General features: G+C 35.3%; 2 protein-coding genes across 3 annotated transcripts; one reads left to right on the top strand and one right to left on the bottom strand.

Moving 5' to 3' along the window:
* The first annotated feature begins 30,162 nt into the window (after window positions 1-30,162).
* On the top strand, window positions 30,163-32,325 carry LOC141689240 (putative serine/threonine-protein kinase). The gene is made up of 5 exons (XM_074493469.1): window positions 30,163-30,448; window positions 30,609-30,727; window positions 30,860-31,308; window positions 31,406-31,556; window positions 31,805-32,325. Exons 1-5 carry the CDS (start codon window positions 30,370-30,372, stop codon window positions 32,078-32,080), a joined length of 1,074 nt encoding a protein of 357 aa, XP_074349570.1. The 5' UTR covers window positions 30,163-30,369; the 3' UTR covers window positions 32,081-32,325.
* A 337-nt stretch (window positions 32,326-32,662) lies between these two features.
* On the bottom strand, window positions 32,663-36,740 carry LOC141688869 (single-stranded DNA-binding protein WHY2, mitochondrial-like). 2 transcript variants are annotated; one of them, XR_012562178.1, is made up of 9 exons: window positions 36,585-36,740; window positions 36,390-36,475; window positions 36,186-36,283; window positions 35,177-35,269; window positions 34,799-34,893; window positions 34,581-34,654; window positions 33,998-34,086; window positions 33,295-33,499; window positions 32,663-33,024 (listed from the first exon to the last, which is right to left on the bottom strand). XR_012562178.1 is itself a non-coding variant. In XM_074492991.1 (8 exons), exons 1-8 carry the CDS (start codon window positions 36,632-36,634, stop codon window positions 32,908-32,910), a joined length of 702 nt encoding a protein of 233 aa, XP_074349092.1. In that variant the 5' UTR covers window positions 36,635-36,740; the 3' UTR covers window positions 32,663-32,907. The 2 variants fall into 2 exon arrangements, 1 of the variants encoding a protein (XP_074349092.1); XM_074492991.1 differs by lacking the exon at window positions 33,295-33,499.
* Window positions 36,741-72,089: the final 35,349 nt, after the last annotated feature.

The raw sequence follows: 72,089 nt of genomic DNA on the forward strand, positions 1-72,089 counted from the left end.
GTCCTGAAAGAATTTCTCACCGTACTGTCTCCTCAGGGTGGTGGTTGGGGATAATAGTCTAAGTTCTCTTTAGACAGGTCCATGAATTGCCGTATAGGGGTACCATCTCGGGTCTCCTTTCCTCGCTCGACTTTTGTTTTCTCAGTCTAAATATTTCTTCCTACTCCCCATACTTGGGGTTATCTTATACGTTAAAATCCTCATTTTCCACTTCATTATGTTATGGGTTCCTTCTATCTTGATGGCGACCTCCCTGACTATCACGTTCAGGGTTTGCTCTAAATCTTATTCCTCAAACTAGCTGTCATCTAAGATCTCATCCTTAAGCTCTTGAACATTTGGAACCCAAATTCTATAGGAATACCTCATTATTCCCTTATCATCTTTCTCGATATTAATCTTTTATCTAATTGTTGGCTCCCTGCCTTCATTCATAACTTTTTCTGGCACAATATGATCTTTTCCAATAATTCGGGCTGTATTGCAATCTCAAACAGCTTTTCGGTACCGGCTCCGGTTACCTTCACTTCTATTTCCATTTTCTCAAAATCTCTTATAAACTCTCCAAAAGACATTATCATCTTGAGTCTCTCCTTTTTACTAAGGGCATCAGCCACCATATTGGCTTTCCCCGAATGATAAAGAATCTCCCAATCATTATTCTTGATTAGCTCTAACTGCCTCCTCTGGTATATGTTGAGCTCTTTCTACGTGAAAATGTACTAGAGCACTTATGGCTTAGGTAATTCTTGCACTTCTCTCCATACAAGTAGTGCCTCCAATCCTTAGGGTAAAACTATTGCCACGAGCCTAAGCTCATGAGCGGGGATATCGAATTTCATATTACCTTAATTGTCTTGACATGTACGCGATTACCTTACCGTGCTGCATAAGCACGCACCCTAAGCCCTTGTGCGAAGCGTCACTATACTTCACAAAATCTCTTTTTCCATCCGGCAACGCCAGCATAAGGGCCATCACCAACCTCTGCTTCAGTTCTTGAAAGCTGTTCTCGCATTTCTCTGTCCATTCGAACTTTTCAGTCTTACGAGTAAGCCGCGTTAAAGGGGCTACTATCTTTACAACTTGAACGAACCTCCGGTAGTGACCGGCCAATCCTACCTCTGGTAGTCGACCAAACCATGGTCATCAATTCATCAGTGGTCCTTTATCCAATCTCGTCAGAATCCTCCATGGGATCCTCCTCAGCAACTATCCCTTCTAGGACAACATCCTCAACCGCTACATCCTCAATATCAACATCATCCGGTCCTGCGTTAGGACGCTCTATTGGATCCACAATCTGATCTCCAATTAGTAATAAAACATCATCGCGTTGATGTTCCTCAACTTCAGGGTTCGGAGTCTCGCTACCATATACGATAACGAACTACGCTTCTATCGCTACATTTATAAGGGTTCCCATAAGGGTTTTAACTGTCAGTACTACGTTAGGTAGTCCGACTATGAACTTGGCAAGAGTTCTTATTATCTTAGTGAACTTATTATCTTAACGTCCCATCATCTCTGAGGTTTATAACGCTTAGCTCTGATACCATTTCTGTGACACCCCCAGATCCGGGGTCGGGGATCCGGGTTGTCACGAGTTCCATTTCCCTTATTAACACCCAATCTTAATAATTTCTCAACTACTCTGTACTGTGACCCCACAATAAACACACACACCACACGTTATAGTCTCAGAGATGAACATCCAAAAAATAATCACAAGTCGTTTTATTCCACAATTATATGTCAATACACCTTAAAAAGGTTCTGAATAAATTTACATTTCATTGCCATTATTACAATTCATAAATATACATAAATCTGGTACATCAAAAGTTGAAGCCTAGTCTATTGGTAGTTCCCTACCTCAGCTACAGTGACTTCAATGCCTATAGGAAGCTGCGAAACGCTTCCTATCCGATCGCGAATTGGGAGCTTGGTCCTGTTCATCTTATCTATCTGATGTTGTGTGATGAAAGAAGAAAGCAAGGGTGAGCAGCAAGCCCACCAAAATAATATGTATAATGATTAATAGTATATGAGTCTACTCATAATACTCATGAAAGTCTTGGTCAAAAGAAATGAACCAAGTTTGATATCTTAATGCGATGAAGTCGCAAAATATTCAGTATATATACATATATACTTTTCAAAATATTGGAAGTCCTCTTCCATGCATAATATACACAAAGTCCCAGTGTATAACTGTATAAAAAAATATCGTTGCAAGGTGATCTCATATATCTAACCTTGTCTCAACGTTTTTCTGAAAATCTTTGTCATTCATAAGACAATTATTAATTAGATATAAGTTTAAAAGATGAGGTTACCAAATACCCCAATATACTTATATCTTTCCCAATACTACTTGAACTACCACCGTTCAAGTTATAATCAGTTTCAAAAGTTCATCACATAGATGAGACTACAAGACAAGATTTGAATAGATTCAATCTTTGAAATATTATTGAATGAAATAAAGTTACGAGATACTTTATTTAGTCCCGATATATATATATCCACATATATATATCTCTTAAACATTTCCTGGAACCTCTGTTATGTAAAGTATGAACAGAGTTTGAAACATCCAATGAATTTTGGAAAGGAAAAGAATTTTGGCATAAACCCGATATCTCGCTGATCAGGCAAAGATACCAATAAGTAACCTTTTCTACTGTAGATGGATGAATTCCTCACCGGTCATCACCCTGGCCGCATTAGGACCTCGCGCTAGACCGTACCCCGGCCCCTCACGCGTTGATGGACTGTCACCCAGCCACTTACACAATAATAGACCGTACCCCGGCCTGTCGCTTATGCCGACTCAATGAGATGGGCTTACTTCCCGAACGTTGGGCAAGTAATCAATTCATTTACCAAATCTGCAACCTCGTTGCGAATATAAAATACACCACAGAGCCGGATTCCCCAGGTTTTTGAGCGAGTATTTAAATCCCCTTAAAAGGAAGATCTTAAATATAAAAAAAAAGTTTTGGGATCCGCTCTGACTTTTAAAAATCATTTTGAAGACTCGAAAACACTTTAAAGAGTGTTTGGAGTAAAGCTGATTTAATGAAGTAAATCAGTCCCCAGAATATTTAGAAAATGACTGAATATTATTATTTAAATAATATTCCCATAAAGAATAATCTTTATTAAAATAATTGAAGTAGAAGTATTAAAACTTATACTTGAAACGAGTATTAAATAACCCAAGATATACTTATATAAAAGTATTATCTTTAATTGAATAATCGAAAATAAGTTTGATTATTTACACCTTATTCTTTAATAAAATAAAGAATATATTTCAGCAAATAATCGGAGTCATAGATCCTCAAATGAATATTCAAATAATATTCATTAAATAATATAAACTGAGTCATAAACCCTCGAATGAATATTCAAATAATATTCAATAAATAATATAAAAGGAGTCATAAGCCCTCGAATGAATATTCAAATAATATTCAAATAATAAAATAAACTGAGTCATAAGCCCTCGAATGAATATTCAAATAATATTCAAATAATAAAATAAACTGAGTCATAAGCCCTCGAATGAATATTCAAATAATATTCAAATAATAGAATAAAGGTATCGAATAAACCTTATTCGATCCATAGTTTTAAAAACTATATCCATATATATAAATATATATATATATATATAATATACTCGGGAACATCGACTCCCGGTTTAGAAATATGTTCACCTTTTATCCCCTATACTAAGGGTATACGCAACTACTTGCTTATTTCTAGCATAGGTATTATGCAACTATAAGCATTGAAATCAACAGATAGATAACCAGATTACGAAACAGACATGCATATATACCATATTAGCATGCTCCAATATATCGCAAAATTTGCTAATAACAATCATGCAATATCACAAGATAATGCATATACATATATTTACATCACAACAACAGTATAACGGGTAGAAAACTTGCCTGAGCGACTGGGGGTTACGAATGGCTCGGGACGAGTCTGGTAACCTATAAGCAACAAGTAAGTTGGAATTAAACCAAAGTCACTTGTAAATCTATACTTTAACTAACTTAGACTCTAACGCTTGTTTTGCGCTCACTGATTCGCTTAAGTCACTCGGGTACCCTCGGCTCCACCATTTTTAATAATTTAACCTTTACGAGTTTTAAAGCGATTCCTTCGCGAGTGACTTACCAACTGCCTAAAACACTTACCATAAATGTTTCATGCATTAATTAACCCTTTTCGGTCTTTAACCTACATTTCAAAGTAAGGCGAGGGGAAAAAGTTTCGTTCGCGAAACGCCGTTACTTGAAACGGTCGTTTCTCCTAAACCGTGCATCGGAATCGAACGAACTACATATCAAAACGAAGCTCGTAACATGAATTATCTAAACATGACAATGGTCAAAACCTAGCAGTGAGTTCAAGAGTTCTGATGTTAAGAACAAAAACAGTCTACGGTAAATCGGACATTACGACGGCTATGTTTACGCGATTTCCCAAATTTAAACCAACTCAAAACAACCACAATCCAACCCCAATTCATAACCCAATCCAAACTCCATCCAAAATACATTACAACAGCCCCAAACCAACTCATTATAATCCATTTACTTACTCCTAAAACTTGAATTTAAACTATACTACATTCTTTAACCAAATCTTAAGATTTCAACAAATCAATCACCACCATTCCAACCCAAACTCTTAAACAAACAAGTTTCATGCTTCACATATACTATACTACTCATAACCATTCCTAAATACTCAAAACTAAAGCTAGGGTTTGTAGTTTATACCTTCCTTGGAGAGTGGAGAATCAAGAGGATGGCTTGGAATCACCTTTAAAGCCCTTAACCAAGCTTAATCTAAACAAAACTTCAAGAACACAAATTTTAGTTCTTGAAAACACTATTCACCATCTTCTTTGATGATTTATAGAAAAAGATTGGCTTGGAATTAGAAGCTTAAACTTATAGGAAGTATGTAACTTAACTAGGAGGAGCTAGGATAATTACCTTGGAAAATAACAAGTGGAGGAGCTTGGACTTCCCATTTCTTAAGAAACCACCCGAGAGCATGAGGAAGAAGAAGAGAGAATTTTGTGTTTTGTTTGATGAAAATGAAATGATTTGCTTGGTTGGTTGATTTTTGTTGTTTGCTTTAGTGAATTACCTAGTTGCCCTTGGTTTTGTGTGGTTAATATTCCACCACATCTCCTCCTTCCCTATGTCATGCTTACATCACATTGCTATGTCATCCTCCCTTCCTTGTCCTCTTCTCATTGGTTGGGTGACATCACTTCCTCTAATCCCTTTGCTTAACTTCCTAATTGTTTGCCTAATGACCGCTGATCTGTTATACGGTTCGCTTAACTTTCGTTTTCATTTATCGTTTGAAGGATCATACCCGGGATCTTATTACTTAGGTTCCCTTAACCTTTCTCCATACATTGTATTCCTTTTATGATCCTCTCTTATAATCCTTTAATTTAAATCCTTTTTATCCTGTTACCTTATACTCAATTCTCTCCGTATCTAGTGGATTTCCGGGAAAAATCAAAGTGTTCGGAATTGGATTCTGACGATCTTTACATACACTTATATCCCATATAAAGTACTAGTAAAATCTTAGAATATCCATATCAGAACCCCTACATAGTGTGGCATGAAAAGTTTTCTCGTTCAGCAAAAACACTATTCATAAGGGTTTCAAAATTTCTCAAAAATTGGGGTTATTACAGATAATGTCATGGCTAATATGTTTTATGTTTAGCTTTCAGATCTTACGTGAAGAGGATAAATCAGTACTTAAATGTTGATCAGTACTTATACTGGAAGTCAGGACTTAAGGATATCAGTACTTATATTATCAGGAGATAATCATCAGAAGATAGATATCAGAACTTAAGTATTGAAGGACAATCAGATAAGGACAGTAGCTGATTAAAGGAAAGAAGATCGAGATAAACATAAGAAGAGATATGCATGAAGAAGGAATTCCGTGAAGAATGGAATACTTGGAAGAAAAGATATCTGATTGATATATTTTAGGAAGCAGAATTATATTCCATATCAATTAGAGATTATCTTGTAACTGTGTAGTATATAAACACAGACATAGGGTTTACACTATAAGTGTTATCATTATTAGAAAAGATTATTCATTGTAACCCTAGCAGCTCTCGTGATATTTGTTCATCACTGAGAGGTAACAGTTTCATACTGTAACAAAGTTTATTGTTTCAATAAAGTTTGTTTTCTGTTACTTAAGTTCTTAAAGTTTGATTTGAGTATACTAAACACTGTATTCACCCCTCTACAGTGTGTGTGTGACCTAACAATTGGTATCAGAGCCTATCTGTTAACATACATACAGTTAAAGATCCAAACACAATCATGTCGGACACAGAAACTCCACAGCAAAATGGAGTTGTTGAAAGGAAGAATAGAACTCTCATTGAAGCTGCACGTACAATGCTTGAAGAAGCAAAGCTTCCAACCTATTTCTGGGTTGAAGCTGTGCAGACTGCTTGTTTTACTCAAAATACAACACTCATTAACAAGCATGGAAAAACACCATATGAGATGGTGAAGAAAAAGAAGCCAAATCTGAAATATTTTCATGTATTTGGATGCAAGTGTTTTGTTCTCAAGACTCATCCTGAACAGCTATCAAAGTTTGATCTAAAAGCTGATGAAGGAATCTTTGTTGGATATCCACTTTCCACAAAAGCCTTCAGAGTCTATAATTTGAGAACAAAAGTGGTCATGGAATCTATCAATGTCTCTTTTGATGACAAGAAGATTACTGGTCTTGAAGATTTCATTGACCATGATCAGCTGAGATTTGAAAATGAAGACTCAAATTCTGATACAGAAAATCCTGATAGTCTAAGTCCTGATACTGTAAACTCTGATGGATTAAACTCTGATATTATTGAAACTGTGGAGACTACGTCAAAGGAAGATGCACCTATGCAGGGGGAGCATACTCAAGATCCTACCACAGCACAAGAAACATCAGAACATACATCTGGCTCTTCAAGTTCTGATTCGTCAAGTTTTGATAAGCCAAGTTCTGATAGTGCTGAAAATCTAAATACTGAAGAATCCAACTCAGAGAGCATAGTTTCAGGGGGAGCATCAGAAAATGAAAATGAAGATAGCATGGATCATGGGGGAGCATCCAGTTCTAGAGAAAACCTTCCATCTGCAAGGAAGTGGACAAAATCACATACACCTGATCTGATAATTGGAAATCCTGATGCAGGTGTCAGAACTAGAACAGGTACTTCAAATGAATGTCTTTACAATTCTTTTCTCTCTCAGACTGAGCCAAAGAAAGTGGAAGAAGCTCTTCAAGATGTTGATTGGGTGCAAGCAATGCAGGAAGAGTTGAATGAATTTAAAAGAAACAAAGTCTGGACCCTAGTGCCAAGACCAAAGAATAGATCTGTTGTTGGTACAAAGTGGGTATTCAGAAACAAAACTGACAGTGATGGCATAATTACAAGGAATAAGGCACTGGTTGCAAAAGGATATTCTCAACAGGAGGGAATTGATTATGATGAAACATTTGCACCAGTTGCTAGGTTAGAAGCCATAAGGATATTTTTGGCTTATGCTGCTCACAAAAAGTTTATTGTCTTTCAAATGGATGTGAAAAGTGCTTTTCTCAATGGAGAATTGGAGGAAGAGGTATATGTTGAACAACCTCCAGGTTTTGTAGATACCAAACATCCATATTATGTCTACAGGCTTGATAAAGCACTTTATGGACTTAAGCAAGCTCCTAGAGCATGGTATGAGACTTTAGCTCAGTTTCTTCTGGAAAGTGGATTCAACAGAGGGACAATAGACAAAACACTGTTCTACCTCAACCATGGAAAGGACTTACTTCTGGTCCAGATTTATGTTGATGATATCATTTTTGGATCTACAAATGACAAACTTTGCAAGAAGTTTGCCAAACTAATGTAGTCAAGATATCAGATGAGTATGATGGGGGAACTTAGCTATTTTCTGGGCCTTCAAGTCAAGCAGAATGAGGAAGGCACTTTTATTTGTCAAACCAAGTACACCAGAAACTTGCTGAAGAAATTTGGAATGCAAGATTGTTCAAGTGCATCCACTCCAATGGCCACTGCTACAAAACTGGATAAGGATATCGGTAAATCAGTAGATATTACTGACTACAGAGGTATGATTGGCTCTCTACTCTATCTAACTGCTAGTAGACCTGATATCATGTATGCTACCTGTCTTTGTGCAAGATTTCAAGCAGATCCAAGAGAACCTCACTTAACAGCTGTAAAAAGAATCTTTAAGTATCTTAAAGGAACAGCTGCTCTGGGATTATGGTATCCTAGAGAATCAGATTTTAAACTAATAGGTTACTCAGATGCAGATTTTGCAGGGTGCAAAATTGACAGGAAAAGCACAAGTGGAAGCTGCCAATTTCTTGGAGGCAGATTGGTTTCTTGGTACAGCAAGAAACAAAAGTCAATTTCCACATCAACTGCAGAAGCAGAGTATATTGCTGCAGGAAGCTGTTGTGCACAGATTCTTTGGATGAAGAATCAGTTACTGGATTATGGGTTAACATATTTCAAAATCCCTATTTACTGTGATAATCAAAGTGTTATTGCTATGACAGGTAATCCAGTTCAACACTCTATGACAAAGCACATCAGCATCAGGTACCACTTCATCAGGGAACATGTGGATGAAGGTACAATGGAATTGCATTTTGTTCCCACAGATCAACAACTGGCAGATATCTTCACAAAACCACTGTGTGAAGCTACTTTTACAAGATTGGTAAATGAACTTGGAATGGTTTCAGGTTCTTTCTCTAAATCTGCTTAGACTTGTTCTGTGTTATCAGACTTTATGCTCAGTATTTACAGAATTAATCTCATTGTATATTCTGTGCTTAATTGATAAATGTCTTTAAGTACTGACTGTTGTCTGATATATATTTCTAAACTCTGATAAGTGATATGTCTGTTCTAGTACCTATTCAATCCTATGAGGATAACTGTGCTAGATACTGACCTAGTAGTCTTCAATAAACAAATGATTCCATGTAAGAAGTAATTATTTCAGTGGAAATCTTATGACACTAGCGAATTCTGATAATTGAGCTTAGTTAAGTTTACTTTGTATATCTTATTACTAAGTCACAAATTAGAATAATGCTACTCATCTGTTAAGTTCTGATACTAGTAAAACTGATGAATGTACTAAGTGCTGATAAACCTCACTTATCAAAAGAAAAAGCAAAAAGATCAAAGAATAAAATCAGGTACTCCTTTGAGATCTAGAGTAAAAATGTGGAAGGGACGACCCAAGTGCATTGCTGGTATTAAGTAAATATGCATTAGAAAAGCAAAATATTTTCTTGGTGACTTTTCACACTCTATGATTACTGGAGAAATACTCTGATAATAGCATAAATTCTGATAAACAGTCGTGACTCACTTACACTGAGAAGCCACTGTAAAATAGAATTTCAAAAGATGCATAAAATTAGCACACAACAGTTGAGGTGGACTCAAGCTTGAACTCATTCATCAGTAGGTTTCAGGACAATGACAGCTCTTTAGCAAAATTTTAGTTATGCCTTATTTCTAAGATGTACTGAAGTGAATCAGACTTTACTCTTTGTCAGTTATTTAGCTTAATGCACACACTAATCACTCCATCTGAATGATGAAAATTTCTGTGGTGGTCTATGTTATTTTAGATAAACAGTCATTGTGTCATTATTGCACAAATTCTGAGGACAAGTTCTAGTTACATGTTCTGATGATTAAGTTTTGAAGTCTATAACTCAGAACTTGTATGAGTATTTACTAAGATGGGCATTCCTTTTTCGAGTTAAGAAATTATGTTCTGATGACTATTAAGTTCTGGTATAGGTCTAAGTTCTGATTTTTCAGTCTAATCCTTTACTTGGCTTATCTGTGAATAAAACTTGGTAACAGTCTCAGTTTAATCTAGAATATGTTGAAGTGGAAGATTAATAGTCACTATGATTAGGATTAATGGTATTCGTACTTGAACAGTCCACTGTTTCTTGTGTCTTGTGCGGTCTAGACCATGATTCCTCTTTCCAATGACAGTTCTTCTTTTTCAAGTCTGGGGAGACGAGGTAGACTTAACTCTACTTGTCAGCATTAAATTTCTTTGCGTCTCCTGGCATTCTCTTGTCCATATAAGCAACCACTTCACATCAGTCTTTCCATCACATTCTTCTCACACACTTATCCTCCTTTTTCTTTCAAAAACACAATGGTCAGATACAACATGTTTTTGAACTACCAAACCTTCAATATGAAGCTGAGAAAGCAACTTCTCAGAAGGATTCTGATATTGGGGGTTCTAAGCTTCTCAAAAGGCTTAGACGAATGACTGTTCCTAAAACTCCCAAAGAATCCAAATCAACCAAGAAGTATAAGAAATAGAGGGCCCAAAGGCCAGTTTCAGATGATGAGGAGGAAGCAGCTAAGGAAGGGGATCAGGAATCTTTGATCTCACAAGGCAAGGAATTTGCTCCAGTCACTTCTTCTCCATCAACTCCATCTCAGGAAGCTGTATCTGACAAGGCTAACACACCATCTGTGTCTCTTGTTGATCCAGGCACAAGTGCTGAAATTGATATTCAGAACCTGGTTGTGCCTGAAATACTTTTCTTAGAAGCTCTAACAGCAAATAAACCTTCCACAACACATGTTACTGATGCTGTTCAAACTCCAGAGTTATCAACAACACCTTCTCTGCATCAAGATGCTGATGATCAGACTTTAGGTGAGCATCAGGATTTGGCTGTTGATCAGAACTTAGTATCAGATCAGCAATTAGAGGATGCTGAAGCCTCCATTGCTACTCACACTGTTGTTTTATCAGAAGATACTGATTCTTTAAGTTCTGATGCTGCAAATGCTGGAGATACTGGCGAAGCTGTTCCAACTGTAGATGCTGATGAAGCAGGTCCTTCAGGACATACTCCTCAACCGACTCTTCCTAAGTCTGAACCGGTAAAGGAGTTTGTTATCAGGGATGCACCAGTACCTTGGAGTGAAACTCCTGCAGGTCAGGAGTGGACTAAGGAATGGAACTCAGCTTCATGTGTTCCAAATGCATTACATCTTGCTGAGCACTTGACTAAAGCTGATGAAATGTTAAATTCTGATGATTTTAAAACCCAGCTTAGAGTCACTGCATTGAGTACTAAACATCTACAAGGTATTCATTCAACTACTCATGCAGAGCTACACAAGATTCAGGAGAACTTTATCAAACAAGAACAAGTTTGGAAAATTGATAAGAAAAAGTTCTTTCAACCTACCATTGACAGGATTGCTTATATTGAGAAAACTCAAGAGAAACAACAAGCTCAGATTGATGACATTCTGACAAATCAAGCTTCTCAGCAATCTCAACTTACTGAAATCCAATCCTCAGTGGAATTACTTATCTCTCTTTTACTACCTGCTGATGCCAAAAAGGGGGAGAATGTAATTAAGTCCAAATACAAAACTAACAAGACACTACAAGGAAAGGATGATGGAAATGATGATCAAGGATACTCTGGAATGGGTAGCGGTCATAGTCAAGGTAGAAGGTTTACATCAAGACAAGCTAGTCACATGACAAGTTCTGATACTGGGAAAAGAATAAGTTCTGCTGCTGGTAAAAGGATAAGTTCTGATGAACTTCTAGATCTTGATGAAGAAATATCAAGACAGTTATTTCTTCAAGAAAATCCAGGAATGGACTTAGAAAGTTTAAAGGAAGAAGAAGCCAGACTTAAATCAGAGAAAGTCATATCTAAATCTAAAGCTTCTGGTAAAAAGTCACTTCCAAAACTTAAAGGCATTGTGATCAAAGAAAGGATACATACTGAAGCAACATTGGCTAGATCACAACCACAGATAGATCCAAGATCCAAGGGTAAAGAAAAGGTTGGTGAACCTATCAAGGTTTATGTACCTCCTGAGGAAGAAGAAATTGCTGATGAAAAAGATGATCTTGCTCTGACTTCAAGAAAAGTTCTTAAAACAACCTCTGACATGGCTCAAGTTGTTCAGAGTCAAGAAATTGTAAGTTCTGATATTCAGAAGAAGCAAGTAACCTCTGACAGAGCTCAAGTTAACTTGATATCAGAAAATAGATCAAAGACACTCCTACCAGGATTCACTAAAGCAAAACAGACTCAATCTTTGAAGACTACTGCAAGTGGTTTTGAAGCAAGAGTAGTTACTGGAAAGGAAGCTAGAGATAAAACTGGATTGGGAAGTGCTGATGAAAGAAGAGTACACAACACTACCAATGATCCAACTTCCTTGAGTGAACCAGGTATTGGAGCAACTCCTGAGAGATTGAATCAACTGGAATCTGTACAGATGGTTTACCATGCCTACTTGAAAGAATACATCATGTTGTATTTCATGACAGATGGTAGGGTTTATCATATAAGACAAAATGCCATTCCATTGAAGTATTTTGAAGAATTGGAGCATGTACTTTTCTTACTTCAAGTGAATGACAGAATAACAGAGACTGCTGCAAACTACTTAAAAGAACAGATTCAGAGACAGAAAAGGCTTTATTCTGTTAAGTCTGACAGCATATATGTTCCAAAGTACAGAGATCACAATGGTGATATTGTTTATATGAAGCCTAATACTGCACAGATCAGAACGTATATTGGTATTAAGGGACTTGAATTCAATCTAGAGTCTGACAAAGCTTATGTCATAAGACTAGATCAGGAGTTGAGAAAAGCAAAGATCAATGATCTTAGAGCTGCAATCTTTCAAACTGGTGAAGATACTGCAGAGCTTAAAGATGTTAAAAGGAGAATGATTGATGAACTCAGATATGCTGAGAAATGTTTGTTTAAGAACTATCTCAGAACAACTCCTGACATCAGAGAGATCAGAAAATGAAGAAACCAAGTCGAAGATCTACAACTGCTTAAATACTGATATTTATACAGACTGAAGTTGTTATCAGAAGTTGAAATTGGTAAAAACTTTAAGGACTGTAAGTTGTAGTTATCTAGTCTAATTCTCATGCATTTGTACTTAATGTTTTTGACATCATCAAATATCTGTTAAACTTGTATATTATGTTAATTTACAAGTTGGGAGAGATTGTTAGATATATTTGATAATGTCATGGCTAATATGTTTTATGTTTAGCTTTCAGATCTTACGTGAACAGGATAAATCAGTACTTAACTGTTGATCAGTACTTATACTGGAAGTCAGGACTTAAGGATATCAGTACTTATATTATCAGGAGATAATCATCAGAAGATAGATATCAGAACTTAAGTACTGAAGGACAATCAGATAAGGACAGTAGCTGATTAAAGGAAAGAAGATCGAGATAAACATAAGAAGAGATATGCATGAAGAAGGAATTCCATGAAGAATGGAATACTTGGAAGAAAAGATATCTGATTGATATATTTTAGGAAGCAGAATTATATTCCATATCAATTAGCGATTATCTTGTAACTGTGTAGTATATAAACACAGACATAGGGTTTACACTATAAGTGTTATCATTATTAGAAAAGATTATTCATTGTAACCCTAGCAGCTCTCGTGATATTTGTTCATCACTGAGAGGTAACAGTTCCATACTGTAACAGAGTTTATTGTTTCAATAAAGTTTGTTTTCTGTTACTTAAGTTCTTAAAGTTCGATTTGAGTATACTATACACTGTATTCACCCCCTCTACAGTGTGTGTGTGACCTAACAGGGTTGCTGTAAAAGTATTTGTGGTTGTTTGAGATACTGGAGAATATAGTAGTTTGTATGCTTATAATTTTATTTTTGATTGTTATTTGAATATTTATTCATGACCTTGGTAGTGTTTCATATTTCTCATTCAATACTAACAAATATATAGTTCTGAAAAGACTAGACTCCTTTTAATTTCATTTTATACAAAAATATTACTAAGATTATCTACTTCAGTCATTACCATTTTTTCAAGTTGTAACGTGTAAGGCCGCAGCTAAATACCAATATAAACAAACATGATTATATGTTTAACGATGGCTATAAACGAAAACTTAAATGTGTGTCTGTGTTCATTTTCTACCATACATTTCAAAGAAAACAACGCTTGAGAAATAATATGGTATATAACTCACTCGGGAGGATAGAAAAAATAATAACATGATATTTTGGAGGTCCATTACTTATACATAACACCATCTTTAGACAATGTTATGCACGAGCATTCTTTAAATATCTATAAAATATTGATTTTTTCATAATTATATTATTTGTTTGTATGTTAGAATGTGTCATGTATTTTCTTTGTTAAAAATATGATTTATAAGTCATATAGCCTTTACAAGTATGTAATGTACTTATATAGATGAAAGTTCCTTAATCTTTGTCTGAATTTGAACCTATTTGTGCCATAAAAATATAATAGTTAAAGTATGATAATAATATATATAATTTATCTAATTAGAGGCATAAATAGTTCAATGCACTTATGCACATATGTATGCTCGATACATGATTTTTTTTTAGTTGACATCTAACTCATATGGTATTGATTATCAAATCAACAATATAAATAAGTGAATAGTAAATGTTAGTATTAATAATTTTAAATTTCACTGAAATATAAAAGAGTACTTAATTTTAGTTAAATTTATGTTTGATATGTTTCTCGTATATACTTATTGGATGATATATTTTTATGATGGCATGATTTATAATTTTTTTGCACAAAAATGGCAAACATATAATAATAGGCACCTATATGACTCATGTTCATGTATAGTTTTTTGGTCACCCGATTGTATTCCGTTAGTTGTATATAACGGATGTTAGGGGTTTTTAAATTAAAGATAAAATTGAACAAAAATAATTTAAATTATAATATTTTTGCACAAAAATGATTAATCGAGAATTTAATAATCAAAGAGAATCTACAAACTAAATCAATCACAGAACTAAAAATCAAAGAGAAGCTACAAATTAACGGGCAAACTTGTTTTTTATGAAGGTAAACGACTTTCCTTTTGTAAAATAACAGAATCACGCCTTAATCTACATTTCTGGGACAGAGTTAAGAAGAATAAGAGTAAATCATATTTCAAACATAAGCATTCAAAAGTCTATTAAGCTTAACACCTTAATCTCATTTTCTTCGTCTTCATCTCTGCCACTAGCTTTCTTTGAAACAACCTTCTCATTCCTTTGTTTAACTCTACCAGGTCGGCCACCACCAAAGGGACTCCTAAGTGAGAAGTCAATATGCTTCTGGAAATCCACCCTCACCATGAACAACGAAACATTAACCACCTGCCTTTCAACCATATAGTATCCATATATAATAAGTGTTAGAAATCTAGAATAAAGTTCCAGAAACATCCAGCTCAACCATGTCATACTTAGAATTATGTATTTCTTATTTTCATGTACAGTTTGATAAAAATTGTATGTTAGGCAACATCTATAAGTGAAAGTCATAGAGCAGCAGAGTTTTACATCTTAGGATTGAGATATCTCATACAAAGTAGTATATTTTTTAATAAACAGTTAAGCTAATGAGTATGATATAAAGAAACACCAAGGATTTCAGTATAAAGCCAATATAAATATACTAAACCCTAGAAAGATCTTCAGATTATACAAAAAAAAGCAAAGAAATACACACAAAGTCATGCACTTGGATTCACAACACGGAGGATCATCAGTTCTTTTCTTCAAGGCCTAATGGGAAAAAACTACTGAAAGATTTATAGGTTCACTTTGTGTTAGGTATGAAGTGCAACACAGAGGGGGTGAATGTGTTTTCTTGGTTTTTTATTGACTTTGATGATTTTTGGCTTATGGAACAAAACAGTTAAATGAATTTTTAGTGATAAAATACTAAATGCAAATACACAAGTAATTTATCAAAAACTCACTTGATTTGAATTAAATCAAATTTATCTTGTTTCAAATCTGTGTTCTTGAAAATAAGAACTCATCTACTTCTCTTGAGAGAATCACAAGATTTTTCTAGATCTGTTTGTTACCACTAAATAATGGACCCGTGACATGCTTTATAGATCAACATGGACGGTTGACATAAATTGCACTAAAATAGACTAAAACATTTTCTAAATCTTCTTTGTCTATTTCCATTTCCATTGTTAGCATATTTGTGCAGAATCTACTAGGTTTGTGACCCTCCTTTGTCCAGTTCATCTTGGATCCTGATCTTGCATTCTTCAAGCTGCATTTGTAGGCTTTCCAATTCAATGATAAAATTGTTTGTTGACTGATAATTTTAGATCTTCAAGTTGTCTGTATTCTGAATTCTGAAGTTATTTGTTGATATCTCTTTTGATGTGTAGAGATGTCACATATCGATAAGTAAGATGACTAATCGATATCTCGAGTTCTCTACATAGACTTTTGACTTGTCGAGGTCCCCAGTTATCTACAAGTAGAATAACTTGTCGATATCTCCAGTTCTCTACATAAGCTTTTTGACTTGTCGATATCTTTAGTTCTCTACATGAGGGTTTGACTTGTCGATATCTCTCGTAATCTCCATGAAGAATTGACTTATCGATATCTCGAATTCTCTACATGGACTTTTTGACTTATCGATATCTTCAATTCTCTACATGAGGGTTTGACTTGTCGATATCTCCTGAGACTTCTATACAAGTCATTTTAGACTTCTCGGCATACTTCTCTACATTCCTTGATCTGTGACTTGTCGATATCTGACTTAGAATATTTTTCCTAGAACAATATTATTCAACTCCAAACTTCTATACCTCTCCCTGAAGCATAATCATGATTGATCTTCTTCCAGAGTTTATTCCTTATCTTGATGTATGTTCATAAAAAAATCTTTCAGTCTAATCTACTTAGTATTTTTACAGACTCAAGAAATACAATTGCAGAATACAATTAAATTATCATATAACTCATCCTTAGGGTTATCAAGATGACTTAGTCTTTTTATGTACAGGCATGTCTTGCACAACACTTTGGTTTTTAATCATGTAATTGATTTATTTATAGATATTTTTTATTTTTAATTCCTTAATTAGTCATTTTTGTTCAAAAATATTATAATTTAAGACATATTGGTGCAATTACATCTTTAATTTATAAAAATTCTAACGTCCGTTAAAGACAATTAACGAAATGCAATCGGGTGGTAAGAAAATTATACATGAGTATACAAGAGTCAAACGGGTGTCTATTTTTATATGTTGGTTATTTTTGTACAAAAATATTATAACCCATGCCATCTTCATGCAATTAAATCTTATTACTATTATTATTATTATTATTGTTGTTGTTGTTGTTGTTGTTGTTGTTATTGTTATTATTATTATTATTATTATTATTAACGAAATATATATATATATATATACATATTCCTCAAACATAAATCTAAATCAAAATAAGTATTTTTTGATATTTCACTAAAATATAAAAATATAAATATTAATGATGTATTAATTGAGAGAATAAGTGTGAAATAAACATTATTAAATTATTCACGGACATGAAAATATGTATAATTCGTTGGTTTTTTGAGATTATTTATGTGTTTGTATTATTAATGCGGTTAGAATTATTTTTTTGTGTCAAAATGTGATTTATAAGTAAAAATTTGTAGCATCGGCCGAGTATTCGCTTTTAACCCCCTAGTCTGGTTCTAATTATATGTTGTTTGGCAACCGATGTTGATGTCTATTCCAGACATCGGTCATACACCGATGTCTCTGACCCCATTAGACATCGTTTCTGATAGACTAGTTGATGTCCACGCATTGATATTTCACAAAAAATTTTAGAAATAAGTTACACCTAGTACATGACATTAAACATATAATGTCATATGTTTTTGACCACATACACATCATATGTTTTTTTATTTTAAGTGATGTATAAATCTATGTTCGACATCAATTTTTTTCATAAAAGATGATGTCTATCAATTTTTAGAAATCAATTTTAAAACAAAAAATGTGATGTCTATTTGGCCAATTAGACATCGAGTTTACACAAAGAAAATGATATCTATTTTCCTTTTCGACATCAATTTTTCTTCATAGGAATTGATGTTAAAAATACATTTTAACAATATTAAAATATTTTATATGCATAATTTGAAGCACTATTTTAACCAAAAATCATCAAATCAAAAAAAATATCAAAACCGTAAGCAAACAATGAACTAACTAAATACTTTTATTAAGCAACATTAATATCAAGTATCTAGTTTTATTACATAATCATTTAAAATCAAACTAAGAGCTATTGACCTTAGTGCATATAAGGCCAATATTAATCATTAGTAATTTTGTTTTAATCGGCTATAACAATGTATTAAATGGCTACTTAGAGGGTATCATTCTTTTGCATTGTACTTTTGCACCAAATAATTTTTTTATTTGAGTCTATAGCTGTTACAAAAAGTACAATCTCTTAGTAGAGCTCTCAAGTATGTGATGTCTTATTCCATAATACACGTTTGTCTCTGTCTTTTCTATTGTTTGCCCGTGTATATTCTGGGTGGCCTCGCCGCAAAGAAAAGAGAATTTTACCACTAAAAAACCAATCAAAATTCAAACAGAAACAAGATAAATCAAGAATGCATGGCATATGATGCAATATGATGCAACTACACAGCGGACTTTCTCAAGACAAGTGTATTGCATATATCATACATATATCACATACATATATATACACACACACGTAGAAAGAAAGTGAAGCTAACCTTTGTCAAGACATAGCAATACAACCCAAGGATAGACATAGCATCCGCTACAAGCAATTTCAGTCCAAAGTCAACATAAGGCTGTAGAATTAGAAATAATGAATGGTGCAAGAGAAACATGATTGATAAGAAGCTTATTCCAAGATATAATATCAGGGCTTAGGTATGAAATACTGATTATGAATTTGAGAAGTATATAAGTTCATCTCCAACTTGCATAAAAGAATGGTCACAAGAAACAATGAACACATTATACATGATTACACCGCCCAAGTAAAATTCTTGCTGAGATCAAAGAGGAGATTAAATCAAAATTGGTAAGCTCATCTTGGTTCTCAGAATAATTTTGTAATAGACCGTAAATATTTATTTGGTTTGCATAGCTTTTAGTCTTTAGTTTGTGTTAGTTCTTTTGACATGCCAATATTTATTTATTTTAGAGCTAACTTTTATTGGTAATCTTTTTTAGATTGCCCATGGATAGTTTGTTCTTATTTATTTATTTCTATGTAATCCTCTTTTTTTCTTAATATATTATTAATTTAGCAACAAAAAAGAATGAACACTAAAAATTTGACTATTATATACCAAATGTGCCATGTATTATATTGAAAACGGTAATGAACATTACTCAATTATTCCAAATGTGTTATAATAATAGCCCAACTGAATAAATAGGGGACTGATACACTACAGAAATATAATCTGAACAGGTACCAAGCAAAATAAATTAGTAAATTAATTTCAGTACACAAACACTGGGCAATGATAGTTTTGATTTGTGGAAATATCACCACTCCACAAGATAATGGAAATCTTCAGATAGATCAAACCACATAACATATCTTTTTTTTCTGCCTACGCTCTTGTTTCCATTGCCATAAACATTAGTCTAAACTCTCCACTCTTTGCCCCTAATATTCCTAAGAAACTAGTACCTGCCAAATAAAAGAATGTTTGATATTTTTTTATCAACTCATGTCGTATCTACCCACTATAGAGTTCAATAAGATAACTACTAGTCAATAGTACTTTTACATTTACCCTCCTCTCTATTCCCAGTATTGTAGACAAGCTGGATTAGATCAATAGAGGAATAAATTAAATGAAAACATAAAACATAAAACAATCTATATTCATGAAATTAAGCATAAAGCGCTACAAGATATAAAAACTAAGCGGCTTAAATTCAAGATTGTAGGATACTTGTCTACGTCCTAATTTTGTCCAGCACTGTCATCACAAATGGAGCGCATCACAATCATCACAAGAGAAGTTTCTACATATTTATTTAAACATCCAACTCAGTATTATTGTAGCAGCTAACAAGAATAAGATGGAAAAAATTTACAAGTGGATCGTACAAGAACAAGGCGCAAAAATTGTAAGAAAATAATCAAACAATCTGTTTAATCTTGGAAATATATTGATTCTATATGCCGCAATATTTTGAAAACAAGTATTGTTATTAGATAAAAAACAATTTTGTTCAGATGTAAACATGTAGAACTCCAAGAAAATATAAATTTTTAATGAGAATATTATGGAAAAATGATGTTATCAGGCTTTGTTTTTAATTAGCTACACATTCTTATCTCACATAAATTAAACAATTACATCTAAATGTACCATAAACATACAGATGAACCATATGCTCCAAATCCTCTATATGCTTTGTGTCTAACAACAATATGATGATGAGTAAATTCAATTGTAGTAGTCCACAGAAAAGAAGTGACAGAGTGTTATATCCCTGGGCATAATTAAAGAACCTTTTAGACGGATCCTTGTGATTACCAAAACGTTACATAGTCACAAACACAACCTAACATACAAATTAAATCATATATTATACAAACACAAAAGCATAAACCAATTAGTAACACAGCCTAACTTTCAATCCATCTTTAAACAAATAAATACCTAAAGATTAAATTCACAGCCGTATGTAAAAAAAGGTCATGTATATATACAACAAATTGGAAAGAATTAATAACTCCAAAATACATTGAATTAAATGAAAGCATCATACACAGGGCATATGAGCAAATTAGGGTTTCGATTTGAAAAAACCCCAATTTAACAAATTAGGGTTTTGATTTAAAACAACCCCAATTTACAAATTTTGTCTTCCTAAATTAGAGAAGACCGGTTCGACTTAAGAATATAGATGAGATAAGCTTACAAAACTTAACAACTGAATTTTAACTGAGTTGAGATGATGAACGCAGAGAGATGGTGAGTGAATGTGAGATGGTGAGAAGAGGTGAGATGAGTGGAATTGAGATGGTGAAATGAGTTGTCGAGGTGATAGTGGGCGGGGCGGGGCGGGGGGCGTTTAGTTGAGAGAGAGGAGTGTTTATTTGTTATGTCTGAAGAGGAAAAATAATAGGGGATCCAAAATATTGGCTAATGGGCGGGTGAAATTTTGGGATAAAAATATTGGCTAATGGGCGGGTGAAATTTTGGGATAAAAGGGGAAATTTTTGACCGAGGGGGCAAATATTAAGGTGGGCGCGAATTGAAATTTTTTTAGGTTACTTTAGACATCGGTTTTAAAATAAGCGATGTCTTCGAATGACAATGACATTATAAAAACACGGGGTGATGTTAGAAAATATTTTAACATTAGTGGCAAACGTAACCGATGTCTAATATGTGATATTTGTTGACATTTTTTTGTAGTAATTAGTATATATGCATGTGTGTGTATATATGTGTATATGTTTATATGTATGTATTATGTGTATACTAATCATGCAAAATTAATATATTTTAACAAATGTTGATTTAGTTAAATAAATTTTACATTTATATTAATGTATATATATAAAGTACATAATGATCAAGCATATTAATGATACGTAATTTATATATATTAATTGTGAGTAATAAGTAAACTAATAAATATTAATTGTGAGAATAAATATAAAATAAATATTATATAAATATTATGTAAGAGTATAATAGTCATATAAATTAATTTGCTCAACGAGCCCCCGTTATTATATTATATTACAGTCGATGAACTTGCATTGAAACAAAATATTATAATAAGCTCTCTCATGACCATTATATTATGTTCATAATATGGTTACAATTTAAAAATCGAAATTAATTAGGTGAGTTTTCGATTGTAATTTATAGGTGATTTTTAAACCTATCCTTCGTTAGGGACGCTGTTTTGAACAATTTATAGACGTTTTTTTTAAAATAAAAATAGCATTTCTATAACAATGAGAATAACATATTCAAAGAACAGAATTTCTTAAATTTCAAATAAAAGATAAATTATTTCTGAGATGCAGAGTGCAGTATATGATATCTACTTTTCACTATTACAAATTTAAATTGCAAGTTTATGTATCATATACTGAAAAAATTATAGAAATCCGGTTCATTATCATGGACTTTCTATAATTTATCTTGGATCATGGACTTTCAGGCTTGAGACTAAGACTCTAGAGTGATGTCCATTATAATGAAAAAACACAGAAGTTGATATGCTTATTATTATTTATTTTTGCCAAAAGATATGCTTATTTATTAATTTATCTGTAATGTAAATTATTCACGGATTGAGCAGAATCATCTTCCAAGTACCGAGTCATAGAAGGACATATATGTTCAGGACATCCCGGCCAGAGAAAAAAATATATTTTTTTTTGTTTGAAAACTTAAAGTCTCACCTTGTTCGGAGAAAAACAGGAGAACTAACAACCATACGACTTGTTGACGGAGGAATTTGGTATCAACAAAGTTTGAGGTTCGTCGCCGGAATCAAGATCTACGATGGTGGTTCTTCGCCTGAAAAGTGAGCAGAGTGTGGTGGTTGTGATAAATTGGGGGCTGAGATTGCTTAGGGTTGGTGGTGGCTCCTTATGGCTCTCGCTTCCGACCCCTTACAATTTGCCTACGTATCCCTATTTATAGGGAATCAAGCCCACGTAGTTCTTGGGGAACAAGAAATCTAATGGGCTTAGACTTCTTATTCTCAGGCCCGGTCCAGAATCCATCTTCCGCTAGCTTTAGGAATGTCCAACTATGAGGCCCAACCGCGAAGGCCCAAGGCTCGTTTGTAATCGCAGGACTTCACGGATAATGCATCTCCCTGCGCAAGGATAACATTCCGCTACAGCTATCTCCCTTGAATTACGAACGCAGGTATAGCCACGGTTCACCCCAAATGCCAGACGCGTCCCTGTCCCCCGAATGAGGATAACCCACCAGATAGCAGGACAGGTGATCCCAAGCTCTTGGGTGCAAAGTGCAGGATGACTCCAAAGTTCTCCAACGAGGACACCCGTTGAATACAAGAACAGAGTTCCCAAAGCACACACCAAAGTTAACCCCGCATCCCCAACGAGGACACCCGTTGAATACAGGAGGAGGCCTTCAATCATCAGGCATACCCCTGGAGGCCTTCAAGCTTTTCACGGACATCCCCCTCCTTGACCGTCTCAAGGAGGGAATTCTTCAAAGAGTACCTGCAACAAATATGTTAGTGAAAATAATCCTCCATTGCTCCTTCCACGCTTGTCTTGCTTTAAACTTACTCTTGATCATGCATTCTTCACACATAGGACGCGTCCTGAACGATTGGGCGCGTCCTGACGCTACGAACTCCACATATTGTTATATCTTCCAAGTATCTCTATTTGCTTTATCTTGAATGAGAACAAGCTCAACCATCCCAAAGTGTGCATCTCCAGGAGGCAGGACGCGTCCTCCCCTTGTAAAATACACATATTCTCCTTGCATGACAACCTTATTACCTGTACAGCTCATCCCGTTATTTATACTTATCAGGGCGCGTCCTGCGCCTTGGGCGCGTCCTCCTCCTTTCAATATCTTCCTCCTCATCTCTTTACATGACAACCCAAAATACAGCCTACACAATCATGGACGCATCCTACATATACAGGGCGCGTCTTCGCTTCATACAATGTAGACCAAAACCTAATTATTCATCTTCTTGCCCCAATTCAATTCCAATTGACCCGTATTTGACCCGAGATGATCCAATACCAAATTTTGGCTATAACAACTACCCCCCGAATTCCATATGAAGTTGGAAACAAAATTGGAATTCTAATATCTACATCCAAGCAAAAATTTGTGTCATCCTCCACTCGTATGAGTATGCGTCTTCTGCATCTTCCTCTATGAAGGCGCATTCTCAATTAAGGCCGCGTCTTCGGAATCTTATCCTCCTTATTGACCATGACGGCGCGCTCTCACTCTTTGTCGCGTTCACAATTGTCATTCACATTTCTTCCTGCCTTCACCTATGAATACCCCTTCTCTTCTTGATAACCTTAACCTTGGTTTGTCTAGACAGGTTTACCACTTATGTACTATATATCTAAACTTACATGAGCTAACTCTGCGTAAGAAACAAGAGAATTTGTACAAAAGTGTGCACCTCACATACCTTGGAAAAGCACAATCCATTAACAAAGATTTGAGGATTCTCTAACTTTTTCATCCCAATATTGGTCTCCTATGAGCGCGCCTTAAACTGAAAGGGTCATCATATGAGGGCGCACTCTAAGGAAAGCGCGACCAGAATAAAACACTAGCTCTCTGATCTTCAAGTAATAAATAATCTTCGACGCAAGGAGGACGTGCCTTGTTGGTGATAGTGATCCTTCCACCGATGACACAATACCATTCTATATTTGATTTCCTGCTTCTTTCCAAATCATGACTCCAAACCGTTGATCTCATCTTTTCCACAAATAGCGTGATTCATTTATTCAAATCAAAGTCAAAACTTTTACAATCTTCTTCAATCATCTATTTATAGAAGGTGCGCCCTTTAAAGAGGCGACGTCTTCCTCAAATAATTAACATCATTAGAGGGCGCGTCCTCTTTACGAGGAGCGTCTTGCTCGATGAGAGGAGCATCCACGTCGACAAGGGTATCATTCTTGGAGGGCGCGTCCTCTATGAGAGGAGCGTCCACCTCCACAAGGGGAATCACCCTTGGAAGGCGCGTCTTCTCTAAGAGGAGCGTCTACTTCGACAAGCTAACATCCTTGGAGGGCGCGTCCTCTCTAAGAGGAGCGGCTTATCTCGACAAGGTCTTCATCTTTGGAGGGCGCGTCCTCTCTAAGAGGAGCGGCTTATCTCGACAAGGTCTTCATCCTTGGAGGGCGCGTCCTATGTCAGAGACGCATCCTCCTCGACAAGGGTATTCATCCTTGGAGGGCGCGTCCTCTGTCAGAGACGCATCCACCTCGACAAGGGAAATCATCCTTGGAGGGCGCGTCCTCTGTCAGAGACGCATCCACCTCGACAAGGGAAATCGTTCTTTAAGGGAGCTACCTCTGTAAGAGGCGCGTCTACCTCGACAAGCTAACATCCTTGGAGGGCGCGTCCTCTCTAAGAGGAGCGGCTTATCTCGACAAGGTCTTCATCCTTGGAGGGCGCGTCCTCTCTTAGAGGAACGTCTTATCTCGACAAGGTCTTCATCCTTGGAGGGCGCGTCCTCTCTAAGAGGAGCGTCTTATCTCGACAAGGGTATTCATCCTTGTAGGGCGCGTCCTCTGTCAGAGACGCATCCACCTCGTCAAGGGAAATCATTCTTTGAGGGAGCTACCTCTGTAAGTGACGCGTCTACCTCGACAAGCTAACATCCTTGGAGGGCGCGTCCTCTATAAGAGGAGCATCTACCTCGACAAGGGTCTTCTACAAAATCTTCATGTAACAAAACTAAATCAAAGATCAATATTTTTAGAAGGCTTTTATCTTCAACAAAGCTCAAGCGATGCAAAAACTATCTCTTGTTGAAACATCTCCCAATGAGGCATCTCACGAAGTGGCATCTGATAAAGGGCATCTCACTCTCAGAGACATTTTCTTGAAGTTGAGCGTTTCCTTAAACATGAGTATTTTTTCGACCTTACGCATCTCTCTTATTTTTAGGAAAAACCATGTACCTTACTCATGTGGCAATATGTAACACCACAGAACTAATGAGAGGTAACCTACCCCCCGAGCGTGCACCTTGTCAAAAGTACTTTGTAGCCTCATCTTCCTCATCTAAACTAATACAACTCCCACATTCCCTTTTTGCTAAAGACAACTAGATGACCTTGGTAATCATATCGAAAGAAGAAGCCTTAACATATGAGCCAGATATGCTCAGGGCGCGTCCTGAAAACTCACTCAGATTATTGAGGATGTGAGGGCGCGTTCGCTGAAACTAAACTCTCGACATACTAGGAAGATCATTGTACTTCATTCGCTTCTTTATAAATTATGTATGTAATGTCGAGGAAGATCACATGGGTATTTCAATGAAGGCGCGCCTTGAGAGAGATAGCCTTGGAGAGTTTACTTATAACTGTGGAGGATATAACATTATATCCTTAGATGGAGGAGCTCATTCATGTCCTGGGGCCTCACCTTGACAATCAAGGGGCGCGTCCTAGGATTCATGGTACCTCTAATCTGATAGATTCTTTTCTCTTGAAGTTCCAATATTAAGATTCTCCTTGTGGTCAATAAAGTTCACCTCACCATCAATATTTTTTTTTTTTTCGAGGGCGCGCCTTAAAGTAAGGGCGCGTCTTGAAAGATGAGGAATTAGTTCCAGTCGAGTCATTCTTCAAGTAGTGACTATAACTCATCTGATTATCATGACATCTTCATTGAAAACTTCCATAGACTTTTTCTTCTGAGGGCGCGCCCTGGGAGGGCAATTCTCCACTGAATGTTTCACATGCAGAGGGTGCGCCTTAATATATTGTGACGCGACACTTGGTAACTCATGAGATTTTTCCCTGATAAGATTTCCTACCTACAATAAACACAATTAATATGGAGCTTGGAATGTTACCTGGAGGACGCGTCCTAGAGGGACGGACGTGTCCAGTCGGTGAATTTTCCTGGAATTTGCTGAAAGTCATCTGGGCCCCAAAAATCAAGGCGCGTCCTAAGAGTTTGTGGGGATTTTCTCCATGCCAAATCTCTTTCCCAGTCCTCTTCCTGCACAAGTCCCAAAAACAAGTAATGGAAAATACAACGAAACTAGTTGAGTGTTACCTTGAGGGATCTTGTTAAAGGCGATGACTAGCTCATGATAGTAATGCCTTCTTCTTGGAGTGTTCTCCTCCCGATCGTCCTCAGATTTGCGCCTGATTAAGTCTTCTGAATTGAATAGTGTTCTCAAATCTTCTAAATCAAATAGAATTGTTCAGTCTTCTCGTTGGAATAGGATTCTCCAATCTTCTAAATGGAATAGGATTCTCCAATCTTCTAATTAGAACATGATTCTCCCATCTTCTAGATAGAATAGAATTCTTCAATCTTCTAATTAGAATAGGATTCTTCAATCTTCTATACCAAATAGGTTTCTCCCAATCTTCTTAATGGAATGGGTTTCTTGCAATCTTCTAAGCCAAATAGGATTTTTTGGTAAAAATTCGTAGCTGCTGTTTTCCTCTGTTTCCGGGCTGCTCAACTTGGATTGTCCTATCCATATCATCTCTGAATTAAAGAGAATTCAATAAGCTTCGCGTAGGCTGTAAGATCATTCAAATCTGACTTACGGAACTCGAGATACGGCCCAAACAGTGTAAGAAAATCGCATAACCCACCAAATCCGAATTTTTCATCCAACTTTGCTCCTTTGTGGACATGGTTGTAAACTTCAACCCTCATGGCTGGAAATCATCATCCATGGATCTCCCTCGTGGCCGTGGATACTACATTCAAATCTCCTTTGACCCCCCGACCAAAAATATTTATTTTTACGGATCTCCTTCGTGGTCGTTGTATGCAACTCCTCCGTGGCTATCCTTCAATTCTTGCGTCAAAGAACCTTCATCGTGACGAGACATCTCTTCCTCCTGAGATTATGATCTTGATCAGCAGCCCTCCTTCTAGCGCCAATTTGTTGACGGAGGAATTTGGTATCAACAAAGTTTGAGGTTCGTCGCCGGAATCAAGATCTACGATGGTGGTTCTTCGCCTGAAAAGTGAGCAGAGTGTGGTGGTTGTGATAAATTGGGGGCTGAGATTGCTTAGGGTTGGTGGTGGCTCCTTATGGCTCTCGCTTCCGACCCCTTACAATTTGCCTACGTATCCCTATTTATAGGGAATCAAGCCCACGTAGTTCTTGGGGAACAAGAAATCTAATGGGCTTAGACTTCTTATTCTCAGGCCCGGTCCAGAATCCATCTTCCGCTAGCTTTAGGAATGTCCAACTATGAGGCCCAACCGCGAAGGCCCAAGGCTCGTTTGTAATCGCAGGACTTCACGGATAATGCATCTCCCTGCGCAAGGATAACATTCCGCTACAGCTATCTCCCTTGAATTACGAACGCAGGTATAGCCACGGTTCACCCCAAATGCCAGACGCGTCCCTGTCCCCCGAATGAGGATAACCCACCAGATAGCAGGACAGGTGATCCCAAGCTCTTGGGTGCAAAGTGCAGGATGACTCCAAAGTTCTCCAACGAGGACACCCGTTGAATACAAGAACAGAGTTCCCAAAGCACACACCAAAGTTAACCCCGCATCCCCAACGAGGACACCCGTTGAATACAGGAGGAGGCCTTCAATCATCAGGCATACCCCTGGAGGCCTTCAAGCTTTTCACGGACATCCCCCTCCTTGACCGTCTCAAGGAGGGAATTCTTCAAAGAGTACCTGCAACAAATATGTTAGTGAAAATAATCCTCCATTGCTCCTTCCACGCTTGTCTTGCTTTAAACTTACTCTTGATCATGCATTCTTCACACATAGGACGCGTCCTGAACGATTGGGCGCGTCCTGACGCTACGAACTCCACATATTGTTATATCTTCCAAGTATCTCTATTTGCTTTATCTTGAATGAGAACAAGCTCAACCATCCCAAAGTGTGCATCTCCAGGAGGCAGGACGCGTCCTCCCCTTGTAAAATACACATATTCTCCTTGCATGACAACCTTATTACCTGTACAGCTCATCCCGTTATTTATACTTATCAGGGCGCGTCCTGCGCCTTGGGCGCGTCCTCCTCCTTTCAATATCTTCCTCCTCATCTCTTTACATGACAACCCAAAATACAGCCTACACAATCATGGACGCATCCTACATATACAGGGCGCGTCTTCGCTTCATACAATGTAGACCAAAACCTAATTATTCATCTTCTTGCCCCAATTCAATTCCAATTGACCCGTATTTGACCCGAGATGATCCAATACCAAATTTTGGCTATAACACGACTATTAATTTATTAATTTGAATATGAGTAATGTTAAAAAATACAAAAAATGTTAAAAAACATTATTATAAAATTATATGTCATAATTGATGATTCTCATTAAACCAATAAAAATTTGACACGTTGTATTTTATAACTTTTTCGGAAACCATATTTCTAACATTTTCCTTTGAATATTGCTCATTCAAGTCAAGATTTATTACATTTAGAAATCCGGGGACAACGTGCGGATAATCTGAGCATTTGTTATTTCTTACTTCTTAGTCGTTACTCGAGTCTTATATCAATTATTGTAAAATATGACACTACAAATTGCTTTGGTTTTATTTTATACAAAATAAGGCCAGAATCAATATTTTAATCTAAAAATTCTAAATAATTATAAATAATTTGAACTGGGCCTTGTACTCTGATTATTTGTTCGGTCTATTTAATGTTAGTTTGTTCCCATATCAATATCAAATAATTATCACATTTTCAACTAGATAAAATCCAAAATACTTAAAATGCTTATAAATTTCTAATCAGATATTAGTTTCAGAAATATATAATGCTTAAAATTTGGAAGAGAATTATTCATATTTAATTCTATTATGAAATCAAAATTGGATAAATCTAATTATTATATTAAAATGTTATTTTATAAGAAAATGTCATAATTTTATTCTTAATTTAGTAGCTAAATATATAATAATAATAATAATAATAATAATAATAATGAAATAAATATTTACAAAAAATTTACTCAATATATATAATTATTATATTAAAATGTATATAGCGTCGGGCATTACCTCCCCACTTGTTGTTCCGTCCATAAAGAGGTCAAAGTATAAGCTAAAAAGGTGCAAGATTTAAATATAGTATCAATAATAGATCATTCAAATAACAGCAGCCCATGTATATTGTATATACTACTATTTTATTTAATAAATATATTGAAAAATATTATTAAAGAACATATAAAATCCCAAGCCGCCGGTTGGACTTCAAATGCATCCTAAACTAGATGTATTTATTTATTGCCACATTATTGGCACGATGTATATAGATACCTAGTCTCAGCTCACTAAACTTAATCTGGGCCGTCCGTTAGTGATCTCAATGAATATATTAACTTTCAGATATCTTCAACTTTATACTAATTTATTATTCTACTTCCAGGAAGCAACATACTTGAAAAACATATATAAATTTGCCAGGTTTTTGAAATAAAAACAAAATCCAACTTTCTTGGTTCTAAGTTGATTCATATGTAGCTTCAACTTTGGATTGCTCTGTCGTAAATAGTGCATTTACGATAGATCTTGTGTCAACCTGTTGTTAAAGGCCGTTTTTCTTGTAGTGCCAATGAAGATGAAATTCAATTTTCCGTGGTCAAGTTGCTTTTATTTTTCCTCCGAAACTACTAGCAACCAGACTAGACAAGGTAATAAGGAACCTGAAATGTACTTGTACATGTATGCATGCAGCAAGCATGGTAATGTATGAGTCAAGTGATTTTAGTAGCAATAGTGCATTGCTAATGAACAATATGAACATATGTAGTGTCTATTTGTGTATTGAGCTGTATAGTCTGCAATTTGCAGGTGCAAAGGTTGCTCCCAATGTCATCGGAGCGTTCTCGTATGAAGAACTCAAACAGGCTACCTGCAGTTTTCGCTCCTCTAATAAGATCGGAGAAGGTGGATTTGGATGTGTTTACAAGGTCTGCGTTACTTCTCAGAATCCGTCTACTTAACCTTCTGTTTAAAAAATAAAACTAGTCATGTGTGTGAGTATCAAGACAAGGAGACAGAGAACTTAAACTAATTGAATTATCGAATTTGAAATAATGCAGGGAACACTAGAAGATGGAAGAGTGGTTGCAGTGAAGGTACTTTCCGCAGAATCAAGACAAGGAGACAGAGAATTCATGTCTGAAATTAATTCAATGTCCAAGTTCAGCCATGAAAATCTTGTTCAGCTTTATGGCGGCTGCATTGGCAAAGGTCAATCCCGGATACTTGTGTATGAATATATGGAAAACAATAGCCTTGCTCAAGCTTTACTAGGAGAAGAAAACAGAGCCAATTTTAGCTGGAAGTCAAGAACTGAAATCTGCTTAGGCATTGCTCGAGGACTAGCACACATTCATGAAGAGATTAAACCCCATGTCGTTCATCGAGATATCAAAGCTAGCAATATACTTCTAGATCAGAATTTCAATCCTAAAATTTCAGATTTTGGACTCTCTAAGCTATTCCCAAATAACATTAGTTACATTAGTACTCGAGTTGCTGGCACATTGTAAGTCTACGCAGTTAATTACTCTTTTTTACCTTGACAATTTCAGATTGTAGTATAATTGTACTAATTAATAGTACTATCTTTGTTGATGTAACAGAGGATATCTTGCACCGGACTATGCCATTTCTGGTCACTTAACGAGAAAGTCAGACGTCTATAGTTTCGGAGTTCTACTTCTAGAGATTGTCAGCGGAAGAACAGCAGTAGATTTTGACCCACAACTTGGTGAATATTATCTTGTTGAAAAGGTAATAAATTTCACATTTCTAAACATGCTTAATGCTTGTCAAATATGTGGTACGCTGCAATTAAACCCTCTTCACCGTAAAGTTTTGGTATAACCGGTAACTTAACCAACTCTTGTTTTACTAGTGTTTTTTATATACATACTTTTCTAGCAATTCAACCCTCCGTGTCTGTAATGATCGAGACCTAAACTATTCTAACTACTTGCAGAACCTAAAACTTTTAGAGCTAATTTGTTTTTCCTGCTCAGGCCTGGGAAATGTACGAAGAGGAGAAGCTTATAGAGCTGGTAGATCCAATGTTGAAGGGGAAGTTTAGCAAAACAGAAGCAGTTAGATTCATGGAAGTGGGATTAATGTGTGTACAAGAGAATCGTCGGCTACGGCCTGTAATGTCTTTGGCCATGAAAATGCTGAGTGGTGAGATAAACTTGCAAGATCAAGTTGAGATTACACAGCCAGGAGTCATCAGTGATATAAGAAATGTTAAACTTCGGCAGAGTTTCACCCCTGCTGAGAAGCAATGACTTCTAAGACTAGCAGCAGATCATTTAGATAGATAGTTAGATCTAGCTAGTGCAGGGGTGCAGCTAAAATGACAAAATCTTTGATCCTCAGGAGTATTTAAGATTTTGGGCGTTATGCATGTGATAGTAGTAACTATAGTACTGAATCCTGTATATCAATTTTAACCCAAGTGTAAAAAAGTTCAAATTAATTTGATCATTGACATTCATGGTCCTGCTAAAGAAGTCAACAATTTTTTTCAAGATGTCAAAGTCTTCTATGTTGATCGTATTTTTGCATTTCAATAATTTCTATCCATATATACTGGGCCTCGTTGGTGATTAAAATATCATATCCATACAGAGTATCAAGTAAAAACAAGAGAAACTAATCTAAATAACAGTTATTAAAAAAATACTTAACTGAAAAACTGAAAATTAAACAGTAATGACATATTCCTAGATATTTCTCGTTCAAATAACATTTGTTTTCTTGTAGCAACTCGTTGTGTCCATATTAACCTATATTTCTAATATCTTAACATATGGTAATAATACAAATTATCAAGAAAGCAATGCACAACATACCAATACAGGCTATGATTAAAACATTAGAAACAAGCTCTTTTATACAAAAGATCAAGAGTTGCATGGCAAGGGTAGCCAACCAAACCAAAATACAGATTTAATTGAGAGCTAACCATTTTTGGAAATGATTTACCTTTACCAAGTAGAAAATGAGACTTTTCACCAGAAAAGTTCAAAAGAACTACATCCCCATATTGCTCGAATGCAGTTAAGTACAAACCCCCACCGATGTATATACTTGATGTTATACGAAATGCTATTCACCTATCCCATTCCAAATTCTTAACTCGGGGATCCACCATTGGAGCATCCTCCTTCACGGTTCTAGCAGACTGATTGGTGTACTGGTCCCAGCCCAATATGTGTGGCAAAACAAACTGCATCAGAAAATAACTACTTGATCAAATTGCAGAGAAAGCATACATGGAGCGACCATATGCTGAAGTTTAAAACTTATTAAAACAAACTGCATCAGAAAATAACTACTTGATCAAATTGCACTATTGCAGAGAAAGCATATATGGAGCGACTATATGCTGAAGTTCAAATTTTTTTTGCATAAGATGCATGCGCAACCTTTATTTCACAATTTATAGCTAAATCCTCATGATAACAACAATTTATAGCTAGGCACAAAATCAACTTACATGTGTGTGAGAGAGAGAGTTATATATCTATCAAAACAGATCAGGCTTGATATATCAGTCTATCAGATATATGTGCTCTTTGAAATGGAAGACACAGAATCATTTGTTGTTAGGTATTCAGAACAAGGGCGGAGTACTGGAGCACAACTGCACAGATACTGAGACCCGTAGAGTTTCCGTGTGCATAGATTGCTAGCTCCCAAAGCTTCGCAAAAGAAAAAAAATGACTTAGCCTAAAAAAAAATGACATACTACTGCACACGATATAACATGATATGAGGTATCTTCAAGAAATCAGCCCGGTGCTGATTTAAACAAGTCATTGCCTAGTCTACTGGTCTAGAACCTAGCATGCATCCAGTCTTGGATTAACAAGAAAGTCTTCACTATTGTTAACCACTTTTAATGAAGGAATTCACTAAGAGATCTTATATGAAAGAAATGATGAATATAATAACATATGTGTCATTCCAGTTTCTAAGATATTTTAAAGAGAAAAAATTCAGTACACGTGCTCTTCTGTAAGTGTGACGACATAAAACAGGAATCAGCAAAAAACACTAAATTGAAGTTGATAGATGCAGCAATACCACATTGAGCTTACCAAGAAGTGGAGTCATCAGAGTTTTCGATAAAAAACAACCAGAACTTCATTCAATCTTAAAAAAATAAGTGCACAGAGCAAAAGTTGGCAATATCATACACTGAAAGCTGTACGCATCACTGCAAACTCAGCTCTTGTAACAGGAATTGTAAACCGGTCGCTGATTTTCAGAATATTATTCACAACACCTGTTGGACCATTCGGAGAGGACAGTATAAGCAATTATGTACAACAGGACAAGTATATAAGCAACAGGCAGCTTAGTTATGCACTTGCTTATAGTAAATATCAACTCCAAATTCTCCAGTCCACATCATAGGAACCCGAGCAAGATGACACATAACAGATAATAACATACCAAAAAAGAACAGTATTATGCAATTCAACGATGACCTTTTCCCCTCTTTTTTTTCAAACAATACAACAATACTGGAATAAGATGGCACAACTAGTTTCAACTTCGAAACTCAACTGTGCCCTATCATTAAAAATGATTTTTTAGGATCTTCATACCTATTTTTTTGTGTTATTATTTACAACAAACGTACACCCACATCATTTAGCTGTATGAAAAAGTCTGAATTTCAATTAGCAAAAAAAAAAATCTGATGTTAAATATATTTATGGTAAAGTTTAAATATAAGCATGTAATTAGGCACTGGTGAATTAACATCTTACTCACTTAGAGATATAAAATAACCGGTACCATCAGAATATGGCTTTACTTGTAGCGTCTTCCTCACTTGGCCAGCATTGCTGCAATATAAGACAATATTATCAAATCCCCAATTAAGCAAGCATGATTTGTATTTAAATTTACAAATTATAAATGAGGTAATTAAGCTTATCCTCAAGCATAATTTGAATGAATAATAGATGTCATATGTATTAATGACATACCTTGACTTCATTGAAGGATCATGAAAGAACTCGCAAGTGTCATCAGGACCCAAACTTATCAATGATCCAACCTCCGTAGGCGACAAAGCAAAGAGCTACAAAAGTTTTAAGCAGCCAGCTAAATATATTTAAAAAGCAACCTTTACATGTGCATAGCAATCAGGTCAGGTAAAACTGGAACCCTCCCCCTCCCTGTTCCTTTTTGTATGTTGCTTTCACGCTTTTACATTTTCTAGGCTTGTACTAAACATACTTGCACATAATTTTTATATGTTTAACATTAAACACATGAAAATTTATTATGCGCAAGCACAACAACACAAGTACACACTGAGTCAATAATTAACAAATTACAGTTGTAATCAACAAAACAATTACCTGCTTCTTTTCCCAGTCGTATTTGCGTTCACCAATAGCAGGGGAAAATGAAAGCATGATAGTACCTTGGCGATCAACTTTAAAAGCTCCGGACTATGGAACACATTTAAAATTCATCATAGGAAATTATATAGATGTCAAAAAGCAAAGTCTCTAATTGTAGCAAAGAATATGAGTCAACACTCAGCCCATTTGCACATGCACTACATGCCCAAAAACTGAATGCATGAATCAACATCTTACTACTGATAACAAGAAAGGAAGGGAAAAAACATATCAGGTTAAGAATACTAAGCCAGAAAGATAAGAAATGATGAGGCTGCTATAAGATAATGATGTCTTCTATGAAAATTAATGGTTATATTACCTTCATTTTGATAATGGCTGTAGACAATCACATCTGATAAAAACCTCAACTTGGCCATTAGAAACGTCAAAACAGTAATTTATTTGGGAAGGGGAGTAAGTGTAATTTCACTTAAAAAGTTACAAGGGTAATTAAGGTCTGTGTTTTAATTAATCCATGTCTTTGTCTTACTTAATTATCCCAAATTTTACTTTTAAATTCATATGATTCAGCTTTTTTACGCACAACTGAAACAAAGATCCACTAGGCACGCCTATTTTGCACCTATTGCTTCTCTGTTCATAATATGAGGCCTGCACGTCTTTTAAAAGGATATTACCAAGTAAAGGCGCTTTAATGAGCCTCTCACATACGCACAACTCTGTGAACACTGGTTGTTAGTATTCCACAAAGATTGGGATTTACATATATCAAACATTTCTGATACCTAACATGAAACAGTCCACAAAGATATTCCTAATCGCATATTGACTGCCATGACATTGAGATTACAAACTACACGATAAGCTTTATGTTTCCATCTTTGTTCAATCTACCTGTGAAACGTAGCTCTCATAACATAAGGTAGACAATGACTTTCATTAAATACACCGTAACTTGTACAAAGCCAGTAAGTGGTAAAAAGCAGGGACATAAACATACATCTAATTTGCTGAACTGCGGGAGCCTTGGTGAAGCAGAAAGCGCAACTTTGCCCTTGTAAATATTATAATTTGCGAAAACCCTATCCGACATTTTCCCTAAACACTCAAAAAAAAAAGAGTAAACAAACAACAATCAAACACATAAAAAACAAACACATACCTAAATTTACAATGCACAATAAATCAAAAACTAAAAAGAAACCATTATTCGAAAAACTTTGTATAGTAGTAGAAATGCAAGCCTTGGGCATAACTCTCAGTTCCATCAAACTATTGGCAACATTTTCCCTAAACAACAAAAGAAAATTGCGGTTTATATATATATAAATTTATAATAAATAAAGTACACACATATATAATAATGGATAAATTCGAATATAGAAGAGTTGATAGGTACCAAGCATTTATTGCATTTGGTCGGAAAAGTGGTCGGAGAATTGACGCCATTGGTCGGAGAATTGAGACGACGAAGAGAGCGAGGGTTTTAGGGTTTTTAAAGGGATGTTTTGAGATTATCACCCTCTTAATAACGAACAATGAAAAAACGTATAGATGCAGCAAACAAACATGACCGTGATATATAAAGAAAATTACGGGAACTATTACTTGATAAATACTTGAAAAAATACTTAAGAATTTTCTTCTACAAAAATAATATAATTGAGGTTAATCAAAATGTGTACTAAGATTTTTTAATGGTTATATGTGTTCTTAAGGATCATAAGAAGAGAATTTAGTAACAATCGAAAAACTTTGTTTAGTAGTACACTAAAACCTCTATAAATTAATATAGTTGGGACCGGAGAATTCTATTAATTTAGATAGGTATTAATTAATCGATAAATTAATAATTATTAATTTATAGAGAATTTTCGGTAGCAAACAAAATTAACTTTTGATTAAATTTTTATTCACATAAATTTAAATAAAATGAATTGTACAATTTATATTTTATACTTAATTCAATTAATTCAATGTATATGAATTTAGAAAGTCAATGTAATGTACAATATATTAGATTCAAAGTCCATGTAGTGTATAAGTTAAATTCATTGTATTTTACATAGAAAATATTCAACGTATATTAGGAAAATTCAAAGTACATGAATTAATTTAATTCATTGTATTTTACATAGAAAGTATTCAATGTATGTGTAGTCATAAAATATATTATATATACTGTATAGAAGAGATTGCAAACACCATCCTTGAAAATAGTGTTGAAGATGATCTTGAAGACGATACAACACCGTTGGAGCCGGTTACACGTAAAGAAGCACTCAAGGCATCAAAAATGCTTAATAACTTTTTGATGCAACATGAAAGCACCACACCCGAGCTTTTGGATGCAATAAGGAAGATTAGGGATGAGCTTCATGTTGATTTAAATTATATGAAAAAGCAAACTAAAATTGAATCATATTTTACAAAGATGTAATAGCTATATTTTTATGAATATAAGGGAATTATTAATTTATAGTTTTATTGGGACCATATTTTTATACAGGGTTTTCAAAAAAATTATTATCTTATTATCTTATCGAAATTGATCATTTTTTGAACTAGCCCAAGTCGGGACCGGACAAAATTATTAATTTAGAAAGATTATTAATTAATCGAGTATTAATTTACAGAGTTTTTACTGTATAACATATACATTACCTCATTTATATTTTGCTATTATGTATAGTTACTCACAAAAATGTTGCATCTGAATAAGTTATAACAATTTGATATACTTTCTTTATTATGCAAAGTTTGATGTTCATTGATAATTTTGCAAATGTTTGACGATTTTAAGATGTCCAATGATGTGTTCAAGTAGAGGACCAACAAATGGCTAATATAATTTAATTCAGTAGACTAATGAGAAGGTACGTCATGAATAATTGACTATCATAGAGTAGTGCCTAAGAGCATCTCCTAGGGTAACATTTAAAACTGTTAGCTAAAATATGGTTAGCTAAAATTTTATTGAACATGTAAGTATTTTTACTCCAGTGGCATTAGCTATAACCATTAGCTATATTCATAATATTATTCTTTTTATTAATTTTAAATATATAAATAAAAAAGTTTAATTATTTCCTTTTTTTGAAAAGGAGTTTAATTAATTGTATTTTATATTAGTGGAAATAAAATAATATATTTAATAAAAGATATTTATTATAATATTATAACATTTTTATATTTATATCAATATTTTAAAGTAAACATTATAAAATAAAATTGAGTAATTATTATGAACATTACCTACATATAAAATAAAAAATATGACTAGAACATATATTAATATATTAAAAATTTTATAAATTTAGTTAACAATAAATTATTTATCAAACTTAATATTACATACATTTTTTTATAAAAAAAATACATCTATACATTTATATATATAATAACTATGAAGATATATACATCATTTTCATATTATAATATTATATATTTAAATCTTAAACATGTTATAAAAAATTATAAATAATAAAATTTAGAATAATATTTAGGCTAGATTAGGGTTAATATAGGCATGAGATGACGTGGAGTATTACAAATGAAGGGTGAACAATGAACAAATGTGGCGTGCTTGTTTATAGTTATCTAAAATTATACCTAACAGGTCTTCCGTTGGAGTGTTCCATTTTTTACATGTTAGGTATAATAGGGTGACACGTAGATATCTATACTAAACTATAATAACCGAACAGGGGTATAATTTGTAGTTTGGTTAACCCTGTTTTTTGGTTATTCACGACCGTCAGATCTCTTAACCAAATGATCATAACCGTTAGATCTGAATACTAAAAAAAATACATCAGTCAAGCTTACAGGTTCGAATCCCGCCAACAACAAATATTTTTATTATTATTTATAAAATTACAAATAAATTTATAGGTTCGAATCATGCCAACAACAAACATTTATATTAATATTTATAAATAAATACACTAACCAAGTTCACAGATTCGAACCCCGCTAACATCAAACATTTAATTATTATTTATAAATAAGGTTAATGGTTCAAATCTAATCAACCATATACTAATTTATACTATACTATTTGATTTAACTTAAACTTATACACAATCAAATTATAATTATATTGTTATTAATTAACGTATTTATTTATTTATGTTAGAATTTCAATAAAATCATATAAAATATAAATAAAAAATATAAATATTAACGGAAACCGTGCATCGCACGGGTTTTAAGTTAGTTATACCTAACAGGTGAAGAGCGTTGGAGATGCTCTAACAGAATGACGTTTGAATCCTCAAATTTTAACTTAATGGTGTCTCATGATTTTGTCTTAATTTGGTGCCTCAAACTTTGACTGGCAGGCTGCAAGCGCTGGATTGAAGATGATTTGTTTGAGGATATTTTATTGTGAACATAAACCTAAGGAAACAAAAATTAGACTAAGAAAATGGTTGATATAAAGTCTATCTTGTAAAAGATATGAGGAGAATTGAACATTTACATGTTTACAATTTAACACTGTACATTGTAAAGGAATATGTTGTTTCAATATTTTTTTGGATGATTGAAATATTGATTTTACCATGACATTGGAATTTTCAAGTACATAACAGTTTGCAGGTGATTACAGATGATAATTTATTTGGACAATGCAGAAATTTATTGAAAAACTTTGTATTTAATGTTGTTAAATGCATATGATCATAAAAATGCACCGGATTAATGAGAAGTTCAAATTGAAGAAATAATGAAATAATATTGCATTATTGACATGCTTTAGTCTAGTAACATATTTATGTCACATTAGGCCACAATGGTGCTACTAAGACAAATTAAGGCGTTATTAACGTTGAAATATAAGTCAATATTAGATGAATAAAATGGGGCATATTATTTAAACTCTAATAAATGTTTGTCAAAGAATTCAAGCATGCATATTTTGATTTCTGTAATTTTCTTAATTATATTTTATGATAAAATCTTGCAATCTATTTTAAAAAATTAATACGTGTATCTTTAAACTTCTATACGATTACTTAAAGACATAAATTTTTGTTTGATAAAAATTATACATAAATACAAAGTCATTATTTAATATTTTATAAAACTTCACCAAAATGGATGGACCGTGTGGCAAAAAGACAATAATTAAACTCAAAACTAATCACGCATGTATGTACATATTGGCTTAACTATATAAGTATAAGTAAATGTAGGGATGTTGAAATATTAAACTACCTAAAATTTAGTATATTTGGCTCTTAACTATATTTATTAATTATGTATAGTTGATTTAGTTATTTAAGTTTTTTCAGTAAGATACAAAAATTTGTAAGAAAATAATTTTCACAAATTTGTAAGTTTACAATATCTAATTATATAATGAAATGAATGCTGTCGTCTCACTTTTCATTATAGAAATAGTAGGCGTCGTCTCGCCTTTTATTATAGAAATAGTACCATATGGATACATTTTAATTATGATTATAAAAAATATTAAAGTCTTTATAAAAATAGTACCAAACGAACACATTGTCATATTTACCATATTGACACATTATTATAAAATAATATTATCATAGAGTATTACTCGATGTCACCTCTCGGTATCGTCTCACATTTTATTTAAGATATATTATTTTATTTGGTGGAGGAGCATTGTATTAGTGATGATTATAGATAGTTTAACCCGTTCCGTACAACGTTGATCTGATCACCACTCCAAACCGGGAAGTGATTTAGTTATTTTTCGGGTTTCTATGCACACACCCATTTTCGGGTGCCTCGATACACACCCACTCCGATCACATTTTACATCTTTATGTACACACACCCGTTAAAAATTATAAAATATTATTAAAAATTTTGTATATTTCTAATATCTAAATTTTATAAAACTAAATATTTCTTAAACAAAAATGTTGAACCATTGAAACCCTAAAATATTAAAAGTGTTTAAATCCGGGTCCACTCTTAATAGGATCAGGGGTTTTGAAACAAAACTCTAAATTGTTGTGAATTTCATATATTTTGTACCAAATATATCTAAAACACACTTAGGGAATTGTTGAACTCAAAAATATTAAAAATTTGTCAAATTAGGCCGCCCACTTAAATTATAAAATATTATTTTTTTAATAAAATTATACTTCTAATATCTAAAATTTTAATAACTAAATAATTTTAAAACCCAAATTAGAAATTGTTGAACAGTTATTAAGGTCGGGGATTGAAGAGCGAAAAAATCCATATCAAGGGATCGGGCAAGGACGCTTCTATAATCCGTATTAACTCGATGTCCTTGAGAATTATGATTTGAAGCATTATGAGAATGGGAAAATTCAAATGAATTATACAATTTTAATATTGAAAAATAACTTTAACATTAATGTAATATGATAATTTTTTTATAAAATAAAATTCTTAAATCGTACAACAATTTAGTATTTCTTATCATAAAGTGCTACTCGACGTCGCCTCCTGGCACCGTCTCGCATTTTATTTAAGATATATTATTCTATTCGTTAGAGTCGTTAGAGGAGTATTGTGTTAGTGATAATTAGAAAAGATCATTTAACTTGCCTCGCGCATCTTTCGATCACCTTTCTAAGAAGGGATTCTGTTATTTCTCGATTTCCTTCATACACATTTTTTTTGGTTCCTTAACACACTTCGCTCTATTCACGTTTTCCATTTTTTATGTATACACACACGTTAAATTTTATAAAATATAAATTATAAAGTGGTATATTTCTAAAATTCAAAATTTTTTAAACGAAGTATTTTTAAAACCTAAATGAGAAATTTTTAAAAACTAAAATATTTAAAAGTTGTTGAATTAGGGTCCGCTCTTAGTAGGCTCAAATGTTCTCGGCACTAAACCCTAAATTGTTTTGCATTATATAAATTGTTACTAAATATATCTAAGACGCAAACGTGAGATTATTGAAGCATAAGATATTAAAAACTGTTAATTAAGGTTCACGTTTAAATTATAAAATATTAACTAAAAGAAATTAATATTTTTAAAATAAAAATATGTTAAAACTAAATAATTATATAACCTAAATAGGAAATTGTTGAATCCAAGTTAGAATCCATACTTAAATTAAGGTTTATGTTATAGGATTTAGCGACTAAAGGCACTAAAGCCTAAAATGTTGTTCCTTTTATTTATCTTATTACGAATATTTATAAAATCAAATGGGGAATTAATAAAATATATAATACGTAAATATGTGAATTAGGGTCCAGACTTCAATTGTAAAATATAAGTAAAACTTTTAAATTTCAAATTTTTCACAACTAAATATTTCTAAAACACAACTTAGGCTCACATTTTATTTTTAGATATATTATTCTATTCGGGTTGAGGAGTACTATGTTAGTGATGAATAGAGATGGGCATTTAACCATTATTTCTTTGGTTCCTCCCCATACACCTACTTTTTCAGCTTCTCCGACATACTCTCGCTCCAATCAATTTTTCTATCCTTTATGCACGCCAATCAATTAAAAATCGTAAAATATAAATTTTAAAATTGAATGTTTCTAAAATCAATATTTTTAAAAACTAAATATTAATTCAATTAAATTAATATTTCTAAAATTAATATTTTTAAAAACTAATATATTGCTACAACTCGAACGCGAAATTGTTCAAATAAAAATTTTAATTGTCAAAAACCAAATTGAAATATAAAATATAGCATAAATCCAAAGAATATTATAAAATATGAAATATAATATAAAATATGAAATATAAATTTCCCTAAACCCTAAGAAAATTATAAAATATAAATGAAAAAAATTTACACTTCTAAACTGCAAATTTTTAATAACTAAATCTATATTATAACATAATAGACGAAAAAGTGAAAGTTTTGTGTTGTGCAAGACATGCCTGTAACTTAACAAGACTAAGTCAATTTGACAATCCTAAGTAAGTTGTATTGTTATCTTAATTTGTATTTTGTACTTGTAACATTTAAAGTCTGTAAAAATATCAAAGGAGCAGACTGAAGTCTTTTTCTATAAACAGTGTCAAGCCTAAGAATTCTATCTGGAAGAAGATCAAGAAGATCATGCCTCAGAAGAATTATGAAGAAACTTGGAGTTGAATAAATCTGTTTTATGAAAAATATTCTAAGTCAAGATCTCTACAAGTCACAGATTTAGTGTTATAGAAAAGTCATTCGAGAACTCCAGAATGACTTATAGAGAACTCGGGAAAGCTACTGGAGAACTCAGAGATATCGACAAGCCAAATTGAAGACATGAAGATTGGAGATATTAACAAGTCATTCCTTCACTAAAGAACTCAGAGTTATCGATAAGTCAACATTCATTAGAGAACTCTTATAGAGAACTGAGAGACCTCTACAAGTCAAATTAACTATAGAGCACTAGAGATCTCGATAAACCATTATACTTATCGAGATGTCAAGCTCTCTAAGTTATCAACAAGTCAACAAGTCACCAGAGAACTCAGAGATATCGATAAGTCAAAGTGAAGATATGAAGACCAGAGATCTCGACAAGCCAAATTCTCTTATAGAGAACTGAGAGACCTCTACAAGTCAAATTAACTATAGAGCACTAGAGATCTCGATAAACCATTATACTTATCGAGATGTCAAGCTCTCTATAGACCAAACTGGAGATCTCGAGGTAAAATCTCAAAGTACAGAATTGCAGATCAGTTCAATATCCAAGATTAACAATCAACAAACAATCCAACCAGCTGGATTGATAAGTCTACAAAAATTAGCTTGAAGAGTGTACAAGATCAATGGTGAAGATTAACTGACAAAGGAAGATCAAAGTAAACACATGATGCTAAGATATGCTAAGCCATAAATAGAAGATACTATTTTCCTAAAATGGAAATGACAAGTGACAGTTTACTAAAGTTAATAGCATGTCTTATTGTACACTGTGTAAACCAGCAATTAACTAAATTATAAAGTTAACACTGCTCCTTTAGTAAGTGGTAACAATTTAGATAGAAAATCTTGTAACACTTTCAACAAGAAACTAAGCTATTTATTAACAAAGAGCCTAAAAATTTTGTAGCAAAACATTCTTAATTTTAATATAAAATTAAGTGAGTTTTGAAAGATCTGTGTTCTTTATTATTGCATGTTTAATTTCTGCAGTAACACATTTCACTACAAGATTTAATTTACTTTGTTCAACCATAAAAAGCTCAAGAAAAGCATAAAAACAGAAAAATACACTCACCCCCCCCCTCTGTGTGTTATTCATTTCCTAACAAGTGGTATCAGAGCTAAATCTGAAAGTAAACAAATTCAAGATCTTGGAAGAATGAATACACAAAAAATCAGTAGAATCAAAATTCCTACATTTGACAAAGCTAACTACACTCTTTGGAAAAAGAAAATGTTGTTGTCTATTAAGATGGCCAATCCACTCTACATTTAGATTCTCAAAAATGGACCCTTCATTCCTATGGTTAGAGTTGAAGAATCTACAGATGGAGACATGGTCATTCCAGCTTATTATCCTCCAAAAGATCCTTCTGAGTACACTGAGCCTGAAAAGGAGAAAGTTTCCCTGGATAGTGGCCTGCAATTAATATTGATAGAGTCACTTGACAATGTGATGTACAACAACATTATCAATTGTGACACTGCCAAGCAAATATGGTAAAAGATTGAAATACTCTGTGAAGGAACCGAGGAAGTTAGATCTAATCAAAGAAGGATACTAATTTCATAATATGAGGGTTTCATGGCCAAGCCAAAAGAAAGTATAACAGATGTATTTGAAAGGTTTAATAAGCTGATAAATGACTTGCAGCTCCATGACAAATATTATGAAACTGAAGAAGTGAACTTGAAGTTCTTGATTACTCTCCCTGGCCATTTGGAACAGAAAATTTCAGCAATCAGAGAAGGGAGAGACTTGAGCAGAATAACACTGGAAGTTCTATATGGAATTCTTAAAACATATGAACTGTTAGGAATATGTGTATTAGTTTGATGATAAGTTAAGCAAAACACTTAAGTAGAAATCTAGTGTTTGTAGCCTCAACGGATAAGACCATCTTGGCTATCCGTTGAAGGAGTAGCTTTACTTAGCAATAAGTTTAGTATTGTAGCACATTTCACTCTCTGGTTTCAAGCTGTAATTCTTAGATGTTGTTAGGAAATAATCAGTCATGTTGACTACTAATGGATGTACAAATAGGAGGGCTAATTGTAAATATTTCATGCCTTGTAATTTTATATAAGTGAAGAAGTGTCAACGGATATTGAAGACCTTCAACGGATAAGAAACAAAGCTTCAACGGATGTCTCTAATGCTTCAACGGATAATATCCATCAACGGATAAGTGCTTCAACGGATAAAGACTTCAACTGATAATGCATCAACGGATAAAGCTTCAACGGATAAAGCCTCAACGGATAAGGCATCAACGGATGAAAGCTTCAACGGATGCTTAGTTCATTCGCAGTTGATAGTGACAATTCACAAGCTGACAGAGGCACATGGGTTGACAAAGACATACTGGAATGTGGAAGCCTCTAGCAGGAATCAAGAAAATGTAGCATTTTCATTCTGATGCAAACAAGGAAGTATTCAAAGATTTACAGATTATCCTAGAGTGCATTGGATAGAGAAATGAAGAAGAAACATGTGAAGAATCTTTTCAATTGTATTTTACAGTTTGTCTTCACTTGTAAACTTGGTGATATATAAACCAAGTAGCAGCTAGTAATTAGATATGAATTTTCCTAAGCTGTTTAGAAATATCAAAAGAGAAAATCATCTAGTTTGTACTAGGAAGCAGCTGTGATTTAATTCTTTGAATCACAGATTTTCTGAAATAACACATCTCTGGTGGAACAACAAATCCACCAGAAAAGTTTTTAAGTTCTTTGTGCTCATTACATTTGTGTTTGAATATATATATCTGTCTGCATCAGCTTCAAGCAATTTACACACATTTGATCACTCAAACACTTAGCCTTAGAAACTGCTCAAAACTTGAAAAAGTTTTGAGATTTACATTCAACCCCCCTTCTGTAAATCTCATTGTTAGTCCACTGGGAATAATAATTGGTATCAGAGCAAGCTCTTAACATACAAAGAGTTTAAAGATCTATTCTGCTAACATCATGAGTGCACAGAAGAATCCTCCTGCTACCATCATGAGTAGGAAGGATATTGGTGTAAAGATTCCAGTCCTGGAAAAAGATAATTATCATAACTGGAAAGTGAAGATGCATTTACATCTTCTTTCTCAAGATGAAAGCTACATCAACTGTATTGAAAATGGTCCTCACATCCCTCACAAAGTAGCCACAACTGCAACTGCAACAGTTGCTGTTGGACAGTCCATTCCCAAGCCAAAAGCAGAATGGACTATTGAAGACATGGAAGAAATCCGCAAGGATAAGAGAGCCATGAACATTTTGTTTAATGGCTTAGATCAAGATATGTTTGACAATGTCATCAATAGCCAAACTGCAAAGGAAGTTTGGGATACTGTACAAATCATCTGTGAAGGTACTGAGCAGGTCAGAGAGAACAAAATGCAGCTTCTTATTAAACAGTATGAATATTTTCACTTTGAAGAAGGTGAATCATTAAATGATACCTTCAACAGGTTTTAGAAACTGTTGAATGGATTGAAGCTGTATGGTAGAGTGTACCAATTCAAGGATTCCAACTTAAAATTTCTTAGGTCTCTGCCAAAGGAATGGAAGCCCATGACTGTCTCTTTGAGAAATTCTCAAGATTATAAGAACTTCACACTTGAAAGATTATATGGAATTCTGAAGACTTATGAACTTGAAATGGAGTAGGATGAGCTGTTGGAAAAGGGAAAGAGAAAAGGAGGAACAGTTGCTCTTGTAGCTGACAGTGAGAAGATGGAAGCCAGGAATGAGGAGAAGACAATGCCAAGTCTCAAAATTGGCACAAGCAAATCAGAATCAAGCAAGGGTAAAGAGCAAGTTGCTGAGGATGAAGACAATTCCAGTCAGGATGAATCTGATGACATTGAAGAACATTTGGCCTTTCTGTCCAGGAGGTTTGCAAAAATGAAGTTCAGGAAAAACACAAAGTTCACTAAGCCAAACAAAAACATGGTGGACAAATCAAAGTTCAAATCTTACAACTGTGGCATTAGTGGACACTTTGCAAGTGAGTGTAGGAAGCCAAATTCTGAGAAAAAGAAATTTGAGCAAGTTGATTACAAAAAGAAGTATTTTGATTTGCTCAAACAAAAGGAAAGAGCTGTTCTCACTCAAGATGATTGGGCAGCAGATGGGGTAAATGAAGATGATGATGTGGAATATGTCAACCTAGCCCTGATGGCTAATTCTGATGAAAATGAAACTAGTTCATCAAGCAACCAGGTAATAACTACTGATCTCTCTCAGCTTTCTAAACATGAATGCAATGAAGCCATAAATGATATGACCAATGAATTATATCATTTGCGTGTTTCCCTTAAATCACTAGCAAAAGAAAACACTAGGATCAAGGAGAATAATGTGTTTTTAAGTGATAGAAATGCTGTGTTAGAGGACCAGGTAATTGAGCTTGAAAAGATAAAACTTAAATGCTTGACTGTTGAGAGTGAACTAGCAGAAGCTGTTAAGAAAGTAGAAATTCTTTCTAAACAGTTAGAAAGTGAGCAAGAGGTAATCAAGGCCTGGAAAACATCCAGGGATGTTAGTGTTCAGATTGCAAAGGTTCAGGGAATTGAATCATTCTGTGAGGATGCCTGGAAGAAAAACCAAAAGGAGTTAGAATTAATTGATGGATTGTCAACGGATGTGGAATCAACGGATGATGAAAGTTATCCGTTGAAGGAAGAAAAGGAGCATCCGTTGAAGGCTCATCAATTAAAACAGGCAAGTTCTTTTAAAAATAATCTCAATAAAAAGAATGATTCAACTCTCAAGAACTTTGTCAAAGAAGGAGCTAGCACATCCAGAGATGTCAGTAAGGTGAATATAGGACACATGACTTTAGATCAGCTAAAAGATAGGCTTAAGTTGGTTGAGGATAAGAAGGAGACTAAAAGAAAATCTAAAAGAAATGGGAATGTAGGGATTAATAAACATAACAATTACACACCTGTTAGGTATGCTCCTAGAAAAAGCTGTGTGCATTATAAAAGTGTTAATCACCTATCTGATAATTGCAAATCTGTTAAAAATGCTCACATGCCTTCAAATCCCTCCATGCCTAACATGTCTATGTCACCTCTGCATGCTATGCCTGTTATGTCTCACCAGAATCCCCATGCACATTTTGCAAACATGCCATATATTAACAATCCTTATTTTACTGCATTTAGTATGCCTCAAATGCCATACAATATGCCTATGTGGAATAACATGTTTGCACAACCTATGCCTTATCAAATTCAATCAAATGTGTTAAATGATTCTGTGACTAACCCTACACTTCAACCAACCACATCTGAGACCAAGGTTGACCCAAAGTTACCTAAGTCAAAAGATGCAGGAGGAATGAAGTCTAGGAAAAAGACTAACAAGGCTGGACCCAAGGAAACTTGGGTACCAAAATCAACTTGATTGATTTTGTTGTGTGCAGGGACAAAGAAGGAATCTATGGTACTTGGATAGTGGTTGTTCAAGACACATGACAGGAGATTTCACCCTGCTCACAGAGTTTAAGGAGAGAGCTGGCCCTAGCATAACCTTTGGAGATGACAACAAAGGATTCACTATGGGATATGGCTTGATTTCAAAAGAAAATGTCATCATTGATGAAGTTGCATTGGTTGATGGTCTCAAACACAATTTATTGAGCATCAGTCAACTATGTGACAGAGGGAATACTGTTTCCTTCAATTCTGAAGCCTGTATTGTCACAAGTAAAAAGGACAATAAAGTGGTTCTAACTGGAGTTAGAAAAGGGAATGTGTACTTAGCTGATTTCAACTCTACAGATGCAGAATCCATTACTTGTCTTCTCAGCAAAGCAAGTCCAGTTGAAAGTTGGCTATGGCACAAGAAGCTGTCCCATTTGAATTTCAAGACAATGAATGATCTAGTCAAAAAGGACTTAGTTAGAGGAATGCCTCTAGTGGAATTCACAAGGGATGGACTGTGTGATGCTTGTCAGAAAGGAAAGCAAAAGAAAGTATCATTCAGTAAGAAGCTTGAATCTGCAATTGATGAACTACTACAACTTCTACACATGGATCTTTTTGGACCAGTCAATGTATTGTCAATTTCAAGGAAAAGATACTGCCTAGTGATTGTAGATGATTTCTCAAAGTTTTCATGGGTTTATTTTCTTGGATCAAAGGATGAAGCTAGTGAAATCATCATCAATCATATCAAGCAAGTCAACAATCATCCTGATTTCAAAGTAAGGAATATTAGGAGTGACAATGGAACTGAGTTCAAGAATTCAACCATGAAGTTGTTCTGTGAAGAAAGTGGGATCATGCATGAGTTCTCAGCTCCAAGAACTCCACAACAAAATGGTGTGGTGGAAAGGAAGAACAGATCACTAATTGAAGCTGCAAGGACAATGCTTGAAGAGTCAAAACTCCCAACTTATTTTTGGGCTGAGGCTGTTAACTGTGCATGTTACACTCAGAATATTTCTCTAATCAATCAGGCAAAATGCATGACTCCCTATCAATTATTCAAGAGAAGAAAACCAACTTTAAACTTTCTACATGTCTTTGGTTGCAAATGCTACATCTTAAGGAATCAATCTGATCACAAAGGGAAGTTTGATGCAAAGGCTGATGAAGGAATATTTGTTGGTTATTCTGCTGGAAAATCATATAGGGTCTACAATCTAAGAACCAACATTGTCATGGAATCTGTACATGTTGTGTTTGATGATAAAAAGATTGATGGACTAACAGATGAGGGACATCATGAAGGACTCAAATTTGACAACATTGAGATATACTGTGATGATAGTGAAGATGAGAATGATGAAGAAGGCATCTCAAGAAGAATTCAGAATCTGCCTGTGGATAATGCACAGAATGCTGTATCCGTTGAAAGTCATAATCCAGCTTCCGTTGAAAGAAGCAATGCAGCATCCGTTGAAAGACAAAATGCATCATCCGTTGAAGTTCATAATGAAGCATCCGTTGATCACAGTCTGTCAACGGATAATCAATTCACTTCATCAGTTGATAGAGCTCCCAATTCCTTTTAAAGGATCAGCAACTCAGGGGGAGTTTCAACAAATCAAAATTCTATCTCACATCATGACAATACTGAGGCAACCTCATCTGGAGCTAATCTACCACCTCAAAGGAAATGGACCAAGAATCACCCTTTTGAACTGATCATTGGTGATGCTACATCAAAAGTACAAACTAGAAGGGCTACTCAAGATGAATGTCTGTATAGTAGCTTTCTATCACAGGAGGAACCTAAGAGAGTGGAAGAAGCTCTATTGGATCCAGATTGGATTTTAGCAATGCAAGAGGAGCTAAACCAATTTGAAAGGAATAAAGTATGGAAGCTGGTACCCAAGCCAAAGAACAAGAGTTCTATTGACACAAAATGGGTATTCAGAAACAAGATGGATGAAAATGGCATTGTCATAAGGAATAAAGCCATATTGGTTGCTTAAGGGTATTCTCAACAAGAGGGAATAGATTTTGATGAAACATTTGCTCCAGTTGCCAGACTTGAAGCCATCAGAATCTTTCTAGCCTATACAGCTAATGCCAATTTCAAAGTCTATCAAATGGATGTCAAGAGTGCATTTCTAAATGGGGAATTGGAGGAAGAAGTTTATGTAAGCCAACCTCCAGGTTTTGAAGATCCAAATTTTCCAGACTATGTGTATTATCTGTTGAAAGCACTCTATGGACTAAAGCAAGCACCTAGAGCCTGGTATGAGACTTTGTCAAAGTTCCTTCTAGATAATCACTTCACAAGAGGTACTGTTGACAAAACTCTCTTCTTTAGAAATGTTAATGGCTCTAAGATACTTGTACAAATTTATGTAGATGATATTATATTTGGATCTACAGATGATAAGCTTTGTAAAAAGTTTGCTAAATTAATGCAAAGTAAATATGAAATGAGCATGATGGGAGAGCTAACTTACTTTCTTGGTTTACAAGTTAAACAAGTTAGTGGTGGAATTTTCATTAGTCAAACTAAATATATTTATGATCTTTTAAAGAAGTTTGACTTAATGGATTGTTCACCTGCAAAAACTCCCATGGCCACTGCCACTAAGCTTGAATTAAACAAGGCTGAAAAGTTTGTGGATATTACAAGTTATAGAGGCATGGTTGGCTCACTTTTATATTTAACTGCTAGTAGACCTGATATAATGTTTTCTACATGTCTCTGTGCTAGATTTCAAGCTGACCCTAAAGAATCTCACTTAGTGGCTATTAAAAGAATTTTCAGATATCTCAAAGGGACTCCAAATCTAGGAATTTGGTACCCTAGAGAGTCTGGTTTTGATCTAATTGGCTACTCAGATGCAGATTATGCAGGTTGCAAAATAGACAGGAAAAGCACAACAGGCACCTGTCAATTTCTAGGGAACAAGCTTGTATCATGGTTCAGCAAGAAGCAGAATTCTGTTTCCACATCAACAGCTGAAGCTGAGTACATTGCTGCTGGTAGTTGCTGTGCACAGATACTATGGATGAGGAATCAACTATTTGACTATGGTCTGACTGTTGACAAAATTCCAATATTTTGTGACAACACAAGTGCCATTGCCATTACTGAAAATCCAGTGCAGCACTCAAGAACCAAGCACATTGATATCAAGTACCACTTCATTAGGGAACATGTGATGAAAGGTACAGTGGAACTTCATTTTGTTCCAAGTGAAAAGCAGATTGTAGACATATTTACCAAGCCACTTGATGAATTAACATTCACAAGATTAGTAAGTGAGTTAGGTATGCTTAATTATTCATAATCTATGTCATCTATATAATCTGTCTTGAAGCCTGAAATGAATTTGCTGCAAGAACAAAGTTGGCTTTAATTAAGACTTATCCTATCAACGGATATTCTCTATCCGTTGAAAGCCAAAATTGTTCTATCAACGGATGTTCATTATCCGTTGAAAGACAATTACATTTCTGGTAATTTTATCCTTCAACGGATAAAATGGTGTTGTTCATCAACGGATAACTATTTCCCTTATCCGTTGAAGTGTCACGTCAGTTACTATAAGTGAGTCACAGCCGTTGATTCTTTTACTCAACCGTTGATACAGATATACAGTGTTGTATGTATTTGTATTTAAGGTAGTTTTCAGAATTTCTACAGTTTTATTTATTCTTGAATGGCTGTAACTTACTTAAAAGTATCATTTAATCATTTTATTTACGTTTTAATTCAAGAAAGTATAAAAGCCCAATTGAACTCTTATTCTCACTTTACGCTTTCTTGCAATTCTTATTCTCTTTCTCTCTAAATTCTCAAGTTTTTCTCTGCAACCTCTACTCACAACAATGGCACCAGTAGTCAAAATCATGTCTCAAACATGATTTGTTTATGAAAAGAATAATTTCATAGCCTTGGTTGAAAAGAATGAAGCCCATTCTGATTATCACAAGATGATGGACTTCATCAAAAACTGCAAACTAAGCTATGCAATGCTGGAAGCCCCGACCATCTACTGTGAGGTGATTGAGGAGATTTGGACAACTGCAGAGTTCAACTCCACATATATGACTATTGCCTTCTCTCTCAAAGGTAAGGACTATTGCATTAATTGTGATGATATACAATCTTGTTTTAAGTTGCCTGAGAATAATGCCATGACACCACACACTGATAAAGATGTCTCTGCTATGCTAGATTCCATAGACTATGCTTTTGATTCTGCTAGTTTAGGTAGTATTAGAAGGAAAGGCCTTAGGAAAGAATGGAGTTTTCTTGGAGATGCCTTTATTAAGGTTTTCTCTGGGAAGATTAGCAATTTTGATGCTATCACTTCATCTCTTGTTAATATGCTCTATATGCTAGTTTCTGATAGGTACTTTAATTTTAGCAACTGTGTTATGCTAGAATTAGGTTCCAGATTAGGTAACAAAGCTAATAGACCACATAACATCTACTATGCTAGATTCTTTATGTTATTGGCTAACCATGTTGTTGAAGGTTTGGTTATATCCAATGAGAATAATAAACTCAAATGCTGGGCAGAAGAGAAAAGGGTCCTTGCAGACCTTTTGAGAATGAACCTCAACAGCCAGGTGCCATTGGTATACTTGCCAATCATGAATGCACCACAGGTAAGTGAGGTAAATACTTCTATAACTCCTACTATTTCCAACTCCAATGTTTCTTTGCCTTCTAGTGTGGCTATGGAACCTGTGTCTCTGTCCAAACAGGCTCCTACCAAAGCCACCAAATCTAAAGTTTCCAAAGTCAAGTCAAAGAAACCTACCTCTGTTGTTTCTCAAAAGACAACAGTTGTAACAACTACCATAAACCCTGAAGGGAGTGAACAGGATGTGAGTGGTGAGGGGAGGGGTGAACATCAAAAAGCCCCCTAGGATAAGGTGGGAGAGATGAGTGGTACCCAAACCAGCCAAGCCACAGTCTCTCAAAAGTCTGTGGTGGTTCAAAAGGAGTCCAACACATCCCTAGTTGCATCCTCCCAAAAGGTTGTAACTATTGAAAATAGTCCCCAACCAGGGACACAGAACAAAAGAGGGAGGGACACTGAAGCCACACATTCACCATTTAAAGCCTTTTCAAGGAAGAAGAAGTCCAAGACCCTAGTTTCCACACAAGGGACACACATAACACATATACATCCACATGTATCTGTGCCTTCTCAAATTCAGCTTGATGTGATTCCAGCAAATGTGGAATCACAGCCCCATTCTCTCAATATAGAAACACACCATTCATCAAACTCTCCAACACCCTCTCTGGATGTGGATATGATATTCACATCAATTCCTGATTCTCCCTCATTAAAACTCAGGGAGGAGCCCCACTCAAAACCTGGTGATCATCATCTTTTAGATGATTTGTTGGATCATCAGCCAATTATTTCAGATGTAGTTGCAGAATCTGTGTCATCACACTTAAAATCAATCCACACAGATTCAACAATTATGTCACTTTCTATATCTACATCTTTTCCTTCTTCAACGGATATCTCTCATCCGTTGACAAGTGGTTGTTCTTCAACGGATAAGCTTAACAGCAGTTATCCATTGATGTCATCAGTTTCCACTTCAACGGATATTCCCTATCCGTTGATGGTCTCTACACACTTAACAGAAACAATTCCAACTGTAGAGGACATGGCAACTGTACAATCACTGTTAGGTTTGAGGGAAGGGAGTGATCTTTTGAGTGAGAGGCTGGGTTGCTCCCAGGCAAAAGGAGAGGTTGAGAGTCACCACATGCATGCTATTTCTTCCAGCATGGCAAAAGTGAGTGAGAGGAGTGCCACCTTAGAAGGTGAGGGTGAGGGTGTGAGGGTGTGTGTGAGCCAGGGGGAGCCCCTGATGCAAGAACAGAGAGAAATTGAGAGAAAGGCAGGTAGAGAAGCTATAAGGCTGGATCCAGCCATTGCTAGTGAGTTAATGAAAGTGGATGATGCAGACAAGGGAAGACAATTTCAGCAACATTACAAAGCTGTCATTGATAACATTTCCTTGGATGCTGACATTTTTACTCACCCTGTTTCAGCCTATCAATTATTGGCTGCACAGGGCAATGTGGAGGCAGAACAGACACTACACATTGTACACACTTCAGAATCTCTTCTCAGAGACAAAGCTGCTGTCAACAGGCTGCCTTCTCAAGCTGGTGAGCCATCTGAAGAATTTGGAGTAAATTCTAATGATGATGACTCTAATTCTTTGAATGAGAGCATGAACTTAGGGGGAGTAGCAGGCCCAAGTTCTGTTCCTGATCTTCCTGAATGGGCATGGGCAAAACCATCAACACCAGGAGAGTTTGGTGTCACTTTGGTCAGACAAGTCATGACAATTCAGAAGGCCCTTCAGGAGACTCAAGATGCTGGTACCAAGGCAATTCTTCAAGCTCATCTGGAATCTCTGCATCTCTTGCAGTTGCAGCATTACCAGCAAAATCTAAGTGTGGATGAGCTCAAGCAGGAAATTGCTGATCTGAAATCCTACAATGCTGAGAAATTGGATTCAGTTATACCCTATGGTACTATGCAAGATTTGTTGGGGAGACTGAGGAAAGCATCTGATGTTGACAAGAGGCTGGCCAGATTGGAAGATAGGGTTCACATTATTGAAGACTCTATGGTCACCATTCTTCAGAATCAACAAACTCAAACAAATCTACTCATGCAGCTGGCACAAGCACAAGGCTTGACCCCTACCCTTGATGATAACAAAAAGGGGGAGAATAAAGAGGAAGGGGAAGGAGAGCCATCTACAACAGTTCAGATTTCTCAAGTGCTAGTTCATGTCATCACAACTTCTCCAACTATTCAAGTCAAAGGAAAGCTAGATGGAATTGATCTAATCCAGATAGCAGCAGTTGAATTGCAAGTCAAAGAGCAAAGGAAGAAGATTGATGAAAAGATGCAACTAATATTTGGTTCTACAACTTCTCAATCACAATCTGTGAAACATAGCACAAAAGTGGAATCAATTATTATGGAACTCAAGCCAGTAGGGAGGCATAAGGATGGAGAAACTTCTTCCAAAGATCTGCAACCTATGGTTCTCAAGCCTAACAACAGATCCAATAAGGACTCTACAAAGAATCCTCTAAAAGAGGTGGATTTTCCTCTTCCAAAAGCTGATGAGGACAAGCTTTTAGGTAAAAGTATTGCATATCTCAAAGAGACCATGGATGAGGCTGTAAGGAGAAACATGGCTATTATCTTCAGAGAGGAAAAGAGCATATGTGTGATGCAAGGACATCCCAAATTCTCAATAGCCAAGAGGGAAGAAACCAAAAGGTTGAAGGAAGAAGCCGAACAGCTAAAGGCTGACAAAAGAGCACAACCAAAGCTTGAAAAACAGCTAAAGTCAAGTCAGGCTGAAGAACAGAAAGAAATTGAAGACAAAGGTGAAGATGAAGCTATGGGGGACATGGTTGGTACTGAGATGGAGGAAAGAAGTAAGGAAGAATGGCAGAAAGGGAAAAGGAAGAAGGTCAATGCAAAGAGAAAGAAGGTAGATAAGACTGAAGAAACCCAATCAATATCCAAACCACTACCCTCTATTCCTGAACCCATTGTACCTGACCCTTTCATGAACATTCATGGTGAAACAATCATTCCCAAGGAGGAACCAATTGATTGGGACACCATCAAATTGCCCACCTTCCTAACCTCTTCTCCACCATCAAAGAAGCAGAAAAGAAGAATCAAATCAACACCCTCTAAAGCCTCAATCAAATTCACACAGAAGCCTAAGCCTAAACCTCTAACCTCTAAAGATGATTATGTTCACATCTGTGACATAAAAGAATTTTCAGACATTGAACTCTATCTGGATGAGCTGGAGGATGTAAGGGGAATAGCTGCCTATAGACAGCTACCAGAAAGACTAGTGTTTAAATACAAAGGAGCTGGGGAAAGAACATGGTCTCTTCACAGAATTCTGAATGAAGGCTACTCTACCTTGATCAGAGTCTACTCAGCCATACAAAGGGATTCTGGCTTTACCAGGACTGCCAAGACTGAGATTCTCAACAAGATTGCCAACATAAGGAAAACTTGGAGGGAGCCCAATGCTTTGCCTAGAACTTTACTCATTCAAGAAAGAGGAATTACAATTCATAAATCACCTCATTGGTTGATGGAGTTCAGAGACAACAAAGGAGTCAGAAGATTTTTCAGAATTGAAGATCAGCTAAAGATTGCCAGTAATGAAACTCTCAAGGATATGCAATCTAAGTTAGATATCAATGAAGAAGATGAAGCTGAATTCTACAGACAACTTCAACTTCAAATAGAGGAGAATGACAGGAGGCTAGGAAAGAAAACCAGGGATCAAAGGAAAAGAAAGTAATTTGCTTAGGCTAAAGGAGCACCCTTGGAAATAATGTAATTCTTCAATTCCATCTCAGCATATACATTTTTGTAGCACTTTTGAATTTCTGCTTTATTACAGTTTATATATTTGTTAAGTGTTTTGTTATCATCAAGCTAAACCCAAATTTATGCCTACAGTTCTAGTAGACATAAATAGGGGGAGATTGTTAGGAATATGTGTATTAGTTTGATAATAAGTTAAGCAAAACACTTAAGTAGAAATCTAGTGTTTGTAGCCTCAACGGATAAGACCATCTTGGCTATCCGTTGAAGGAGTAGCTTTACTTAGCAATAAGTTTAGTATTGTAGCACATTTCACTCTCTGGTTTTAAGCTGTAATTCTTAGATGTTGTTAGGAAATAATCAGTCATGTTGACTACTAATGGATGTACAAATAGGAGGGCTAATTATAAATATTTCATGCCTTGTAATTTTGTATAAGTGAAGAAGTGTCAACGGATATTGAAGACCTTCAACGGATAAGAAACAAAGCTTCAACGGATGTCTCTAATGCTTCAACGGATAATATCCATCAACGGATAAGTGCTTCAACGGATAAAGACTTCAACTGATAATGCATCAACGGATAAAGCTTCAACGGATAAAGCCTCAATGGATAAGGCATCAACGGATGAAAGCTTCAACGGATGCTTAGTTCATTAGCAGTTGATAGTGACAATTCACAAGCTGACAGAGGCACATGGGTTGACAAAGACATACTGGAATGTGGAAGCCTCTAGCAGGAATCAAGAAAATGCAGCATTTCCATTCTGATGCAAACAAGGAAGTATTCAAAGATTTACAGAGTATCCTAGAGTGCATTGGATAGAGAAATGAAGAAGAAACATGTGAAGAATCTTTTCAATTGTATTTTACAGTTTGTCTTCACTTGTAAACTTGGTGATATATAAACCAAGTAGCAGCTAGTAATTAGATATGAACTTTCCTGAGCTGTTTAGAAATATCAAAAGAGAAAATCATCTAGTTTGTACTAGGAAGCAGCTGTGATTTAATTCTTTGAATCACAGATTTTCTGAAATAACACATCTCTGGTGGAACAACAAATCCACCAGAAAAGTTTTTAAGTTCTTTGTGCTCATTACATTTATGTTTGAATATATATCTATCTGCATCAGCTTCAAGTAATTCACACACATTTGATCACTCAAACACTTAGCCTTAGAAACTGCTCAAAACTTGAAAAAGTTTTGAGATTTACATTCAACCCCCTTCTGTAAATCTCATTGTTAGTCCACTGGGAATAACATGAACTAGAAATGATTCAAAGGAAATCATTGAGATCTGGTCAAGGACATGTTGTAGATGGATCAAATGCTTTAATTGTCAATGAAATCCAAACATCTAATGATGAGCCAAGATCTCAAACTCCAGTTGCCTCAACAAGTGAGCAAAGAACAAATAATTTACAGGAACAAGTCATTCTGGAATTGGAAGAAGATGAGTTCTACAGTCTTGATGAACTGGATGAGCTAGATCAGTCAACGGCCTATTTGGCTAGAAAATTCTCTAACATTAGAGTAAAGAAGCCCAGATACTTCAAGGGTAAAAGACAGTCTTTCAACAAAGACAGCAGCTGGAAAGGAAAGGGGAAGTACACCTCTGATAGTAAGAATGGTTACAAAACTGGATCTATTGACAGATCTAAGATAAGGTGCTACAAGTGTGATGAATTAGGCCATTTGCTACAGAATGCAGAAAACCCAAGAAAGCAAAGAAGGATAAAGCTTATCTTGAACTGGAAGCAAAGTATGAAGCTCTTCTGAAGAAACAGCAAAGCAAAGCTTATATTGTAGAGGGAAAAAGTTAGGATGATTCTTATAATGATGAAGATGAGGAAGTTGGAAATTATGCTTTAATGGCCTTGGAGCAAAGAGAATCATCCTCATCAAAATCACAGGTAACAACTCTTACCACCATTGATTTAAATGTGAGTCAATATACGGAAAATTTAGAAAAGATGAGCACATAAATGTTTCATATTCACACAAGCATGGTTGCTGCTAATGAAGAAGTTAGCAGACTGACAAAGATAAATGAGAAGCTTGAAAATGAGAAACAAGAAACTGAATTGTTGTTGGCGGAGCTTGAAGCTGTAAAATAAGAAAATGCTTATCTAAAGAATAAGCTCAAGTGTGCAAATGAAATTGAAGCAGTGCTAAGGGAGAAGCTTGAAAAGAATGAGGTGAAGTTGAAGTCCTTCAGAAATGCATCTGAGTTAGTTGGACAATACCATGAGAAAAATAAACCATGTGCAAACATTGCTATTGGTCTTGACTATGATGCCTTGAATAGCAAGAAGAAAGAGATAGGTGACAAAGGAAAAGCAACAGTAAATGAAAATGTTTCAGTTGTTGTGCATATGTTGTGTACTTGATGATTACTTAAACATAACACCTAAGTAGATTTTACTTAGTGAAATAATATAGCACTCGACGGATAAGAATTATAGTCCCGACGGAAGACTCATTATAGTCCCGACGGATGATGACTTATTATCCATCGAGTGAGTAGCTTATGTAATAATGAGTCTGTAGCACATTTCTGTATACACCTTTGTATAGATTCTGTAGTAGCATATAAGTCATGATTGACTTTAACTAGATATGCAGAATAGGTTGATTAATTGTACATAAATGATGTCTTGTAATTCTGCATAAATGAAATGAAGTCAAGTGCCAAAATAGCTACCGACGGATGATTGACAAAGCCATCGACGGATGATCAAATGGCTATCAACGGATGTTCAATATAGCAGTCGATGGATGATCAATGAAGCCATCAAGAAAAACCCGTGCAACTTCACTTACGGTTTTCCGGTGACAATAGAAGCCGGATGATCATAAAATCGACGGATGATCATGTACTCAACGGATAAAGAATTCAAATATCAGTTGACAGTGACATCATAGTCACATGCGTCGAAGTGTATGCAAATGGAATGAGGAAGCCTATTAACTGGGTAATAGAGAACAAAGTAGCAAAGCATTAGACCCGATAGTTTTTATAATAATTTTGTCTTTTGACTTTGTAATCTTAGTAATATATAAACCAAGAAGTAGCAAATAGAAACAGAGATCTGAGATACAACAATAGAGAAACATTTGTAAGCAGAATTCTTAGCATTTCTCTGTATTCTCAGTAGTTCAACATTTGTAAGCAGCTGTGAACATTACACAGAGTTCTCTCGATATATAATATATATCTCTGGTGGAATCATTCAAATCCACCAAAAAGTTTTTAAAGACTCTTATTTTTAATTACTTGTGTTTTGATTTACTTAAGTTTTATTCCGCATTGTGCTAATCAATACACTTATATTTATATTTGAGTTAAAACATTTTATTTCAAGAAAAAGTTACAAGAATTCCATTCAACCCCCCTTTTGTAATTCTTGTCATATTGTTAAGGGACTAAAAATTGGTATCAGAGCAAGCTCTTAACTTACAAAGAGTTTAAAGATCAAAACAATACAGCAAAATGAACAAGAAGGATGTTGGAGTCAGGATCCCTTTTCCGGATAAAGATAATTACCATCATTGGAAGGTAAAGATGCATCTTCACATGCTTTCTCAAGATGAGGCCTATGTGGACTGCATAGAAAGAGGCCCTCATGTTCCAATGAGAGCTGCAACAGGAAACGAGCCATCAGTTCCCAAGCCAAGGCATGAATGGTCTGATCCTGACATTGAACAAGTCAGGAAGGATAAAAAGGCCATGAATATCATGTTTAATGGAGTTGATGGAGATATGTTTGACAACATTATCAACTACAAAACTGCCAAGGAAGTCTGGGATACAATACAGATCATCTGTGATGACACTGAGCAAGTTAGAGAAAACAAGATGCAGCTCCTGATTCAGCAATATGAGCATTTTCATAATGAAGAAAGTGAGTCTATCATTGACATCTTTAGTAGGTTTCAGAAACTACTAAATGCTCTAAAGTTGCATGGAAGGGTCTATCAGACAAAAGACTCCAATATGAAATTCCTTAGATCTCTTCCAAAGGAATGGAAACCAATGACAGTCTCATTAAGAAACTCACAGGATTATAAGGAGTTTACTTTGGAGAGACTGTATGGCATCTTGAAAACCTATGAGCTTGAAATATAGCAGGATGAAAGGATGGAGAGAGGAAAGAAGAAAGGAGGATCCATTGCACTAGTTGCTGAGTTGGAAAAGGAGAAGGAAGTAAAGATGGAAGCTGTTGAATCAACTTCAAGGGTCTGTGAGAACAAGGGCAAGGGGCTTGCAGTAGAAAGTGAAGATTCATTGAGCTAAGATGACACGGAGGACATTGATGAGCATCTAGCATTTCTTTCCAAGAGATTTGCCAAGCTCAAGTTCAAGAAGAACTTTGGAGCAGCCAAGTCAAATAGAAACATGATGGATAAATCAAAATTCAAATGTTTCAAATGTGGCTTGGCAGGACATTTTGCCAGTGAGTGTAGGAAGTCAGATTCTAGTAAGAAAAAGTTTGAGACAATGGATTATAAGCAAAAATACTTTGATCTACTCAAGCCAAAGGAAAGGGCTTTTATTACACAAGAAAATAACTGGGCAGCAGATGGTCTGGATGAGGATGAAGATGTCAGCTATGTCAATCTAGCCCTAATGGCCAAGTCTGATGAGACGGAAACAAGTTCCTCAAGCAATCAGGTAATTACTACAAACCTTGCACATTTATCTAAAGCTGAGTGTAATGATGCCATTAATGAAATGTCTACAGAGTTATATCATTTGCGTGTTACACTTAAGTCTCTTACTAAAGAAAATGCTAAAATCAAAGAAAATAATTTGTTTTTGAGTGAGAGGAATAATGTGCTTGAGTCTCAGTTTATTGATTTTGAGAAATTAAGAATTGAGTGTAAGATTGCTAAGGAGGAATTAACTGAGTCCTTGAAAAAGGAAGAAATTTTGAAGAAGCAGCTCGAGCGTGAACAAGAGGTGATTAAGGCATGGAAAACATCCAGGGATGTCCATGCTCAAATCTGTTAGTGTAGGTGCCCTAGAGGCAATATATTATTCTTTTAAATCTTTATGTCAGTTGATCATTCAATAAATGTATTTATTATGACCTTAATTACTGCGATATTTTGTTAGCATAATAAATGTCCTTAGAATCATGATACACATTGTGTAGTTTAAGTACATGACTTGAACTTGAGATTATATAATATATCATATTCTTAAAGGTCCCTAGTCGAGTATCATTATATAGGACAATAATAATACATAGATAGACTAGTATGTTGTTTGACAAGATAACCACATCTCATTGATTATAAGTATGGGGATACTAAAGTCAATACATAGGTACATGTGAGAGTACATGGTACTGGACAGACCCATGGTGAGATTCTTCATGTTTAATAAAGTCATAAGAAAGACTCACAGTGATAATGGTGTAACGATCCTTTGACTTGAAATCATTATATTTCTATACGAGGATTAATATACTTTGACTACATTAAAAGTTACTTTTAATCGGGTGATGATAAAAGTGGACATCGGGTATATCATGAGTCGTATGAGAAATATGAATGATAGATAAAGGATTTAACCCTCCTATAATTAGGAGAGATATTATTGGTCTCTTGATTGAGTGAGATTGTAAAAGCATGGCCATGCACAAATAATGATTTGTCTTGATAATCTACGCATGGATCAAGTAAACCCCGATTAAATGTTGAAGAGGATGACTAAATACATGCCTCGAGTTTAATCTATAATATGTATGGTTAAAGGGATTATATTACACGAAAAACATTAATCACAAAAGGTTTTATCTAATCACGATTTAATTATTGTTTAATTGGGTAACAATGATGTATTACTAGATACCACTCATTGTTTATAATTTTATTAGAGAATAAAATTATGGTCAATTAAATAATAGCCTATAGGGTCGCACAAATAGAGCACTTAATGGAATAGTTAATTTAAATTATGGATTTAAATTAATTGATGATTATTCAAATTTTATTATAATTAAGTAAGACTTAATTGAGATAATATAAATTCGAATTAAAAGGAATGTTTTTGGCCATAATAATTAAGTATGACTTAGTTATTAATTAAATAATAGAAATTTGTTTTTATTATTTAATCCAATACCTACTAGGGTTGGGTTTTTCTGTTATGGACCTTTTTAATCAGCCATTATAAATATATAATGATAGGTTAAAGAGGCTTGTACGTTTTTGAGAAAACCCTTACAGCAAAGAGAGGCAGAGGCAATTCAGATCGTCAAGAAGGAGGCTAGTACATCCATTCCGTAGTCAAGTTCGTGAGACGTTCTTGGAGGTGCTCGTGTGGATACCATAGAGGTATTTCTCCGAGAGGTAGACACAAAGCGTGATAGCTAGGATCTCCGTTGAGTTCGTGAAAGTTAAGCTCTTGAAAGGTATGATTCGTTATCTCCATAATCTGCCCATAATTATACATGGATCATGTTTTGGGTTTCGAAATTTTTATTTTATTTATGTTTATCCGCTGCGTTTTATGCCTTGGAACCCAACAAAATCACCAAAGTTCAAGGAATCGAGTCCTTCTGTGATGAAGCCTGGAAAAAGAATAAAGAGAAACTAGAACCTAATTTGGTAGATGGACTGCTAACAGATGTAGACTCGACGGATGATGAGGATCATCCGTCGGATAACGAGGATCATCCGTCGGATAACAAAAAGTGTTATCCGTCGATTAATGAAAATCATCATCCGTCGGCTGTGAGCAAGCCCATCAGTAAAATCAAACTAGTTAAGCTGAATGAGAAGTATGGTTCTGTTTCCAAGAACTTTGTTTCAGGAGAGTCGAGTCAAGTTAAGAAAGGGAAAAATGCTAATATTGGTCACATGACTGTCAAACAGTTAAGTGACAGACTTGAAAAGATTGAGATAAAAACAGAGACTAAAAGGAAAAATAATAGGAATGGTAAAGTAGGGATTAACAAACACAATAACTACACACCTGATAAATATGCTCCTAGAAAAATATGTGTCAAGTGTGGTAGTGTAAATCATCTGTCTGTTAATTGCAAATCTGTCATGCCTACTTCCATGTCTGTGCAACCTCAATTTCCTATCATAAATGCCATGCCTCCCATGCCTGTTAATGCTATGTCTACAAAGAACATGAATGCACAGTTTGCTAATATGCCATTTGCACATAATCCTTATTATGCTGCATATAGTATGCCACAAATGCCAATTAGCATGCCTTACTGGAATAACATGTTTACACATAGCATGCCATTTCCTGTTAGTCATAATATGCATGATAATTCTGTTGCAATGAATGGTTTCAAAGGCCCAACTCAAATGACTAAGAATGAATCTGAAATTCCCAAGTCAAAAGAGATAAAGCCTAAGATACAGAAAAAGAAAGCTAACAAGGCAGGACCCAAGGAAACTTGGGTACCAAAATCAACTTGATTTGATTTTGATGTGTGCAGGAAAACAGAAAGAATCTTTGGTACTTGGATAGTGGTTGTTCAAGACACATGACTGGTGATTCTACCCTGCTCATAGAGTTCAAGGAGAGAGTTGGCCCAAGTATTACTTTTGGAGATGACAACAAGGGTTTTACTGTGGGATATGGCTTGATTTCAAAGGATAATGTCATCATTGAGGAGGTTGCTTTAGTTGATGGTCTCAAACACAATCTGTTGAGTATCAGCCAACTTTGTGATAAAAGGCAATTCAGTAACCTTCAACTCAGAAGCCTGTGTTGCAACTAATAAAAGAAGCAACAAAGTGGTTCTCACTGGTGTGAGAAAAGGGAATGTGTACCTAGCTGATTTCAACTCATCTAATGCAGAATCTGTGACTTGTCTTCTTAGTAAAGCAAGACAGGATGAAAGTTGGCTATGGCACAAGAAGCTATCCCATTTAAACTTCAAGACCATGAATGAGCTAGTAAAGAAAGAACTGGTCAGAGGCATTCCTCTAGAGGAGTTTTCTAAGGATGGACTGTGTGATGCCTGCCAAAAAGGGAAGCAGATCAAAGCATCATTCAGGAAAAAACTTGATTCAACAATTGAAGAGCCTTTGCAACTGCTTCACATGGATTTGTTCAGACCAGTCAATGTATTATCAATCTCAAGGAAAAGATTTTGCCTAGTAATTGTAGATGATTTCTCAAAGTTCTCTTGGACATATTTCCTAAAGTCTAAAGATGAGGCTAGTGAAATCATCATCAATCATATAAGGCAAGTCAATAATCATCCTGATTTCAAGGTTAGAAGAATCAAGAGTGACAATGGAACCGAGTTCAAGAACTCTGTCATGAGAGCATTTTGTGAGGAAAATGGGATTCTGCATGAGTTTTCAGCAGCAAGGGCTCCACAACAAAATGGAGTAGTGGAAAGGAAGAACAGATCACTTATTGAAGCTGCAAGGACAATGCTTGAAGAATCTAAATTACCAACATATTTCTGGGATGAAGCTGTAAATACTGCATGTTATACTCAAAATATTTATTTGGTTAATCAAGCAAGATGCATGACTCCCTATCAATTATTCAAGAACAAGAAGCCAACTCTAAACCTTCTTCATGTCTTTGGCTGCAAATGCTATATTATGAGAAATCAAACTGATCAAAATGGGAAGTTTGATGCTAAAGCAGATGAAGGAATTTTTGTTGGATATGTTGTTGGTAAAGCATATAGAGTCTACAATCTAAGAACCAACATTGTTGTGGAATCAATACATGTTGTGTTTGATGATAAAAAGATTGAAGGACTGAAAGATGGAGATTACCATGAGAGCCTCAAATTCGATAATGTGGAGATGGTTAGTGACGACAGTGATGATGAAAGTGATCAAGAGAATGTAACTAAGGATAATGCAGATAAATCTACCACCAATGAAGCACAAAACTCAACATCTGTCGAGTTGTATAATGCTTCATCCGTCGGAAGGCAATCTGTGTTATCCGTCAGGAGACAACCTGCTTCATCCGTCGATACTCAAAATTCACCATCCGCCGGGTTATCAAAAGGAGCAGGAAGTCAAGATAGATCACCTATAGAAAGTTCCCCTTTCTCAAATCAAAGATCCACAAACTCAGGGGGAGTTTCTAACAATCAAAACTCAATCACACATCAAGACAATAATGAGGTTTCTTCATATAGAGCTAATCTACCTCAATAAAGGAAATGGACAAAAGATCACCCCTTTGAGCTTATTATTGATGATGTTTCTTCTAGAGTTCAAACAAGAAGAGCAACTCAGGAAGAATGTCTATACAACAGCTTTCTTTCCAAGGAAGAACCAAAGAAGGTAGAAAAAACTTTGTTGGATCCTGATTGGATTTTAGCTATGCAGGAGGAGCTAAACCAATTTGAAAGGAATAATGTATGGAAGCTGGTACCCAGGCCTAAAGGAAAGAATCCAATAGACACCAAGTGGGTATTCAGAAACAAGATGGATGAAAATGGCATAGTTATCAGGAATAAAGCTAGATTGGTTGCCAAAGGCTACTGTCAACAAGAAGGAATAGATTTTGATGAAACATTTGCTCCTGTTGCAAGACTTGAAGCCATCAGAATCTTCTTAGCCTATGCAGCCCATGCCAATTTCAAAGTCTATCAAATGGATGTCAAAAGTGCCTTTCTGAATGGAGATTTGGAGGAAGAAGTTTATGTCAGTCAACCTCCTGGTTTTGAAGATCCAAATTTTCCAGAATATATCTATTATCTTCTGAAAGCACTTTATGGACTGAAGCAAGCACCTAGAGCCTGGTATGACACTTTATCAAAGTTCTTTTTGGAAAATCATTTCACAAGAGGTACTGTAGATAAAACTTTATTTTTCAGAAATATTAATGGCTCTAGTATACTTGTTCAAATTTATGTAGATGATATTATTTTTGGCTCTACTGATGAGAAACTTTGTAAAAAGTTTGCCAAATTGATGCAAAGTAAGTATGAAATGAGTATGATGGGAGAACTAACTTACTTTCTTGGTTTACAAGTTAAGCAAGTTAGTGATGGAATATTCATTAGTCAAACTAAATATATTTTTGATCTTTTAAAGAAGTTTGATCTAATGGATTGCACATCTGTAAAAACTCCCATGGCCACTGCAACTAAGCTTGAATTAAACACTACTGAAAAGTCTGTGGATATTTCAAGTTATAGAGGCATGGTTGGCTCACTTTTGTACTTAACAGCTAGTAGGCCAGATATAATGTTTGCTACATATTTATGTGCTAGATTTCAGGCTGATCCTAGAGAATCTCACTTAATAGTTATTAAGAGAATTTTCAGATATCTCAAGGGAACACCAAACCTTGGCATTTGGTACCCTAGAGATTCTGGTTTTGATCTAACTGGTTATTCAGATGCAGATTATGCAAGTTGTAGAATTGATAGAAAGAGTACAACAGGAACCTGTCAATTTCTAGGAAACAAGCTTGTGTCCTGGTTCAGTAAAAAGCAAAATTCAGTTTATACTTCTACAACTGAAGTTGAATATATTGATGCTGGCAGTTGCTGTGCACAGATTTTATGGATGAGAAATCAATTGCTAGACTATGGTTTGCAAGTTGAGAGGATTCCTATTTTATGTGATAACACAAGTGCAATTGCCATCACTGAAAATCCAGTACAACATTCAAGGACAAAGCACATAGATATCAAGTACCATTTCATAAGGGAACATGTAATGAATGGTACTGTGGAACTACATTTTGTTCCCAGTGAGAAGCAGCTTGCAGATATATTTACCAAGCCACTGGATGAATCCACCTTTTCAAGGTCGGTAAGTGAGTTAGGTATGCTTAATTACTCTTAAATCTATCTGAGTTAATTTGCAAGTTGAAATGCAGCTAAAAATTTAATTGATTTTTCAGTCTTAGATGAAATTTTGGCTAAGTCAAAATTTACATCTCGACGGATGACCCTTATCCATCGAGTTTGGTCAACCGTCGAAATACAATTTGCTAATAAAAATCAATTACTTTTTTGGAATATTTTATGTCTCGACGGATAACAGTTTATCCTCATCCGTCGAATTGTCTTAATCTCAGCCGTTAATTCCCTGAACATTATCCATCAAGTATACTTACAGTTTGTAAGCATAACACGACGGATAATGGATGGAATTTTTACAGTTTATTTTTAAACGGCTATTTTAGGCAATTTCTATTGGTTACTTTATTTTACTTTATTATTTTTATCAGTGATTTTTGAGATAGTATAAAAGCTTATTTCATTGCAATTGCTTTTCTTTTATCATTCTCAATTCAACTGCTCTTATTTCATTCTCTCTCAAAGCACTTACTCTCCTTCTTCAAGCTCTTACTCATTAACAATGGCACCGGTTGTAAAGATTATGTCTCAAACTGGGTTCATTTATGAGAAGAACAATTTCACTGCATTAGTGAACAAGGGTATTCAACAATCGGATGACTATCATAAGATGATGGACTTTGTGAAAAATTGCAAGATCAATTTTGCCATGCTGGAATCACCCACAATCTTCTGTGAAGTTATTGAAGAGATGTGGACCACTGCTACCTATGACTCTATAGATAAGACCATCATTCTAACCATCAAAGGTAAAGAATTCTGTATAAATAGTGATGTGATAAAAACATGTTTCAAAATTCCTGATAACAATGTGACTTCACCACACACTGACACTGATATAATCAATATGCTAAATTCCATGCACTATGCACTTCCTACTTCTAAACTGAGTGATATTAGGAGAATGAGTCTTAAGAAAGAGTGGAGTTTCTTGTGTGATGTAGTTACAAAGGTTTTCTCAGGAAAGATCAGTAATTTTGATTCAGTGAATATTTCCATGCTTAACATGCTATACATGCTAGTTACAGATAAATTTTATAATTTCAGTGATCTTGTCTTGTTTGAGTGAGATTTCAAATTAGGGGAGTTAAATAAAAGAGGTACAAATATGTATTATGCTAGATTTCTTATGTTATTAGATAACCACCTCTGTGAAGAGATTGTGCTTGAGAACCCAAACAACAAACTGGATTGTTGGGTTCAAGAGAGAAGGCTCATTGCAGATTTGAACAGGGCCAATCATCACAAGGATGTGCCAATGTTCTACTTTCCTGTAATGCAAGCACCTCAGGTAAGTGAGGTAAGTTCATTCATCCCTACAACTATTCCAACCTCCGCAATTTCTTTGAGTTCAAGAGTAGCTATGGAAACTGTGTCAATGACCAAACAGTTGCCTATCAAAGCTGCCAAACCTACTACTATTTCAAAATCCAAATCAAAGAAAGCCCCCTCTAGTATCTCCCAAAAGATGCCAGTTGAAAAATCCACCAAAGCCAAAGAGGGGAGTGTGAAGGAGGGTAAGTTAGGTGAGGGAAGGGGTAAACATAAAAGAAACCCCAAGGATAAGGTTGGAGAGTTGAGTGAATCCCAGCCTAGCCACACTGCAGTTTCCCAACAAACTGCAGTGCTTAAAAAGGACAAAAGCTCATTTCTAGCTACATCCTCCCAAAAGGATGTAGCTATTGAACAAAGCTCTCAACCAAGAGCACAGGCCAAGAGGGTTAGGGACACAAGCTCACCCCAAACTTATGCTAGAAAGAAGAAATCAAAAACCTCTGGGGATGCACAGGGTACACACACTGTGCAAACTGGTGCTAAAGACACATTCACTGCACCTTCACAAATTCAGCTTGATGTGCCTCCAATAAATGTGGAGTCACAACCAAAATCTCTAGTTATAGAAGAACCTCAAACACCATACTCACCAAAAAATTCTCTGGATGTGGATATGATAAACACATCAATTCCTGATTCCCCTTCTTTAACTCTGTTGGGGAAGCCAAAATCTAGTGCAAGTGAGCATCATCTTTTAGATGATTTGTTGGCTCACTTGCCAATTCTTTCAGGAACTGTTGTGTCATCTGTGCCTAAAATATCTTCAATCAGCACAGATTCAACAATAGTTTATATTCCCAGCTTATTCATTTTTACTCTCTCGACGGATATTGCTCATCCGTCGAGTAGTGATTGTATCCCGATGGATAAGCCTAACAGCAGTTATCCATCGGATAACAAAACCACTCACTCGATGGATATCACTCATCCATCGAGTATCTCTGCACAGCTTCAAACTTCAATTATTTCAAGTGCAGAAGATTTAGTGGTTGTACAGTCACTCTTAGGATTGAGAGAGAAGAGTGTTTTGAGTGAGAGTCTGGGTTGCTCCCAGGAAAAAGGAGAGGAAATGAGTGAACAACTGCAATCCATTTCTTCAGGATTGGCAAAAGGGAGTAAGAGGAGTCCCACCTTAGTAGGTGAAGGTGAGGGTGTGAGGGTGGGGAGCCAGGGTGAGATCCTGATGCAACAAAAGAGAGAAAATGAGAGAAATGCAGGTACTGGAGCAATAAGGATGGATGTCATTGCTAGTAAGTCAATGAATGTCCAGGATGCAGACAGGGAAGGACTATCTTAGCATTCTAAAGCTGTTATAGTTCTACTTCTCTTGATGCTGAGGAATTTACTCACCCTGTTCCAGCTTATCAAATTCTAGCTGAACAGGGAAATGACAATGTAGAAAGGATGCTCAATCTGGTGCATACCACCCAGTCTATGCAAAGGGCTAAGGATGCCATCACAGTTTTGCCTTCTACAGCTGGTGATGTGGACTATGAGACTGGGGGTTCAGCTGATTTCTTTGGAGATGGGAGTGGGGATAGTGGAGATGAAGAAATGGACATAGGGGGAGAAGTAGGTTCAAGCTCAAGGTCAGGTATACCATCATGGGCATTCTCAAAGAACTGTGATGAGCATCACTTCATGACAACCCTGATCCAGTTAATCAATCAGACGAATACTGCTCTTCAAACCACTACCAATGCAAGCACCAAGAAGCTCCTTCAGGCACATCTTGCCTCCCTGCAACTTCAACAAATACAAAGCCTCCATCATGCTAGAGATGTGGATTCTATGAAGGGTGATATTGAGGAGATGAAGAAGGCTATTTCAGACATGATAGATTCTAAACTTCCAGAAGCTACAATGCTTGACATCAAGAGGTAATTAAGAAAAAATTCTGATCTGTCAACCAAGATAGATGCCTTGGATACAAGAATGTCAGCCATGGAAGCATCTTTGACAACCATTCATCTCCATTAAGCCCAACAGACTTCTCTACTTCAAAAACTGGTGGCATCTCAAACCCCCTCCACAGCTCAAATTGATGATAACAAAAAGGGGGAGAAAGGACCAAGTGAGGGGGAGAAGCTTCAGATACAAATCAGTAAAGTAATTGTGCCTTCAATTACTATCTCAAAGCCACCAGCCACAGATGGTATAGATCTGATTCAAGCAGCAGCAACCAATTTGAAAGTTGCTAAGAAAGAAAAGTTGAGTCTGGTCAACTGTGAGAAGATTGATGAGGAGATACAGAAAAAGTTTGAACTTTTCAAGGAGCCAGTTAAGTCAGACATCCATCACTCTCAAGTCAAGCAAATTAGTGTGAATGATGTAATAACCCCAATTTTTGGGAAATTTTTGAAACCCTTATGAATAGTGTTTTTGCTGAATGAGAAAACTTTTCATGCCACACTATATAGGGGTTCTGATATGGATATTCTGAGATTTTATTAGTACTTTATATGGGATATAAGTGTATGTAAAGATCGTCAGAATCCAAATCCGAACACTTTGATTTTTCCCGGAAATCCAATAGATACGGAAAGAATTGAGTATAAGGTAACAGGATAAAAGGATTTAAATTAAAGGAATATAATGTATTGAGAAAGGTTAAGGGAACCTAAGTAATAAGATCCCGGGTATGATCCCTCAAACGATAAACGAAAACGAAAGTTAAGCGAACCGTATAACAGATCAGCGGTCATTAGGCAAATGATTAAGAAGTTAATCAAAGGG

The sequence above is a fragment of the Apium graveolens genome, chromosome 10 (assembly GCF_009905375.1).
Source record: "Apium graveolens cultivar Ventura chromosome 10, ASM990537v1, whole genome shotgun sequence".
In the NCBI taxonomy this organism is placed as follows: Eukaryota; Viridiplantae; Streptophyta; class Magnoliopsida; order Apiales; family Apiaceae; genus Apium; species Apium graveolens.

What these genes read in the sequence shown, in the direction of transcription:
- LOC141689240 (XM_074493469.1), top strand. Translation starts at nt 30,370, where the DNA reads ATGAAGATGAAATTCAATTTTCCGTGGTCAAGTTGCTTTTATTTTTCC. An exon ending in ACTCGAGTTGCTGGCACATT is followed by an intron (nt 31,309 to 31,405) that starts GTAAGTCTACGC and finishes TTGATGTAACAG; the next exon opens with AGGATATCTTGCACCGGACT. An exon ending in AATATTATCTTGTTGAAAAG is followed by an intron (nt 31,557 to 31,804) that starts GTAATAAATTTC and finishes TTTCCTGCTCAG; the next exon opens with GCCTGGGAAATGTACGAAGA.
- LOC141688869 (XM_074492991.1), bottom strand. Translation starts at nt 36,634, where the DNA reads ATGGCGTCAATTCTCCGACCACTTTTCCGACCAAATGCAATAAATGCT. An exon ending in CCAAATGCAATAAATGCTTG is followed by an intron (nt 36,476 to 36,584) that starts GTACCTATCAAC and finishes TTTGTTGTTTAG; the next exon opens with GGAAAATGTTGCCAATAGTT. An exon ending in CGGTTATTTTATATCTCTAA is followed by an intron (nt 34,087 to 34,580) that starts GTGAGTAAGATG and finishes ATGGTCCAACAG; the next exon opens with GTGTTGTGAATAATATTCTG.